This window comes from Coffea eugenioides, chromosome 7, assembly GCF_003713205.1.
Source record: "Coffea eugenioides isolate CCC68of chromosome 7, Ceug_1.0, whole genome shotgun sequence".
NCBI lineage: Eukaryota > Viridiplantae > Streptophyta > Magnoliopsida > Gentianales > Rubiaceae > Coffea > Coffea eugenioides.
Window position 1 is genome coordinate 13,212,545 of NC_040041.1, and position 72,089 is coordinate 13,284,633.

The following is a 72,089-nucleotide window of genomic DNA, read 5'->3' on the forward strand; positions in this document are numbered from 1 at the left end:
CGATAGGATTTGGTAAGAAAATCCTGATACCCAACATATACCCACGAATTAATACCTCTACATGTGGGTAATTGTTTGAATCTCTTTTTAGAAAACTATTAAATTTACCCCTTATAAACTATTAAATTTCTCTATGGATCTACCTAGGTTTAAAAATGAACATATTGTGTTGATTTAACGTGATGCGTATTAATTTTAGTTTGATTAAAACTGATTCTCCTTTCTTGAATTATTTTGCAAGTAGAGAGTACCCAATAAGTAATTTGAATTCGAAATGAGAGGACTTGGGCAATGAGAGTTGAAACTAATAGGGTTAACTGATAGGTTTTGACAAAAGATGTAGATATAGGGATTAGTATTTGATAAGAGAGATTTTTAATAATACCCAATGCAATGTCATCCCTAATTTAGTATCTTGTCATGGCCTTTACAAGAGGACCAAAACAATAATTAGTCCTTCAAGACCGGTGATAATTAGATCAGTCTATCAAATAAAATTGATGTCAATCAATGGATTATTTGAAGTTTAAAAAAAAATTTAACAAAAGAATTTCACAATTACACTATTGCAGAACTCTCAAGTAGAAAAACTTGGAACCAAATAATGTGCAACCATTTGCTTTGAGAGAGACTTATCAAAACAGTACATCCTTAGTGGCTAAAGTTCATATATATATATATATATATATATATATGTATATTGATCTTGAATCGTCGGGGGTCACTTCTCTTGTTACAGAATGAAATGTTGAATTGTCTCGTGATAACATTCCTGTTTCTAGTTTTTCACTCTTCACAAGCATCGTCGTACTGTTCATCTCAATATTAAAGGGCAACATCTTTGGATCATTATCAATGAGTTTTAAAATCAAATCTATCAACGTCCAAGTATCACAATTGCACCCTGCTTCCAATGATTTAACATAGCCTGGCGTCTCTTCTATGCGGGAGTAGAGTACATCATAAGATGACACCAAAATTGTAAATGTCTCTTGTGGTTAATCATTGTCCCCCTCTTGACCTCCTATATTTTTGCATATTGGGTGTTCTAATTGTACCATACCCATCTTTTGCACTGAAATTGAATCCCCTTAGCCAAACACTTTAAAACTAAAAAGAATGGAAAAGAATATTTAGAAATTTAGACACATGCATAGCTTTTTGATTTATTAATTTGGAGATAATAGCCAAATTTTTAATAAATACTTATCGAGTCCTGGATCACCAATTTTTTCTCATTTAATATTTATGAAAATCTCACCAAAAAAGATATTCTTTAGATCATTGTGGATGATGCCTTTTTCATGCATAAAAGCTTGAACAATTGTCCTAAGATATCCACACATCTTGAACTCTCAAGCGATTTCACAATTCTTTATCCAACGAACTAAAACAACAACATGTATAGTATCACGTTGATACTAAAGAATAGATTGAGTTTAGGGAGTAAATTAGGACTCTCATGTTACTTTGCAAGCAGCATGAAGCTCAACTCCTTGTTTAAACGCTCAAGTAATAATTTGGTAATAAGTAAGATAAAAAGACATAATATGGACATTGGACAATGTGGCCGTTGGAATATAGAAAGGAAAAATTGTTCAAAATGTCTCTCACATTTTATCAAATGAATTTTTTTGTCATTCACTTTGAAAATATCAATTTCAGGTCCCTTACTAATTCAAGTCAGCATAATTTGGTCCTAAAATAGGTTCGAACCACCTTTAGTATGAAATCACCACACTACTCATATGTGATCATATTTTAGGTATAAAAAGGTAAAATTCCACATGTTTAGAGCAAAATATGGATCAAGTCAAATATTACTCTTTTAGGAGGAAAATACAAACAGTTTGGATCAAATTACATTTCTTTGGATGTAAAAATGAATATAGATCAGATCATTTGTTTCATTTCAAATGGTATCTAATCTTTTTTCTTTTAAAAAATGTCTTCATGTGCGAGATTTTAGGTAAAAAGTGATGAAAAATCTAGGATGGGGTCAAATTTTATTGACTTGAATTTGAAGGGGACGTAAAATTGACATTTTATAAGTGAGGGTAAAAAAAATTCATTTAGCAAAATGTGAGAGATATTTTGAACAATTTTCTATAAAGAATTGGTTGTCAGAGTCATGAAGGTATGGATCAGAATCCCCTATCCAAATGTACAAGGGGAAAATATATACTGACATATTACTTTAAAATTGATAGTATCTAATTTTCTCTATAGTTTCTAATTTTCTCTAAGTTATGAATGATGACTGATGGTTTCTAATCTTATCTCAATTTATCCTAGAAGATGAAACATTAAATTATGTTGATTTTCCTAAGGAATAATGAAAACATACATTTGGATGTTGCACTAAACATAGGATCGTTAACACTTTAGTATATATATATATCTCCCACCCCATTTCTCTAAGCTATGAATGATGATTGATGATCTCTAATCCTATCTCAATTATCCTAGAAGATGAAATACAAAACTAATATCGATTCCCTTAAAAATAGCGAACCATATTTGAGTGTTGCACTAAATCTTTAACTTTTTAGTATGTATAGACCTCTCACCACATTTTTCTTAAGTTATGGATGATGACTAATGATCACTAATCCTATCTATGGATAGTGATCTCTAATCCTATATCAAGATGAAATATAAAATTACCCCATTTTTCTAAGTTATGGATGATGACTAATCATCTCTAATCATATCTCAAGATAAAATATAAAAGTAGTATCAATTCACTTCAAAAAACAAAAAAAAAGGAAGAAAAGAGAAGAAAAAGAGAAAGTGGGTGTTAAATTAAAAAAGAAAGAAAGAAAGAAATAGTACTATTAGAATGCTTAGTAGTAGGAAGTAAGATGGCAATGAGAGGACGAAATTCTGCTCCCTCAACAGTTGCGTTCCTTACTGTTCAGTTACAACTTACTGTCCCTTCCTTCCTCCATTCCTTTCCCTACCCTCCTGCTATTTCTTTGGTCCTTTCCTCCAACAAACCTCTGCTTTTTCCCTCTCTTCTTCTTCTTTTCTATTTTTTTTCTTCTTTTTCTCTCTTCCCCCAACCCTTCGGGTTTGGTATTTTTCAATTTATTGCTCCAATTAGAATCTATTGAATATTTTTTTTTTCAAAAAAAGTAAAGGTCCAGCAAAACCCAAATAGTTTATTGCTGCTGTTGGAGAGACTCTTCCCCACTTGGCCACACCCAAACCCATATGTGTAAATTCAACCGAACAACAACACGCCTATGTCCTACGGCTATGTACATCTTCATCCCTGACCCCATCCCCGCGCCACCTCATCCTTCATAACATTACCATCTTCTTTTCTCTGTTCTCTTTTTCTTATATATATATATATATATATATATATATATATTTAAATAACACTAGTTACTAAAATGAATTGCCCAAGAATGCAACTACTACCTTTGACCAAAAAAAAAAAGAATGCAACAACTACTACTTTACCTCTTATATCTTGTTTATTTTCCTTAATCCCTTTAGAGTGAAAAAGCGACGAAAGGGAAGCAACAAGCAATTGGAATTGGGTGGGAGGGTCCAGCTATTGCTATTGTTCAACGTGTTCCAAATGTTTTGGTTTGGCGCAACGCTACAGTTGTTGTTGACATATAGTCCTATTGATTTTAAAAAATTGACTATGAAGTTTAAAAAGGACAAAGAATAGGCGGAATTGAAGTTGAAGTTGGTGGAGGAGAAAAAAGCAGTACTCAATCGTATGTAGTAGATGAACCAAGTAGAGGTAGGAGTTGATGCTCAGAAATAGAAACTGTCTTGGAGAACTTCAGTCATGTATTTGGTGAATCTCATACACTTCCCCCACCTAGAAGTCATGATCAAATGCCATTAAAAGATAGCTCTAAACCAATCCAAATCAGGCCTTATGGATGTCCTTGCATGCAGAAAACTGAAGTCGAAAAGTTTGTAAAAGAAATATTGCACATTGGGATCATACAACCAAGTAACAGTTCATATATCACTTGTATTTTTGGTGAAGAGAGAGGATGGAAGCTAGAGGTTATTTGTTGATTATAGGCATTTTAATGACCTCACTATGAAAGATAGGTTCCCATTTGTATCATGGTTTGCAGTTGCGGGTCGCGATCGCATCATGGTCGCAATTATTCCACATCTGTCACGGTATATCGATTGAATATCGGGTGATACGCACATTATAATATATAAAAATTTTTTAAAAAAAATTTGAAAAATTACTGAAAATAGAAATTATCATAAAAGACACGCTATGAAAAAAATATTCGAGTCGATTTCGAGTTGACTTGAATATTTTGGTTGATTCCATGCATCATGGATTCGAATCAACCAATATCGATCGAATCAAAACAAGTCGCCACAGATATGAAATTATTTGTGATTCAGGAATCGGTATCGTACCGGTCCCCTCCATTTTAGTTATGACTCCGCCGAATTGTATCAGACTCGGCCGAGTCGTATCACACTTATTGAGGATTGTAAGAGTTCAAGGTCATGCTATTGGCTTGGCCAATGCACTAGCCAAATCATTGCAATTCTCATTTTTTTTAATTTTTGTTGAACTTTAATAAGGCTAAAATAAACAAACATTAGAAAAAAAAGAAAGAGAGAGATAAAGGCAAAAGATGGAAATATGCAAATGCATTATTTATGGAACAATACTAGTTTGGAAAGGATTTTCCCAAACTAGGAATCCTGACTTGGTATTGGATTCTACGAGTATCAAATCAGTAAAATTTTTGTTAAAGAAAATCAATAATTTGATTTTTTTTTAAAATTACAAATTTACTATCCTTTTCATAGCTACTCTTGATGAAAAAGGAAAAAATAGAAAACTAAACTTAAAAAATAAATCTTGATAGATGAAGGTCAAGATGTTACTCTCAAGCACCTTCTTACACAAATTTGCTACTAAATTTTACTACTAAGGATGCTCTTTTGTATCATTGCGGTGAATGATCATTGCAATTAACTAGTAAGTGGATAGAATGGAATTAAAACTAGTAGAAGCTAATTGGCAATTTATATTTTGGCAGATAAAGGGCTTCCTGCACTCCACTTTTCGTGGTCAGAGATCTTGTCGAGTCCAATTCAAATTATAAACAAAAAAAATAATAATATCAAATTATATACAAAAAACAATAATAATAACCTTCATATTGAACGGTCCAAATCTGACCAAACTCGTCAGATCCAACCTTGAATTGTATATTGCGATTGCATTGGCAATTGTAGCAGCTCCTGTCACATTGCATGGCCTTCACTAAAAGGCTGAAGTAGCCATTTAGTATAGGGATGGTCGCCAGTAGGGTAAAACCCGATACCTACAAGTATTTGATTCGATGGTTAATTTGATTAAATGACTGATGGGTAATTTACTAGGGTTTGTTATTGATGAGGAGTTACCAATAGATAGCTCGATAGGATTTGATGAGAAAATCCTGATACCCAACATATACCTAGGAATTGATACCTCTATATGTGGGATAATTGTTTGAATCTCTTTTCAGAATACTGTTAAATTTACCCTTTATAAAATATTAAATTTCTCTATGGATCTACCTAGGTTTAAAAATCAACATATTGTGTTGATGTAACATAATGTGTATTGATTTTACTTTGATAAAAACTAATTCTCTTTTCTGAATTATTTTGCAAGTAAAGGGTACCCAATGAGTAATCTGAATTCGAAATGAGAGGACTTGGCAATGAGAGTTAAAACTAGCAGGGTTAACTGATAGGTTTTGACAAAAGATGTAGATATGGGAGTTAGTATTTGATAATATCCGACCCAGTGCCATCATCCCTAATTTAGTATCTTGTCAAGGCCTGTACAAGAGGACCGAAACAGTAATAAGTCCTTCAAGACCGGTGATAATTAGATCAGTCTATCAAATAAAATTGATATCAATCAATGGATTATTTGAAGTGTCAAAAAAAATTTAACAAAAGAATTCTCAATTACACTAATGCGGAACTGTCAAGTAGAAAAACTTGAAACTAAATAATGTGCAACCATTCGCTTTGAGAGAGACTCATCAAAATAGTACATCCTTAATGGCTAAAGTTCACACACACACACATATATATATATATATATATATCTTGAATCGTCGGAGGTCATTTCTCTTGTTACAGAATGAAATGTTGAATTTTCTCATGATAACGTTCCTGTTTCTAGTTTTTTCACTCTTCACAAGCATCGTCGTACTGTTCATCTCAATGTTAAAGGGCAACATCTTTGGATCATTATCGATGAGTTTTAAAATCAAATCTACCAGCTTCCAAGTATCACAATTCCACCTTGCTTTCAATGATTTAACACAGCCTGGCGTCTCTTCCATTCGGGAGCAGAGTACATCATAAGATGACACCAAAATTGTAAACGTCTCTTGTGGTTAATCATTGTTCCCCTCTTGACCTCCAATATTTTTGCACATCGGGTGTTCTAATTGTACCACACCCATCTTTTGCACGGAAATTGAAATACCCTTAGCCAAACACTTTAAACCTAAAAAGAATGGAAAAAAATATTTAGAAATTTAGACACAAGCATAGCGTTTTGATTTATTAATTTGGAGATAATAGCCAAATTTGTAATAAATACTTACCGAGTCCTAGATCACCAATTTTTGCTCATTTAATATTTATGAAAATCTCATAAAAAAAGATATTCTTCAGATCATTGTGGATGATGCCTTTTTCATGTATAAAAGCTTGAACAATTGTCCGAAGATATCCACACATTTTGAACTCTCAACCCATTTTGCAATTCTTTATCCAACGAACTAAAACAACAACATATATAGTATCACGTTAATACTAAAGAACATATTGAGTTTAGGGAGTAAATTAGGAATCTCATGTTACTTTGCAAGCAACACGAAGCTCAACTCCTTATTTAAATGCTCAAGTAATAATTTGGTAGTAAGATAAAAAGACATGGTATGGACATTGGACAATGTTGCCGTTTCAATATAAAAAGGAAAAATTGTTCAAAATGTCTCTCACATTTTATCAAATGAATTTTTTGTCCTTCTTTTTTAAAATATCAATTTGAGGTCCCTTACTAATACAAGTCAACATAATTTGGTCCTAATATAGGTTTCGAACCACTTTTTAGTATGAAATCACCACACTACTCATTTGTGATCATATTTTAGGTACAAAAAGGTAAAATTTCACATGTTTAGAGGCAAAATATGGATCAAGTCAAATCTTACTCTTTTAGGAAGAAAATAAATATAGTGTGGATCAAATTACATTTCTTTAGAGGTAAAAGTGAATATAGATCAGGTCATTTGTTTAATTACAAATGGTATCTAATCTTTTTCTTTTTAAAAAATGTCCTCATGTGAGAGATTTTAGGTAAAAAGTGGTGAAAAACCTAGGATGGGGTCAAATTTTATTGACTTGAACTTGAAGGGGACGTAAAATTAGCATTTTATAAGTGAGGGTAAAAAAAATTCATTTAATAAAATATGATAGATGTTTTGAATAATTTTCTATAAAGAATTGGTTGTCAGAGCTAGGGATGCAAATGATTTGAACCGAGTCGAGTTTCGGTGTAATCGAGTCGAGACTCAACATAATTTTATGAAGTTTGAACTCGAGCTTAAAAAAATAAAAAATAATTATTTCATTTTTAAAAAATGAATAAATTAATAATTTTTCTTAACAAATAATAAAATATTAGAGATATATATAATTTTACTATTAAAATAAAAAATAATATATATATAATTAAGCACAAGCCGGCTTGCAAGCTAACGAGTTTAGTATTTTTAAATTTGAGTTTGACTTGATTAGCTCGAGTCGAGCTCAATCGCGAGTGGATTGATTCATTTGCAGCCCTAGTCAAAGTCAGGAAGTTATGGATCAAAATCCCCTATCCAACTCCACAAGTGGAATAGGAAGCACTTTCTCCTCTCTAAAATGAGAGCTCTCTCTCTCTAGTAGAGAATCCCCTCTCCAGTGTGGGAGCCAAATTTTCAAACACGCGAAATTTCAAACACTCAAAGTTTAAACTTCAAAACCAAACACTCAAACTTCAAGACAAAGCTCCAAAACCGTAGCAAAGCCACCAAATCCGTTTTGTCCGAGGGATCCAAAACACTTGTCCAACTCATCTAGCAAGATACCAAAAAATAGCATTAGATCAAGTTTATTGGAAGCTGTCTAAGCAGGAGGAAGCACGTCGGTGCTCTGTTCCCAGTGTTGAACACATGAGCTTTGGTGGTGTCGGTCCTGGGGTCATAATAGCAGTTTAATCCCATTTGATTTTTAAATTAAAAAAAAAAGAAAAAGCTTCTGGCTGTTGGGCCTTGTTTTACTTGTTGGGTTCGTTTTTTTTACTTTTTTTTTACTTCCGGCTAATTTGGTTGTCTTGTGGTTTGCTCAGGTTGCTCTGATTCCAATATATTCAAAAGGTAGCAAACCTGGTCATAGCAGCTATAATCGATACAGGCAACACTTCGAAGGACTGCAGGATGGAGGGGACTCTTACAGAGGCGTTTAAAAGGTTCGACTTGAGCAACAAAGAAAGGGGTGGTATAGACCTAGAGACAGAGGATGTGCTCGCAGGAGTTCAGGAGTGTAAGTTGAGTTTGGTAGGAAGGATCATGGGTGAAAAGGTTGCAAATTTTACAGGGGTGAAAAACTACACATCACATGTGTGGGGCTACCCCAGGAACCTGCACGTTGTTGAACTTGGCCCCAATGTCTTCCAGTTTAATTTTGCAGAGGACAAAGACAAGGATAAAGCCCTAAATGGTAGGCCATGGGTCATTGATAACCAGCTGCTGGTCATAAAGCCATGGGCTCCAGATATAGAAAAAAGTACAGAAGCTTTCCATATATCCCACATGTGGATACAAGTGTGGAATCTCCCAATTCACTGGTTGAGTCAAGCAGTGGGCTTTAAGCTCGGACAAATATTCTCTGCCGTTAAAGAAGTCATCATCCTGCCAGGAGGAGGAAAGGAGGGAAGGCATACGAAAATCTTGGCGGAAGTAGATATCTCTCAACCATTGGCAAGGGGCACCACTATCAACTTCAATGGGAAACAAATCTGGGTGGAATTTCGTTATGAAAAATGCCCAGACTTCTGCTATAAATGTGGAACAATAGGGCATGGAAATAAGACGTGCAAAACAACAGTGGAAAAAGAGCAAAATCAGAGAGAAGAGCAGTACGGGGCGTGGATGAGGGCAGGGAACATCATGGCCTCTTCGTTGAGGGCCAGTAGACCAGTAGAGAGCAGCATAATAGGAAGGGTAGATGCATAAAAGAAACAAGAAAGCATGATACAGGAGGGGGTGGGGTGAGGGATCCAAAAGACAGAAAGGAGGTTAGTCTAGCGAATAGGGGAGAGGAAATGAAAAAAGATGAAAAGAGTAAGGAGCAAAAAGAGGTGGAAAACTCAAAAAAAGATGAAGGAAAAAACAAAAAGAGTGAGGGAGCAGAGAGGGAAGAAGGAATTAGGGGAAGTAATAACGGAAATGATATGAGAGTAACAAAGGGTGGTATGGAACAACGACATCAACCAGTGGATGAAAACAAAAATGCACTTGTGTTAGTTCAGGTGATGGACACGGATGAATGTGAACAAGGAAATGGATTGAGCAACAATGAGGGACAGAGTGGTCATATGAATAAACAAAATGTGATGACAGAGCAGGACAACAAGGCAATGGGAGAAATGCAGTCGAGAAGAAGACCAAGAGTCATAAGAAAACCTATGGCTGATGTTACAAATGTACCAGGAAATTCCAGAATGAAGGGGAAGAGAAAGCTAGAAAGGGACAATCAGGAAGGAAATCAAATGGAGATTGATGAAGTGGAGGAGCAAAAACCAAAAATGTTGAAACTGGGTGTGATATTACAAACACAACAAAGGGCGACGGAGGCATGCCCAGCTAAGCCTCCACAATGTAAATGAGAGTTGTGGCGTGGAACTGTCGAGGTGCAGGGAGCCCCTTGACAGTTCCCCAACTCAAGGAGGTCATACGCCTCCACTCTCAAATGGTAGTTTTTCTGTCAGAAACAAAAAATCGAAAAAGAGTGATAGATGTTGTTATGAAGCAGATACAGTTTGATAGAAACGTCGTAGTAGAACTAGAGGGTAGAGCTGGGGGACTAGCCATGTTCTGGAAACAGGAGGTAAAAGTCAGAGAGGTCTATACTTCGGAATGCTCAATTGAGATTAAAATTTATGATGAGGAAGTCAGGGATGAATGGTGGTGTATTGGACTTTATGCCAGTACAGATGATGGAATTAGAAGGGGTCAATGGGAGTTTTTGGAGGAACGAATGAAGGTATGGGGAGACAAATGGATGATGATTGGGGACTTCAATGATATCATATCCAATGGAGAAAAATGGGGGGGTAGAACAAGGAGTGAAGGTAGCTTTAGGTGTCTCAGAAATTTCATACAGAGAAATGGGTTGGTCGACATTCATTTTGAAGGAAACCCGTGGACCTGATGCAACCAATGGGAAAATGAGGGGGAGATCAAACAAAGGTTGGATAGATGTCTTAGTAGTGTAGGCTGGTTCCAAATGTTTGGGGAGGCAACTTGCAAGCATGTGGAAAATGAGGCATCTGATCATGCAATGTTGGTGCTGACTACTATACCTGAGCAGAAGAAAATGAGGAAAAGATTTGTGTTCGATCAAAAATGGGCCCAAAATCAAGAGACAGAAGTGGTAGTAAAAAATGCTTGGGAAAAGCCACAGGTGGGATCAAGAATGTTCAAAATCACTAGAAAATTCAGAGAGTGCCGGATAGCCCTTTTAAGTTGGAATAGAATGCATCAACAAAATACAGCTACACTGATCAGGGAGATAAAAAAGAAGATACAGGAGCTCCAGGAATCCAACGATAAGGGGAAAAGAGGGAAGATGGTGGAAATAAAACTAAAGTTGAGCAGTGCTTACAAAGCTGAGGAAATCTTCTGGGCACAAAAGGCAAGAAGTAGATGGCTGAAGGAAGGAGATAAAAATACAGCTTATTTCCACGCTTGTGTGAAGACAAGAAGAAAGAGAAATAAAATAACCAGCTTGCAGAAAGGAAATGGTGAATGGTGTAAGGATAATCAACAAATTGTCCAGGAGATTTGCAGGTACTATGAAGAAATGTACACCACATCCCAGCCAAAAAATATAGAAGAAGTGCTAGAAGGGGTGCCTGTATCAATTACAAGCAGACTAAACCAGAGTTTGATACAACCAGTGGAGGAAAAGAAGGTCAGAGCAGCTGTGTTCTCCATGCACCCAAACAAAGCACCTGGACCTGATGGTATGACACCTTTATTTTTTCAAAGATATTGGCATACTATTAAAAATGATGTGGTGTCTGCTATCCAAAGTTTTTTGAGTAATGACCATCTTTTGAAGAGCATAAATGAGACTAGTATTACTCTCATTCCTAAAGTAGATAATCCTATCTCTCTGGCAAATTATAGGCCTATTAGTCTCTGTAATGTGCTCTATAGAATTATAGCAAAAATCCTGGCCAATAGAATGAAAAGAGTTATTGCCTTATGTATTAGCTACTCCCAGTCAGCCTTTGTACATGGTAGACAGATTGTGGGTAATATTATTTTGCCCCATGAAATTATGCATTTTTTGAAAAGCAAAAGGAAGGGCAATACTGCTTTTATGACCCTAAAACTTGACATGTCAAAGGCTTATGACCGTGTGGAGTGGAAATTTGTGGGCAGAATGATGCTAAAAATGGGTTTTTGTCCTACCTTTGTAAGATGGATCATGAACTGCATGTCATCTGTGACTTACTCTTTCAATGTTAATGGGGAAAGAGTAGGATATGTGAAGCCTAGTAGAGGCATTAGACAAGGGGATCCTTTATCCCCATATCTTTTTTTGTGCTGTTCAGAAGGTTTGTCCAATCTAATGGCAAAGGCAATTGAGAATAGGAAGATCACAGGACTTAAAGTGAGTAGAAGTGGACCAGTTCTTTCCCATTTATTCTTTGCAGATGACTCCTTGTTTTGCTGTAAGGCGCACCCATAGGAAGCTAGTGTTATGAAAGGAATCCTTGCTAAATATGAACTAGCCTCAGGGCAGTGCATAAACTATGACAAGTCTGCAGCTTACTTTAGCAGGAATTGCAGTAGACAACAAAGGAGGCAAACATGCGAACAGCTGAACAATATCAAAGAGGCAAACAATGGCAAGTACCTAGGACTTCCCCTAGTGATAACAGGTTCCAAGAAGGAAGTGTTTGCCTATATTGTTGATAAAGCAAAATCCAAAATGCAAGGATGGAAGCACAACCTACTCAGCTATGCAGGGAAAGAGGTACTCTTAAAGTCAATTGTTATGGCACTACCTACTTACACAATGTCATACTGCAGGTTGCCTAAAGGACTGTGTAAAGAAATATGTGGGTACATGGCAAAATTCTGGAGAGGTCAAAATGAAGGGGAAAGAAAAATGCAATGGATAAGCTGGGAAAAAATCACACGGGTGAAAGGAAGTGGTGGCCTGGGTTTCAGGGACTTAAAGCATTTTAATAGTGCCCTATTAGCAAAGCAATTATGGAGGATACTAATGCAGCCAGATTCATTAGTAAGTAGAGTACTGGGGGCGAAATACAAAGTTTCACAACCAGGCTGGGAAGGGGAAGCTCCAAAGAACGCATCATGGGTATGGAGGAGTATAGCCAGTTCTAGTTCGGTTTTGCAAAAAGGAATGTGGAAAAGAGTGGGTGATGGGACCTCTATTGATATCTGGGGGGATAAATGGATTATGGAGTCACCATCTGGAAAGATAACAACAAGGAAACCTCCAGACTGTAGGATACAACTAGTGGCAGAGTTGATAAAAGATAGGAAATGGAATAAGGAACTGGTTGAAGGAACCTTCTCAGAGGGGGAAGCTTCACAAATTATGCAGATACCTTTGAGTCTGTTCCCCAGACAAGACACGATCTACTGGAAATACTCAAAATCAGGGGTATATTCAGTGAAATCAAGTTATGCAGTGGAAAAGGAGGAGATAGGAAAAAGAAACAAAGAAGTACAGGGAGGGGAAGGAACTAGCTATGCACAGAATTCGGACAAGGTGTGGAAGAGCTTATGGGGATTGAAAATGAAACCAAAAATTAAACATTTCATATGGAGATGCTTACACAACAGCATTCCAGTGAGTGAACTGATACACAGGCGAACAGGAACAGGATCCCTTTTGTGCAAATGCTGTGGGGAAGGAGAGGAAACAGTGGAACATATGATTTTCTTTTGCAAAATGGCGGAACCTATATGGAAGTTGGCCCCAATACAGTGGGACGGCTTATTACAATGGCGGGCAAATTTCTGGAGGTGGTGGGAAGGGATATTACAGGCAAGGAAAAGAACAAGAGGTGAAGATCACATTACACTCACAGCAAACATCATCTGGCAATTGTGGAAAGCACGAAATGCTCGACAGTATGAAGGGAAGTATAGAGATCATCTGTCTATAATAGAAACAGCAAACAATGAATGGCTGGAATTTCAAGAGGAGCAGACGGAGCAGGAGGCAAATCACAGAACAGGAACAAGGCCAGAACTGCTCAACCACCAATGGAGGCCACCAGATACAGGTATAGTGAGAATCAACACTGATGCTGCCGTTCCTATTAAATTAGCAGGAGCGGGGCTAGGAATGGTAGCGAGGGACAGTCATGGAAACCTTGTAGAAGCTAGAGGTATCAGGAAGTATAGTAGATGTGGAGCTGAACTAGAAGAGGCAGATGCAATCCGACAGGGGCTGGTGATGGCTAAGGAAGCAGGATGGCGAGAAATAGAGGTGCAATCTGATTACAAAGCTGTCATTGAGAGAATCCATACGAAAGGTAGAGAGGAAGCCCCAATTGGTACAATAATGGAAGATATCAAACAACTATGTGGTATGTTCCAATGCTGTACCTTTTTGTTTATTAAGAGAGATGGAAATAGATGTGCTCATCAAATGGCACAATTTGCAACCAAGCTTGTTTCCAATGTGATATGGAAGCAAAGCTTCCCTCTGTGGCTCAAAGAGAGCATACAGGAGGACAATAGGATGAATATCCACTTTTGTAATTAACAACTTGTATTATCAAGTTCACTAAATATATAAAGAGAATACCGTTTGAGAAAAAAAAAAAAAAAAAAAACTCCACAAGTGGAAAATATATACTCACATATTACTTTAAAATTGATAGTATCTAATTTTCTCTATAATATCTAATTTTCTCTACGTTATGAATGTTGACTGATGATCTCCAATCTCATTTCAAATTATCCTGGAAGATGAAACACAAAACTGATGTTGATTTACCTAGGAAATAATGAACACATACATATGGATGTTGCACTAAATGTAGGATCATTAACTCTTTAGTGTATATATATATGTATATATATATATATACATACATATATGTATCCCATCCCATTTCTCTAAGTTACGAGTGATGATTGATGATCTCTAATCCTATCTCAATTATCGTCGAAGATGAAATATAAAACTAATATCAATTCACCTAGAAATAACAAACCAATATATTTTGGTGTTGCACAAACGTAGGATCTTTAACTCTTCAGTATATATATACCTCCCTACCTCTATTTCTCTAAATTAGTATATATATGTACGTCTCACTGCCCCATTTCTTTATGTTAATATCGATTCACTTGAAAACAGCGAAACATATTTGAGCGTTGCACTAAATCTTTAACTCTTTAGTACGTATAGACCTCCCACCCCATTTTTCTAAGTTATGGATGATGACTAATGATTTCTAATCTTATCTATGGATAATGATCTCTAATCCTATCTCAAGATGAAATATAAAACTACCCCATTTTTCTAAGTTATGGGCAATGACTAATCATCTCTTATTCATATCTCAAGATGAAATATAAAACTAATATCGATTCACCTAAAAATACTGGACAATGTCCAGACAACGTTTGGGTGCTGCACTGAATATAAGATTTTTTTGAATTTTTTAAACAGCGCAATGCATATGTTCAAACCCACTTCTACAAAGATATATAGAGCCTTGACTATCACCTGCTGCTAACAGTGTAATGCATATGGTCAAACCATGTAAAGATATATAGAGCCTTGATTGCCATCTCCTGCAAAATAGAAATAAAAGGAAAAATAACGTAAACATAGAATAACATAGGATTGCAATGTAAAATAGCCATATGTGCGACTAAAAAGTATGCAAAAAAAAGATAGAAAGAGACAAAGAACAAATGAATTGGCAGAGTTTCATTGGATTTGATCTATCCAACTTTATTGTGTAGTCTGACATTTAATGAAGTTTTCTCTGGAAAAATATTTATTGTGCCTTAGATCTATCTTTTTGAGTCCGTTTTTTGGTTGCTCAATCTGTCACATGAAAATTTAGAATAAGTACATATTTAGCATAGACAACAACATAAATATGCAAGAATCTAGGAGCTTTACAATAAAAAAAATTCACTTTGGCAAATTACTTTAATTTTATTAAACAAAAGATGAAGAGTCAAGCTATTGCAAATAATTGTAACAAGCAAACTCTGGCTGTTTGAGAGAGACAAGTAAATGTACCTAAAAAAGAAAGGAATTCGAATTGCTTGCCAAATTTAGCGTACTTTGCTTATTGACTTGTAAGGTTTGTCCAAATAACAATATGATTACCTTATGCACATTCAAATCTTAACACTATCACTTTTATGTGTGTTATTTGTTGGTCTTAAATTTCATTACCAGAAAAGTAAATGGGGATGCATTGCTTAGACTAGGTATGAATAGTTAAGGTCGACCATGGAAATTAACCCGAAATATGGAATAATCTTCTGAATTTGCCCTTTTGTTTGCTATCTCACTTGAAACTTTTGAGAAATTTGACCTGTCAAAATAGCAAGACTTTCATGAGAGACTCAACTTGGAAAACGATGTTTGCACTAAAAGGGTGCATACTAAGGTAAGCAAGTAGAAAGAAGTTCATTTATGACAAGTTCATAATGGAGAAAAACACTAGTGGAAAATTCATTAAATTGTTGTCGTTTAAAGAAACCAAAGGACCATTACTAAGTCATTAAAGAAAAGATTCCGAACGAATTTTCTCAAGTATAGACTGCTTCAAGTATAGATAGACAAACATGTGTATGAGTTGGGAAAGAGAGAGACAAAGAGAGATTAACCTATGCTTTGATGGCAATGTAATGCTCATATGTAGCGCATGTGACAACGACTAAGCTTATTGCTGCCACTGGCCATTTGGTCCAGTGGTCATCACCATTAAAGGTGATGCTGGAGGTCAGGGGTTCAATCCCTGCCTCCCACAAATTTGCCACAATTTGTGGCGGTCTTAATTGACCTTCATCGATGGAGTCTGTACTCACATCGAACCCCCTCCCTTTCCCCTTAGACTAGGCTAGGCTAGATTAGGTTATAGGACATTTATCGTTGCGACAAAAAAAAAAAAAAAAAAAGACTAAGCTTATTGCTATCTTTTGAAAACTTGAACTGAATAGTAACTCGGCCAAACTCAAGAGTTAGGGTAAATGGATTCGATCGAGGTTGAATCAGTTTAAGAACTAGATGATGTCATCATCATGTCGAAAATATTAATTATATAAATAAAATAGTATGAAGAAATAACCTATAGATATATTAGTGACATAAGAAAATAAATATCCTTTATTCTTCATTTTTGTTTCACAGAGCTTAGTAAAATTCAAAAATATTAAAACTAACCCTAATTTGATAGTTGAGACTTTTAAATGCAAATTAATGAGTCTATAACTAAATGCATGAGACTTATTTGAAAAGATACATCAAAATTGATCCTGCAAATGACATTATAAAATGTTTTAGGAACTTTGATAGCAATTCAAAACATTGCAGGTGAAAAATGAAATATTAAAAACTTAAGGTAATTATCTCTAATTTCTCATTCTGTTGCCTACATCTTCTAAGTCTCATATGGTCGTGTTCACCATTCTGTTTCAATTCCCGGGGACCTCTGTCCTCTCGTTTTCCTTCTGTCTTCCAATCTTTTCCTTTTCCTTTTTAGTCTAACAAATTTGTCTTTTAATCCTGGTTCTTCATGTTTGGTTTTCTTTTCTTTATTTAATCAAACAAAAACATGGAAACTTATTATTCTTTTTCTTTCTCTTCTATCCATTTGCTGGCTTCTTTTTTTCTTCTCTTATTTTACCTTTAGATCTTAGATCTTCAAGTTTCCTTCTTGCTCTTAGTTTCATATTAGATGTTTAGATCTATAAATTGTAGTAATTTTACCATTACAGATTTGCTTAAAAAACGGGAAAAACCTAATTCTTCATTTTTTTTTCCCAAAAAAAAGGGTGGCAGATTTGTGAAGCAAAGAATCGGGTTTTGAAATCTAATTTTTCTGGTTCAACCTCAATTCAACCCAATTGTTGATTAGATTTGACCAAGTCTCAATTAGCCATCTTTTAGGTAAGCTTGGACCAGACATTTAGTTAGTTCTCGGTTCGACCGGTTGAACCGGCCGGTCCAGTCCGATTCCTAATCCAAAGGCTTTCTAACATGATCCGCTTCTTTCTTCCTTGAATTTAATTGCCTCATCCAAAGGTTGTTCAATTATCTTGTCAAGTACTAAGTCTAATATATTTGAATGTATATCACATTCATTGATAAGTGAATAGCTTATCACTTATTTTTAAAAACAAGTTTTGTTTAAGTGTCACTTAATTAATTCAGTTGTTTAATTTTTTGTTATCAAATTCATTTGAATATATTAAGATCTGAATCAATTAAATTTAAATACTGAATTAGGTTATCAAACATGGTTAGTTTTGTCGCAAAACATGCTTAAACATAATACTCCCTACTTACAACGTTCAAGCAAAATGGCAAAATCCAACCTCTACACATTTAAAAGCAAGGAGCTACACTATTACCTCAATATGGAGGGCGTGTGTCAATCGTAACAACAATGACCGAAGTAAACCCCATGCAATGCCTGCAAATTAGCATGAATAAAAACACAAAGATGTCAAACATTTGTGTGGCTCTGAAAATGATAAAAATGTTAACCATACTGAACATCATCAACCTAGTGATCATTGATAGGACCAAAGCAGCAGATGTAAAAAACACATAGAGGATTTTGCCAAGTGGTATCAAAATTAACTAAGACACTCAAGTCTCTAATATTTGTTCAAGCAATGCAAATGTCAGAGCGTAATCTCTACCATACAAATAAGCATGGCCCAACCTCAATACAACAATTGCAATTAACTCAAAGGTACTGATGGCAAAAGGCAAAACCAAATAATGTTAGCCTTGTCCAACATTTGTATCTCTCGAAGAATGACTTGAAGGCAAATTCATCAACCATGACTTAGGCTGTTGCCTACAACATGATGGAAAACATCGATTAAACAGCACAAATTGAATACATAGGTTCTAGAAAACAATTAGCACTAAAGAATATATCAACAATCCTCTAGTTAAACTAAGTTAAATTGTGAAAGACAAACATCTTGAAACAATCTGCACTAATACTGCACCTATGGTTGACAAAGTTGAATGTCCCAACCCAACTAATTGCCTTTATCCACCGTCTCTACACTACCGCCATAACCATGCCCTCTAGAGCTTGTCCTTCTTTCTTCCTGCATGTGATTGGAGGTTCGGAACTTGGCGAGGCACGCTGTCAAGGCGGAAGCTGCGGGTTGTTTCTTTGTTTTGCAGTCATCGTGGTACTTCCTCCTCTTTGTCTGTGGTACAACATGTTCTGGAATTATACAAGTAAATTTTCCTGAATTTGGATATTTGTGGACTGGATTCATGCTTTTTCCTATTTTGGAAAATTAAGTTAACATCATATTCATATGGTTTCAGACTTTCAGTTACCTGTGCCATTAATTTAGTCTCTATTTTAACAGGGTAACCAGTTAAGTAGCTACTTGGCTCGTGAGGGTGACATAAGATTAGACATAGTTCTGCTGGTGACATTTGGTTTCGATTGAGAAAAAAATATTTACCGTACGAAATATGCATACACGACTAACGGGCAACCTTGAGGTCCCAAGTTCGAGTTTCCGCTTCACTGGATTCCTCCACGCACTTAACGTGTTCAGACCGGGTTGGGGCGCCGGGCCAGGACCGCAGGGGATTAGTCGGACCCCGTAAAGATTGACCCGGACACCCCTGTGTCGACAAAAAAAAAAAAAAAAAAAGACTAAAGGGCAACCTTATAAGGGGAAAAAAGAAAGGAAAAAAGTTGAATCAAGAACCTTAGACTAATATCTATATCAACTAAATTAGATCTTAGACTAATATCTGTATCAACTGAATTAGATCTTAAAATCTCAAACTCCTTATTTCCCAGGTGCTTTCTTCATTTTGTATGAGATTTCACGCACAAGTTAGTAGAGATTAACAAGTATACATGGAATAAAGAAGTAACGCGGAATAGACACCAAGAGTAATGGAATTTAATTAATTAATTGTATAATATAATGCAAGTAAGAAGCAAGATCGGTAGCCAATCGATAGGGTTGGTGATTTAAAAAAGAATATCCCGCCATTGCCAAAATACTATATTTGGACTAATTTGCCCTTGTGAATTATACATATGCATATTGCCTATTACGTGAATTATACATATACATTTATTTTTTAAACTACTTTACATGTATTAACATCATAGTAGTGCAACTATATTGCCCTTACTGAACTTATTTTGTCAACCACAATCCAAATAAATAAAAAATCCTATCAATTGGGTTCTATGAATGACGACGTCAACAAGGGGATATATTAAAACCTTTGAGTGACAATTATTAGTTTGTCTATATATTAAAATCCTTGATTTAATTTATAATTTTAATAAAGGTTATAAATATTAAAAATGGTAAATTAACCTTATTAGGAAGAAACTGCAAAATAAGGGGGGACTTTGGTCATTATAATAGCAATCCCATTTTACCTAATTCCCGCATTTTTTTTAAAAATATATCCTATCTAACTCAAAACCAACCAAATACTAGATAACTTGGATTATTAATTCGGAATATCCCCTCATTGCCAAAATACTATATTTGGAATAATTTGCCCTTGTGAACTATACATATGCATACTGCCTATTACGTGAATTATACATATACATTTTTTTTAACTTTACATGTATTAACATCATAGTAGTGCAACTATATTGCCCTTGAACTAAATTGCCCTTACTAAACTTATTTTGTCAACCACAATCCAAATAAATAAAAAAAATCCTATCAATTGGGTTCTGTGAATGACGACGTCAATAAGGGGATATATTAAAACCCTTGAGTGACAATTATTAGTTTGTATATATTAAAATCCTTGATTTAATTTATAATTTTAATAAATGTTATAAATATTAAAAATGGTAAATTAACCTTATTAGGAAGAAACTGCAAAATAAGGGGGACTTTGGTCATTATAATAGCAATCCTATTTTACCTAATTCCCAACCAAACATTAGATAACTTGGATTACTAATCCGGAAATGACTCAATCCAAGATTGATAACCCTATCTTGAGTTACCCTATTTTAATTAGGTTGTCAACCATATTGATCCGAAATTCAAACAATTAGGGTAAACAAATATAAAATTCAAATTGTTTGACTAACTCCATTTTGATTTTGGTCATTACATAGCATTAAATTTGGCCCACTGGTTATACTTCTAATGACAATTACAAGTACGATTTGTCTATTTGATTTTTGGGCATCTAATTTTGCTTGTTTTACATCAAAATTTGAATGATAAAGCCATACTAGAATGTTGATTACCAAATCAAGTCCTTACGCTACTTAAAAGAACAAATAAAACGGTTGATAACATGCAACCCACTTTAACACTAAATAATTACTGCTAAACTCAATGTGTGTCCACCAATACCCATGGCCTATACAGAATGTAAACATGCAATAAATGATAAAACACCACCAACGAGGGCCTCAATTGCAATAGTCATTCATTGAAGAATGGGAGCCAGCAAATTGCACATGTCTCGAGGCATATGCCATCAAATTTTGCTTTCTTCTATCGAAGTGCGATAACCAGTTCATGCTTTAGTATCAAATGGGTTGTCATCCATTGGGTCGAACATATATGAGTAATTATCCATGCTTCAATTAACCTTACCCAGTGGGTTAATATATGCATTTAAATTGCTGCCACGTGAGAAATTTGCCCTTATCTCCACACATGAGCCGGTTGCCCCTTTTTTCTACCCTCTTTTTTCTTTCTTTATTTTCCCCTTGACGTTGTACGAAATTGATTTGACAACTGCCTGTTTTTCCAAGTGATTTTGTCAGTCTAATGACATTTTTGTGGTAAAGACCACTCTTAACATACTGTATAATTATCCTAGAATATGTTTGATAAAACTGAACTGAAATCTGAAATTTAAAATTTGAACTTTGAATCCGTTAAGTCATTGAATTATTAAATATTAAATCTTATATATTTAAGTACATATTATATTCAGTGATAAGTGAATAACTTATTACTTAATTTTGGAAGTAAGTTTTGTCTAGAAAATTCAGTGCCACTTAATTAATTCAGATATTCAATTTTTGGTTATTAAACGGTCTGAATATATTATTATCTGAATCCATTAAGTTTACGTACTGAATTGGGTTATCAAATAGGGCCTTAGTGTTAGAAGGATATTTTACCTTTTTTTTGGCATTTTTTATGCAATAGTTGCCAGAGGTGTAACTATCATGTGATTCGTTCAGGTTGTAATTTGGAAAAAATTTGTCAAGGGTGCTAAATGTGTTCAAAAATTAAAAGTTTGGATACCAAATTTATTTTTATCCAAAGTTTGGGGATTAAAAGTGCTAATATATCAAATTTGGGTCCCAAAATTACATTTTTCTTTGCTGAAAATTGTTGAATTCAAGTCCATCCTAGAACTTGTGCTGCTGTCAATTTTCTCAATAAAAAGCAAAAAACACAGAGAAATGCTCCTTCTCCATCAAATTTTGGCTTCTCAAAATCCAAAAAAGCAAACTCGATTACGACAAAATCCTTTTTCCCATACTGCTAAAACCACAACCCAGTTTTATTAATTACAATAATAGTGGCTATCATTCTATAGAAAACAGTAGTATTGTTAACCAACAGGAGAGTGTATTGCGAAATATCTTATGATGTATTAGAAAGTGTGGGCTGGTGATGAAGGAGAGATGACAATTCCCGTTGCCAGGTAGCACATAATCTAGATAAAAAAGAAGATTATACATTTTAAATATATAACTATTGCATCAGAAACTCTGTGTCCCATGTAAACAAACCCTTCAGCCGCTGCTAAATTAAATGAGATGTTTTTTCTCATTCGAATTTTTATACAGCATTAGTGCAGATCTTTTCCCTTTTGGTTTTCCCTATGGACAGTGGTGGAGCCAGGACCTTTGCTTAAGGGTTGCAACATTAATATCAAATTAAATTTATATTGAACTATTCATTGTGTGTGCTATACCACTGTAGTACTAGTCCACCAAAATATTCTACCACCAAAACAGTTTTGTGTTTTCTGTTACACATTTTTATGTTATACTATGTCACATAACTTTTTGGGAAAATCGTCCAAAACGTCCCTCACATTTTGTAAAATAACTTTTTTCATCCCTCACATTTAAAAGTGTAATTTTATGTCCCTTACTTATTCACATCGATCAAATTTAATCCCTAACTAGATTTCCGATCATTTTTTGGCCGGAATCCATCATGAGCAAGGCACGTAATCATTTTTGAAGGGTAAATTTGTCAAATTATATTTTACATAATCTGATCTATAGTCCTCCACATTTTATTAAATAAATTTTTTCGTCCCTCACATTTTATAAAATGATTTTTTTCATCTCTCACATTTCACAAAATGAGTTTCTCCATCCCTCACATTTCAAAAAATGAATTTTTCATTTCTCACTAATTATGTGTGTGAATACATTTTTTTTAAACACATGTATATGTCTATTTGATTTTGCTTAATAATAATAGCATAAACACATGTATGTAATTGGGCCCAACTTGTGGGCTATCTTCTCTTTTTGTATGATTATGATTAATATTTACCAATAGAACCTAATTTGCATATTCTTATTGTATTTTGACCAAAAATAGTTTTATTGGCCAACTTGACAATGAATGCAAAATTTTTTACTAGCTAATACCAGATGAAATCAAATGATCACGTATAATATATGGTATTCGTATTGTTAAGTAAAATCAAATAGACATATACATATATTTATGCTATTCGTATTATTAAGCAAAATCAAATAGACATATACATGTGTTTAAACAAAATGTATTCATACACATATATATTTTTTTTAGGGGTTCCCTCACACACATAATTAATGAGGGATGGAAATATTCATTTTTTGAAATGTGAGAGATGGAGAAATTCATTTTGTGAAGTGTGAGGGATGAAAAAATCATTTTATAAAATGTGAGGGACGAAAAAATTTGTTTTATAAAATGTGGAGGACTATAGATTAGATTATGTAAAATATAATTTGACAAATTTACCCTTAAAAAATGATCACGTGCCTTGCACGTGATGGATTTCGGCCAAAAAATGATCGAAAACCTAGTTAGGGACTAAATTTGACCGATGTGAATATGTAAGGGACATAAAATTACACTTTTAAAAGTGAGGGACGAAAAAAGTCATTTTACAAAATGTGAAGGACGTTTTGGACGATTTTCCCTAACTTTTTTATTGTGACAAGTGTTCCATCAAGAGAGATATTTTTAAACTTGGATTCTTATCCAATATTGCATGAGATGTGTTATTATCCAACATTGCATGAGATGTGTTAGTCGAATAAATAATGTAACAAGAGCGTAATAGGGAAAGTTGTAATTAGCAGTGCAAGTGAATTAACCCAGATGGGATCTTCTGTCTATTATATCTGTCCATTTTTCTTGTCCAATACAAAATTATGTAGTTCCACATATTAATACTGCTGATGTGGCACGTAACATTGAATACATATTTAGAGGGTGTTTGGTAAATGAGTTTCAAATTTAATAATATCCTAATTGTATCCATAGTCTTCTACTTTGGAATTTCATACCGCATGATTCAGATGAGATTAGACAAGCATTTGAGGACGGGATCCTTGAGTTTATCAGAATTGCAGCTATGTTGATTCAAAAAGTAGGTCGTCTATACTAAAATTGAATTTGAAACCCATTTACTAAGCACTCCCTAAATATGCATTCAATGTTACGTGCCACATCAGCAGTATTAGTAAGTGGAACTACATAATTTTGCATTCAACAGAAAAAATGGACAGATATAATAGACAGAGGATCCCGTCTGTAAAAAAAGCAGCCCCAACGTACCTTAACAGACACGACAAGATAGTCCCAAACAAATTACTTCTTAAAAAAATTGCAATGCGCAGAATGCATTTACACCCTAAATCATACATAAAATCGCATATACAAAATGCATGAAAGTTGTTGAAAGGGGAAATGAAGAGAAATCAGTGACTTTGCATCGATTGACACCCACGATAGATCAAACGCGTCACAGCACCTCCAACAGTGACCTCCAGCTGATACAGGATAGGGGTGGCAATCGGGTCGAGTTCGGGTTGGCGGGTCGGGTTGAGACCCGGATATAACAGAAAACCCGTTGACCCGAACATGACCCGCCAACCCGAAACGGGTCAGGATACCTGACACGAACCCGAAAATTTCGGGTTGGCGGGTCGACCCGAAATGATCCGAAATTTAATTTTAATTTATTACTGCAATTTATAATAAAATCAATTTCTCACAAAATTAATTACATAATCAAGTAATAAAAATTTAAATAAATAATTTCAAACCAAATCTAAAATAAATTAAACACCATAAAAGTGTTTTATCCCAAATCAAATATAAAATAAATTAAAATAGTATATAAGTAAAAAATAATATAATATATTATTTGTCCAAATATAATAATTTCAACTTCACACAAGTTAAATAAATTCATTTAGGATTAAGTAATTAATGCCTTTGAAAAAATGAATAACTTAGTTTAGTTAGACAAAATAATTTTTATGTTTATTAAATTATTTTTAATTCGTAAACGGGTCATATCAAGTCACCCACGGGTTGACCCGAAATCGACCTGTTTTCTTTTTAGGTTCATCAGGTTTGACCCGATTCTGACCCAAACTCTCGAAACCTCAACCCAACCCATTAATTTCGTATTAGATTCGTGTCGTGTTTTCGGGTCGTATCGGAAATTGCCACCCCTAATACAGGAAACAAAATTGTCCCAGATATATCAATCAAAACCAGAAGCCCACGACTTTTTCACTCTTTTGACGTCGAGAAATACTCTGGAAAACAAGAAACACTTGAACAAAAACTGTTAAACCAAAACTGTTTCCTTTTCTTTGTCTGTAAAATTCATAATAATAAGAAACACAAAGCATAGAGAAACAGCCCCTTACGAATAAACAATCAAGCATTTTCCCTGTCAATTTCTCAAGTAGCTTAGGAACCCAACTTAAATACTTTTGGGCAGGTAGAGTTTGGTATTCTACGTACTTTAATGGATTGGCAAAAGCAGTAATGCTTCATAATTTAACAGTCCGAAAAGATGCAGCAGCCAATATGCTCATCTCCTCTTTGTCCAGTAACCAATGTTCAAATCTCCCTTAGCAAGCGCACATCAGTTAGTTAACAATATCAAATCCAATGGCTATGAGAAGGCAAAGGTAACTTGTCAAGCAGAAAGCAAATACAGCAAATAGAGAAAACAATTACCTGTCATCTCCCTCTTCCCATACATGGTTATGTTCCTGTGACAAGATGAGAATAAAGGGGATGAAAATAATGAATTTGAAAAAGCAACCAGAATTCAGATAAACAACCAGTCCAATCAAAATCGGATCGCATTAATCCATGATTTCAACCAACTTTGGATCGACAAACCAAAAAGGAAGGCCTGCAGAGACTAAGAACTTATTAAGGTTTATGGCTAAGAATCCTTCATCTTTCAGAAGTATACAGAAAGGATGGAAATATGGCTTTCAAAAGAAAAATGGAAGCATAACTCAGTGAGCGTGAGCATTTTTTTTTTTTAACCTTTTTTCAACATGTGATAATATTATACAACAAAAGCCAAAGCAGTTGCAATGTTAGTAAGATGTTTATAGTTGCTGTTAGATTTAGATGGTTTCAACTACATCAATCACCACATAAATGCTTCCTGAAATGTCTTGGACATATTCCCTCAGTTTAGCACTACCATCCAAATCAGGATAGCAGTTGAATGTAGTACTATTTTAATTAGTTTAAACTTGATATCGTCCCCTCCATGTTGTCAATTTAAGTCCTCAAAATTTTTTTCTAAAAAAGAACATACAGTCATGTACAAAAGCTTGGCATGGTTATGGATGAGCGATATGAAATACTCAATCAAGTGGCCAACAATTCTATATATCTAAATAGACTTAGAATACCACAGATTTCAAGAATCAACTACAAAAAGAAACCTTTGCTCGGGCAACAATACAAGGTCCCTAAAATATGATCGATATGATATACTCATGAAGGGACTAACAATTCCAGATGTGTAAATAAACCTGAAATGTGTCACAATTTCAGATGTGTAAATAGACATCAGTCCTTGTAGTATTCAGGAAACATCATCCATGTAGTCAGAGCATGAGAATAACCAATTTTGATTAAATTCAGCTATTCCCTTTACAGCATTTAGTTTAGACCCAAAACAAACATATTACTACCTCAAAAAAAGAAGTTTTTTGGTGAATATATTAATCAAGTGAAGTTAAAAGTGTAGGAAAAAGCGGCTCGAACAATGCTAACACTTGAACACTTGAGTCGTGCTTGAAAGCACTGTCCTAAGAAACTATTTCAGGGTATTGAAATGTTTTCCCAGGATTAAACAAGTCTTCCTCTACTTTGTGAGAGGGACATAGAACCAGCAAAAATAAACTTGTTTCTAACCCAGCAGAAAAGTAAGAATGTTGTGAAAGATAGACAAAGGAGGAGGTAGAGAGAGTTTTAAAGTGTAGACTTCGGTTTTGCAGTGCCAAATGAGCCTGGCAACTCGTTCTATTTATAAACTTCACGGGACGGAAGAAGATAGAATTTTGAAAGCTAATTTTCCGTGAGAATAGGCTTGCTTCGTGCCAGACGTTATCTTTTGAAGTAGTCAGAGGTCTATCCTCTGTGGTGATAAGTTTGGAAAAGGTCAAGTGATTTGGAAAAAAGGTCATCCGAAGCTTAACTTCCTATCTGGCACTTGAACTTGCCTTTTAGTCAAAACCTTATCTTTGAAAACTTCTCCATCAAAATAGAAACAACCATTTCTGATGAAGCATTATCAGATAAAGCTCTAGTCCGAAACAAACGAAAAAATCTTTTGGAATATCAAGTTTTTTAACAACAAAAAGCTATTTAGCAGTATAGAACATCGGCGTGTACAAACTGTGTGCTACAAAGTGCAAATAACTGAAAAACTAAAATAGCACAAATCAAAAGTAAAAACCAAGCATTATTCAAATACATACAGCAAAAGTATAACCTGGAAACACTGAGAATCTGCACCGAGAAATAGACAACAGTTAGGAGCCCCGCACAGAGAGTTAACAGTCGCACCACCATACCACTCAAAGTCGTAATTGCATGATAGCTCTGTTCCGGTAGATATACCTACCTTTGCAAATACCCCAACCCGTGTTTCCCCCAGTACAGTCCATTTCCTTGTCTCACAATTAGGTAGGCTGCCAATTCCAGTGAAAAAAGTATAAATTCCATTTCTACATGCCCAAATGATTCCACACTGTTGCTTGAAACTGAAAAGGCGTTTAAAAAAGGACACATTATATTCATAAATACAACTTACTGACTGACCATGAATGATTTATAAACCTGGCAAGGTTTCCCTTCTTTGTAGCATCAATGAAATAATTCGAACTTAGAGATATTATATATGCATCCCTCAAACCAGAAAAGCATACTAATATAGAAAGAGCATTTTTGTCCTAAAAGGAGGGTAAAGGGCATATTTAATGAATTCAAGAAATAAAGTGCAAATATGAATACAGTTCAGGAGGAGTTAGTATATTTCGAGGTAGAATATATTTCGAGGTAAAAAGTGATGAAAAGGGCAGTGATAGAAGTGGTTTATGGGATTTTGAGACAAAGAAGATTGGTGCAAAAGGGGATGGAAAGGGTGGTAGCTATGATATTTTTTGATGGTGAAGGCCAACAAGAAGGAAGCCATTTCCCTATTATTTCACACCCAACAAACATGGCTTTAAAGGTTTATGATGTTATTGTATAACTTTTTGTATCAATTTCGTAGTACTACTTGAAGGCCTCGTGGGTATAGAATTGATTTGATAACTTGATTCCGTATGTATGTATATTTGAGATAGTTAGAACTAGGAAAATCAATGTATTTCTGATAAATGTTCACTTTTTCTATATCATTTTTCTATCATCAAATCGTACAAATTATAGGTGTTGATTGTATGTTGGTCACAGACCAACAATCAACCTATGACACAAGGGGTACACAAGGGATGAAAATGTCATTTTCTTAATCCATGGTCGATCGAATCGACTTTCACTTGCCGGAGTTTGTTCAATTGTAATAGGTTGCAACAAAATTAAACCTCGAAGTAGTTAAGTGCTGAAATTAATGGTTGAGGGTGCAAAGTGCTATATGAGCATAGTAACTGGGGTTGCAAAGTGAAATTAACCCTAATAATTATGCCATATCTCATGGGAGGCAATTGTAATTTTGCAAACTCCAAGTCGGTTTAAGATTTGCGGCCCTACTGCCAAACCAATTGCAACTTCATTGCATGTAGCCGACTGTACCCCATCTTTGCCCAAATCTTACACAAGAATTTTCCCACCCCTTTCTATATAGAAACTCGTTCAAAATCCTCCTCCCAACAAATCTCCCTTTCCTCAGTCACACACAAAAGACACGCACAAAAACACACATGTGAAATCCCTAATTTCTGGGAATTGGGATTGTTATTCTTCTCCAGTGTGTATTGTGTGTGAAAATAGTACACATAGAGAGATGCCAATAGAAATGCCAAGAGGGCTCCCATTTTCAGTGGATACATTTTCTCCAAATTCAAAGAGAAAAAGGCATCATTTCCTCACACATGCCCACAAGGACCATTGTCAAGGAATTCTCACCCATGCTTCTTACCCCATCTATTCTACTCTTCTCACCAAGGGCCTTGTTCTCCAGTATTATCCACAGGTTGGTTCATCTTTTTTTTTTTGGGTCCAGTTTTTGTTGTTGGGAGATATTTATTTTGTTTAGTTGCAGAGTTTTTTTTTTTAATTCAAATTCAATTTAAATTTTGTTTATGGCAGCTTGATGATGGGGTTTTTGTGGGAATTGAGGTTGGTAAAATGCTTGTTATTGGTGATCCGGATGGCGATTTTGCGGTGACTGCTTTTGATGCAAATCATTGCCCAGGTGAGTCAATCTTCTTTTCTTCCAGAACTTCTGGGTTTTTTTTGTCTATCATCTGCTTTCATGATCATTTTCTGTTTTGGTTTATCATTTTGCTGATAATCTGATGTTCGTTACAATGAAAACTACTAATTTTTATGGTATTGTTCTTGTAGAAATTATGCTTCAAATGAGAGATGGCTGATTATCTCTGACACAGGAGCAATTATTCGAATTATCTGTGATTGATAATGTGTTAGTAGCTAGTTTAATTAGCAATTGTTTGGGCTTTTGCTTTTATAATTGTTACTCGTTCAGATGTATTCATTTTGGTGATTTGAGAGTTTTAGTTCCTGCTTTAATTCTAGCTTACTTTAGACCTGGTTGACAAGCCAAGTTGATATTTTGTGAAGGCGGCACCTATCCTTTGATGCATAAAACAAATTAAGTTTAGCTAACTTGTGAGATCAAGGTCATAAACCAAAAAGGAGTTTTTGTTTTGGCTCTTCAGTAATCTATGTCATCCTCAAATTTCCAGGGTTTGATTAACCAGTAAGACAAATATTATAAAAAATTCAGGCAAGAACTTGGGAACAAATTATATACACTATAAAAGGAGGGAAGGATGGGGAGAGGAACTTACAAGGAATGAGGAGCAGTGAAAAGTTATCATTCTATTGCAAACATAGTTAACATTACTTGGATGAAATGTGAAAGTCAACAAAGAGACGCTTAAAGGGAGAGGGAAGTTGGCATTTGGAAAGGTGGGAGGGAGAACAATAAAGGGGGGGGGGGTCGATTTTATTATTCTGGCCTTTCTGTGGGTTGGTGAGTGGGACAAAGTGGATAAATTGGTTTGAAGAGAAGTTCCACATAAATAAGAATCTTCAGTTATTAACTGCTTTCAGAATGAAAGTGAAGAAAAATGGCAGCTTCGGCAAGTTTCATTCATCTTTAATTTTCTGATGGTTCTCTTAACCGCCAAACTTTCTAACTGGAAACTTCAATGGCCAAATATTACAGAGCTCACATCCACCTCTTTAACACAAATGGAAATCTTCTTTATCTTTATAACTTAAAGTTGCACCTGAATAAAGGGGCTCCTACAGTTCTTGAATAGTGAAATTAGCTTGCTTCAAGCTAAAACTAAGATCCACTGCTTTTTTATTTGTTGCTTTAGAAACTTATTCTGCTATAAAATAATCCTTTGTGTGCTTCTTTAGCTAGTTTCTTTTTCCTTTTTGGTCTTTGGTGCTTATTCACCATGCTTAATAAGTTTGTAGCAGGAAGGTCATAATCTTTGGAAAGAAGAACAAACATTGGGAAGGAAATTTTGGCATTGTTATTAGATCAGCAATTGGAGAACATCTTTTGTTGTTTCTAGAGACCTTTGGGGACTCTGATCTTAGTCTTTCTCTGCGGGAGGTTTTGTAAGTAAGGTTTTCTGACATTTGGTTGTTGTGTTGCTCACTGGCTCCTAGTTTCTTTGCATAAAATTTTTCAGATGAAGATGATGTATGTGTTGTCTCTGGGGTTTAGCATCGTCAAATAGGCCTGAGTTAATCTTCCCTCGGGAGGGGGGGCTGCGGGTGTGTGTGTTCGGTTAAACTCTAAGGGCTGAGTTGTAAGTACTGGAAATTAAGAATTTATATTTGCTGTTGTCTTTGTTGATTTCATGCACATTAACAGCTGAGCCTGCACCAAAATTTCCATTTTTTCGCTTTGGAAGCATTTCCATGACATGCATGCTTTACACACACACACACACACACAAAGAGAGGGGTTATTTCTATCATGCATTTGTGACAATACAGTGGTGGTTGGAAGATTTCAGTTCTTTTACTATCTTCTTCAATCCTTTGACCTTTTAATTCTCCTATCGAGGGTCTGAGTTCAGATATGTTTCTTTTGTGATGATTCATAGGTAGATAGCTTCTGTTGTATGAAAACATCAAGTTCTGGAGCTGTTTTTTGAATCACATTCCAGATATTTTAATAACACTCTGTGTGGCTTTAATAATTGGAGCTGGAATTTTCTTATTATCATGTGTCTTTGTTATATTTATTTTTATTGTTGGTTGGCCCAATAGAAGTTTCAGTTTTCTTTGTTCCTTCAGTATTTGATTCTTTTTCTACCTGGTGTGAATTCATTAGGACCTGAGCCTATTCACGATGGTGATTGTGTTTGAATGTGGTTTTTGAATTTCAGGAGCTGTGATGTTTCTTTTTGAAGGCAGATTTGGTAACATTCTACATACAGGGGATTGCAGACTTACACCCGAGTGCTTGCAAAGCTTACCGGAGAAGTTCCTAGGAAAGAAAGGGAAAGAACCCAGGTGTCAATTGGATTATGTATTCTTAGACTGCACATTTGGTAGGTTTCCCTTGAAAATGCCAAGCAGGCAATCAGCAATCCAGCAGGTTCATACATTCTTCTTATCGATTCTTATCCTAGAATAGCTTGAACTCGTTGTGCTGCTTTTGTCAAATACAGATCATTCTAGCAATAGGATTTCACACGTCAAAATTCTACCGCTAATCTATTCTTTCTATTGCTATTTGGATTGGATATTATCAATCAATGGTTATACGTGGTATATCGTTAGGGAGTTGGTATATCTGGTCTTATGTAGATATGTAATATGTGTAATATGTCTTAAGCCAATAGCTTCTTATGTGTGAATCAATTTCAGATGGATGTTCTAGGTTGACTTTGCGTAGATATTGATTAAGACTCTGAGAATGTAATTATTTCAAGAAAGAAGTGGAGACTTGTAGAATCTCTATGTTAACTACTATAAATGGAATGAATATGTAATGAACATGTAGACTAGTTACTAGTGGCTAACTTTTTGTTACATATAATATTGCAACTGGAATAATCTAGTTATTGGACTTTTCATCTAGTACAAATTGATATGGTTTTGGCACTAGCAGAGGACAAAATAGGACCTTTTTTTTTGAAATGGGGAAGTACTATTCAATTGATACACTTTGTAAGTCACGGTCATTAATCTGAAGCCTATTTACATTCTGTTAGGGTTAGACTGAGAGTCAAATTGCTTTTCCTGAATAAGTCGACTCAACTAGGAATGCACCATATGAAGAGTTTGATCTATTTGATCGTCTTAATGAACAATATGCCTTAGAGTTGAAAACCCAAGATTCTTTGTTAATGCATTATTTCTTTTTGGTGTCCCTTTCTTTGGGAGTTGGGACTTTTAGGTATTTGTTTCTTAGGTGAGTCATGTAGGTAGCATTTGGCACCCGTTGAGAAATGAAACTTTTGGGGAAAAGTTCATTTAATGATTATTTCCATGAACAGTGGTGAAGGGAGAGCAAACAAAGTTAGGTAAGAAATTGGAAGAGTACTGCTGATGCGTGTCAAGTTTGTAGGCCTTGAGTTGCAGGGAAAAACAATCAATGTAAAAACGAAATATGCTGCCTCTCCTTGATTAATATCACCTAGCAGGTGCATGAAGGGGGGAATTTTGGGTCAAGTAAAGCTTGGTAGAATCACGTCCCAGCATTTCTAGGTAAGCAGCACTGCTGTAAAAAGAGTTGTGATCCTTATAGACCCTTGATACAAACATTGGTATTTAGTTGAATTACTTTGTGGAGGTCAGATACTCTATGCCCCTGCTTAAATGGTATGAGGAGCAGTTTCCACATGGTAGAGATGGATCTATATAAATCATTTTGAGCCAGACCACTAGTAGCATTTTGGTGAAGTGTCTTATGAATGTACTAGGAAACTCATAGACTTTGGCGGTGGAGGCATCAGATGAAGTGTATATGAAGAATTTGAGATTCTAGTCCAGTTAATGTGTATCTAAAATGGTTGGTTATTTATACCCAACACGTGAAAGAACTACTATGTACCAGCATACATCATCTTGGGATATTCCCTCACATGTAAAATGGGAACTTAGTTGTATTCAGGAATTTTAATCTTCTTTGCAAGGCTTTTGCCCTCTGGCACTTTAAGCTTTGGTATCTTGGATCTGGCTTTCTTGCTGTAAAGATTGGGATATCAAAATGCCAGTATGTGCTTTTGCCTTTTGCAGTTCCTTCAGCAATACAGACTGCTAGTTTGAATTTAAGAGGGGTACAGTATGTTCTGAAGTGTCGCATCTTTTTTTAAGAAAGCTAAGGGAATGTTACTTTGTTTTGATTAATACCATGATTTACGGAGAAATCTTATGTTCATTGGCAACATAGTTACTCAAAAGTATGGGATACTGTTTCCTTTTAGCTAGTTTGTCTTTCTAAACTATTCTAAGAAGTTGAGACAGATTAATGAGCAATTGTTACTGTAGATGCAATGGTAAAGTCATACATGGATTACAGTCTATGAGCATGGAAAACCACAAAATTTGGACATGACAGACTATGCTTCTTATATGAAAAATACACGGTTTACAGACTATTTGAGTACTGAAAACCAGAAATTTGAAGTTGAGAGAGGATGCTCCTTTAGCCAAAATATACATGCAAGTGTTTAACACGTAGTTTGCAGAGCATTTGAGTATGGAAAACTGGAAAACTTTAAGATCAGGGAGGATGCTCCTTTACCTGAAACAGACATGCAAGTGTTTAATAATAGCTGATGGAGAAGTTTACTGATATCTATGCTTTCTCCTGAATAGAAGGTTTTGTGGTTGTGGAGAAAGAGTCTGGTTTTTTCAGAATTTTTCTGCTTCCTTAATTATTTTTCAGTAATTTCTTTCTCAAGTTTTGGAGGGAGGGGATGAAAGGGAGCCAAAGCTGTGGATAGTAAAGTAGGTATTATACTGAATGAAAAATTTTAGAAGAACAGCATTTGAGCACTCTTGGATATTAAACTCTGTCTAATCTGCTTCATATGTTTTCTTATCTTGCCTAGGATATCAGCCATATAAGTATATCAAAAGTCTTCAGCAATAGATGTAAGACTTTGCTTCTGTCTGTGTGCTGCTAGTGGGATTAGATGACTTGCGTGTCATTGAATTTACAAATGCCAGATCAAACTGCTTTACGTCATTGTATTTTTGCATTTAATTGTTCAAGTCTTGCAATCACACAGGTCATAAATTGTATATGGAAGCACCCTGATGCACCCAGAGTGTATCTGACCTGTGACCTTCTAGGCCAGGAAGAAATTTTGGTGAATATATCTCAAACATTTGGCTGCAAGATATATGTTGATAAAGTGCAAAATCCTGGATGTTATCAGGCTCTAGAACTTACAGTTCCTGAAATTCTGTCACAAGATTCGTCTTCACGTTTCCAGATATTTGACGGATTTCCCAAACTTTGTGAAAGAGCAGAAGCCAAGATTGCCGAGGCTCGTGCTAATTTTCAGCATGAGCCTCTAGTTTTACGTCCTTCTGCACAGTGGTATGCATGTGAGGAAGGATATTCAGAGGCTGAAAATCGAAGAAAGAGAATACATGATCAAGCTGTAAGAGATATTTCTGGTGTTTGGCATGTGTGTTACTCGATACACTCATCCAGGGAAGAACTAGAGTGGGCTTTGCAGCTACTAGCACCAAAATGGGTTGTCTCAACAACACCTAGTTGCAGGGCCATGGAACTAGATTATGTAAAAAGGCATTGCTTCAATGCTCGAACCGGTTCAGATAATTCCTTCTCAAAACTCCTGAATATCACTCTGGGGGATTCTTCAGCTCCAGAAACCACACCAAGTTTGAGTTGTTCGCCTATCATTGAAATACCTAGTAAAGATGATTTGGAAACCCAGTCCAAATCAATGCTAGCATCAACAAGCCACAGAAGATTATTAAATTTGTCTCCCCCAAGCAAAAGACCATCTGTCACATTATTTGGAAAAGCAAGGGTTGGAATTCAGGATTCTATCTTCAAGCATGAGAAGGAAACAGTTACAGAAGATGATTCTTCACAGAAAGCAAGGGAAGATACTTCACTTAGGCAAGTGGAGGTTGTTGAAGTGGAATGCAGAAAGTCATTTGAGGAAAGCAGAGAGGAAGAAGACAGGAAAATAAGCAAGTCAACACAAAGAAGAAAACGTGCTTCTGATTCACCAATTGGATCGTCAAAGAGCTTTAGTCAAAGTTTGAGGAACTTTTATAGGTCCATGAATGTATCAGTACCGCAGCCTCTCCCATCCTTAGTGGAGCTTATGCATGCCAATAAATGCTCCAGGAGAAGATTCTAAATCCAAGTCTTCTGAGTATCATGGTGGATTTTAAATTCTCTCTGTAATTCGGACCATTGAATTTATGCTTCTCTCTCAAAGGCAGCAGAAGTGTACACGTTTCAATTCTGGCTCCTTTGGCATTCTCCATTGTTTCAAGATTCAGATGCCATTGTGCTTGACAAGAGAAACAGATACATATATACATATACATGGAATTGTTTAGGTAGCATACCTTCTGCAACTACCCAGTTTCCTTCCTCTTTATGTTGTAAGTGCATTTGTTTTTAGTATACTTCAATTGAATTATTCAAAAGTTAGCGTATTTCTCAGCACCTTGTGATTTGTACATGATTAACTTGATATTTATTGTGTAAACCCCATTTTTTCAATTGTTTATCCTATCCTGAATTATATTCTTTCTATTCATGATGCATTTTAATCTGCGATTGTACCATATGGACAGTTTATAAAATCTACAGCTGGTTACGGCTTAAAGCTGACTTTGTATATGCTTCCGCAGGTATACCTTGCGAAAGATATGCTTGTAACTGTCTTCACTGAATTCTTTTTGAGCCAACTTACAAATACGAGTGACCTAAACACCTCTATTTGGATCCTTCAGTTTTTCAAAAATTATAAAATTTTTTAAAAAAGTACTCTAAAATGTAGTCTAAATTTTTTTTAAACAATATTCCAAAATATATTTTGAAAACTCTACTACTCTTAAATATTCCAATATATTTTCTAAAAATATCCCAAAATATACTCTAAAAACTCTGTTACAGTAAAATTTTTTAAAAATACCCCCAAAAACAGCTAATTCAAATTTGGGACTTTGAGGATGTTCAGAGCTGATGAATTTATTTGGTAGAAAACTTGGCAACTAAAAGCAAAAAGAAAAGGAATCAACACTACATGCCTCAGTGGTTCTGCATTGCTATGGCAGATTATCAAAACTAGGGCTCACACTCATACATCAGTCATTGCTACTGCAAAAAATTTTTCTGCTTTAAGTTCAGAGTACATCTAAGTACTTCATATTTCTTCAATGCCACTAGATGATGTTGCTGCTTCTTGCATGACGGCCGTCAATTTTCTTTTTTCTTTTTTTTTTTAAATAAAAAATGTACTCTTTCTGTTCTAGAACTATGTGGTTTGCTTAACAAAAATGTAAATGAAATGATTTTTTCTGCTTGACATAAATAATGCGATTCTGCAACCTAATACATTTCATCCTTTGCTGCTGCAATACCACTATAATTCTATGGTTTCAAAAGCAAATGAGGTACAACATATCCTAGTTTATACCCTCTATAAGAGTTCTTTCAGCTTGAAGGACTTTTTTTGTCCTGATAACTGTAATCTTTCGTTTCAAAAGTAAATGAAATATGGCAAATTCTAAATGTAGTTCATACCCTCCATGAAAATGTTTTCAATTGGAAGCATTTTCTTCTCCTGATAAAGCCATTCAATGACCAAAAATCAAAGCCACAGTCTCAAAGCAGATAATTTGGTTTACGGTCACTGCAATATTATGTTAAGCTACAATGGCTAGTAAGAAAGCAAGAGCCTGTAAAATTCACATGTACTTCAAAACATGGTATCCTCTCCTAGTTTTGAAATATTAAGATCACCATTTCTCTGGCTGTGCCTCTGAATCCTTACATTCTTTCATAATCTAGCTTATCGGACTGCAAGAATGCATAACCATATATCAAGACTTAAAAAAATGTTAAAAAGACAACACAAAATGCAAAAACCATATCCGAATATACTACTGCAAAGTTCTGCAATTGTCAGTAAAAGTTAAGTGCACCAAGTTAATTACACAAGGTACTGAAAAACCTTCCATTATGCTTAAAAAACCATGCTAAGAAAAGAGTTAAAAATGTGAAATGCTACCTTGATAAGCATGTCTGTTGGAAGCCAAGCTGGTGCAGTTGGTATTCCAACCCATCCAATCTGCTTAAGCAAATATTTGTTCATGAGCAAGTTTCTACTAGTCAAAAGTAAAGAGTATGTGCTTTTCATTCTTAATTCTCATACCCTTTTTGTTCATGAAACAGAAAATCACGGTTTGAGATGTAATATCTTTCCTCTACTGATTTCTCTACGTCATAAATCATTTCTTTTAGCAATGGAGGTGGAATGGATTATCTGAAAGCTCTTTCAACCTTATATTACTAAGTTTCAGAAGAATCATACGAATTTTGCACTGGATGATGACTAAGCAAAACAATTCTTCAGTTTTAATTCATTATGAAGAGTCACATTCTTCTAAGTTTGTCATGTTAGATTGAATGTTGTAATTTCAAACCAGGGCTAGTCCAAAATTAATGAGAGATGCAAAAAAAGCTGTACTTACCAGCGCATACTCTCCTGTCTCAAATATCCGAATGTCCAGCACCTAAAATGAGGTGGTAAAATAGGCAACAGGACACCTGAAATCAGTGTACTGCAGCCTCATTGTATTCCATAGTTATTAAGAATTATGTAGCAGAATGAAGATAATACCTCCCCCCTATCTTCATATATGTAGTCCAAACCTTTATAATAAGGTGGATGTCCAACAGATAAGTACTGAAATTTGAAGCAATAACAGTTAGCAGATTATACCTCCTGATAGACAAGAAACTAGAAAACAGCATTTTATCCTGGAAGACAAGACATCAACAATCTGCTGGTCCTTTGCTCATAAATTTCTAACCTGAGATGGGATACCTTACATTCATGTCAGCTTTTCCATAGCCAAATGAGGTTTTCTGTAGTTCAGCATTGCATTGCTGAATCTAATTTTTGTAATTGATATATCCAAAAATTAAAGCGAATCTATTACTAGAACTGAATTTATTGGAGAAACTGAAGAAACAGAAACACTTACATTGATACTTTTAAGGTACTTCTCCTTATCCACTCTCACAATCTGCCCCTTTTTCACTGCCAGAAAGAGTTTGCACAGCTAAATTTGAACTATTCTTTACACATAATCCAGTAATTTTACAAGATTTGATCGGTTAACTCACTTGAATATACAGGCTTTTTGGGCTTAGGAGGAGGACTCGTGGATGATGCAGGTTGAGAATTGGTAGAAACTTCTTGAGTTTTTGTCTCTGTAAGCTTCTGATCACTTGCGGGTTCGGCCGATTTTTCAGCTTTAACTACTCGTAGTCGAAATGGGATTCTTCTTGCTGGCGAGTGTAGAAGTGTAGAAATGTATGAAAATGAGCTATTCGAAAAGGTTGCTGAGAAAGCCATAGAAGAAAGAAAAAGAAGAAAATGCTTTCAATTGATTCTGCTTCAGTGACCCCTCTTTAGATAAGGGAGGGAGAAGACCAACGGTCAGATTTCAAGAGAAGACCAAAAATCTGTTGGTTGGCGCTAAATTACCTTTATAATATGCGACTAGTATTTTGCTTGTGCATTAGCATGGAGATTTTTTTTATTGTGATTAATTATAAATAAACGTAAGGCTTAAATAATTCAATAACAATGTTTTATATAAATTATTTATATTTATATCAAAAAATTATTATACTCCAAATATTTAACTACTAATTAGTCTTTAGAAACTTTTATATGTAAATTTATTATGATGTGATAACATTCATTAAATGGTATAATTCAAAAAACAAAAAGGAAATAACAGGTGTTCTTTGAGATAGTAAATAAATATTATCATAAATATGATTATACACCGACTCATATTCATTTTCAATTCAAGACAAAAGCAAAAATATAATAATCTATTTTTGTATGAATGATTTATTACTGTTTATCAAAGTTAATAAGTTTATCAATGTAACAATTACATTAACTGTAAGCCAATTTATCATATATGGATAAAAAGAATAATTCACATTTATCAAATGAGATAGAGGCTGTCAAAAGTGAGAGAAATTATAAATAAGTTGGTTGGAAAAGAATTAGATGCAAAAATGGGTAAAACCCTAGTATTCATTGACCCATTAGTTCTCTCTAAAGACTCTAATTAGGCATGATACCTAGGAGAGAGAAAATACTTAATTGAAATAATAAGTTTCATATACACATATATGTGTGCGTGTGTGTGTGTCTATACATATATATATATATATATATTGTAAAGTACACAAATTAATTTTTCCTATAATGATAGTGTAAATTCATGTACTGAATATCAATAGTAATATTAGTATGGATTAATCTTCTATATACTGACAGTGTATACGCTTTCACCATTAGATGCATGACACATAATTTGAATTTAAATTTGAAATTCAAATTTTGTACATGTTATATATCAAAGTATAATAGTGTATACACATATATAAAATTTACTCTATTAGTATCTACGTTGTCTAAAACCACCAAATATAGGAATAAATATTAATTGCAATTTGCAAAGCTATCAAACGTTAAGATGACCATATTCAGATGAGGAAGAAGAAAAAATGGAAAATAATGTGAAAGAAGAAATTGTCCAAGTAAGAGTCTACACGATAAAGGAAACAAAGGCTACCGCTGAAGGACTCAATTGACACTTTACTATAAATTAGAGGGTCATTTCATATTTACCTTCGGTCCTGATATTTGGTTGAAATTGCAACAGTTTTGATTGTTAAACAAAATCTTCTTCTTTTTTTTTTATTCCCAAAGACATCTCCCAAAAATGTCTCTACTTTGACATCAAATGTTGAAAATCGAATGTCAATTATGACATTGGGAAATAGATGTACCATTAGATATGTTTATGGAGACAGACAAAATGATACCACTGCTACACATGAAAATTATTTTTTTTCTCAATGTATTGTTTTATAATAAATCACGACATTTTCAAAATGTCCATCATTATAAATTTTGCAGCATGGAAAGCTCTTTCTTTTTCAAGTCAAAGAAGAAGCAAGGAAAAAAAAATTCGAGCTACTCCTAATTTTGCTTTCTCGTACATGTTCCTCAGCATAATCAACCAACATCCATCTTGCCTTCTTCTCTCGTTCTACAGCAATGTTTGATTAATCCCCATTGCCTTCTTCTCTTTCGAACTTCCTTATTCCCCCACCCTCTCTATATATAGAAGAAAATTACAAAACAGAAGCAGCACCAGCTAGGATAGATTTCTCGATAATTCTTGTGGACATTTCTCAGGGACAATTCAAAGGTAATATCTTCCCTTTTGAATTATGCATGGTGGAAAATGAAATGTTGAGAGAGCTTTAAAAATGTAATAAGTTTCACAGGAAAACATTATCCATGTAATTGTGTTTGCAAGTACATTTGCCCTGTTAATATTTACATCTGTTCTGCCAGTTCCTACATCATTTTATACATTCAAAACTGGTAATCATGAAGGAATTCTCACCAATTGTGCCACTTGAGCAGGTGCTTTCTACAAAAGAACTTGTAGTATCTTCTGTCTTTTTTTTTTTTCGGATACTATAGAATATATTTTAGATCTATTCATACTCTATACTAGGGGGAGGGGGAACCTAAAAAAATCAAAGAAAAACTCGAAGGGGACTAAATCACCACCAACCCATATCGATGCCTACGCACCCACTGGCGAACTTTCCAAGAAAACCTGAATTTTTAGAATGTAGGTTAAGGGATCCCTTGATCTACATCCAAATAAAGTTTTAAAACTCTTTTGGCGGAGCAGTTGGTTTGCATCTTCTGTTGCTTTGATTAATATGCACTTGTGGTGATGCTAGGGAGAGAATCATCTACCGAAATACACCATCATTTCCTTGATAAGGAAAGATTCAGTCTACCATATTAACAATTTTAGACTAAAATATCTCTAGATGACAAAACAAGAAAGCGAAAAACAAGGCCTTCAGCAAACCGGCAAAGCTAATTTTGATCTTTCAACTTTTCACAACCACAGTGGAGGTAGCAAAACCACATTTTCAAATCATGCCTTTTGATTTTCGTTACACCGTGACTGAAGTATGTACAGAGCACAAACCTTTGCAAATAAGACCAACCAAATATAACAGAAAAGATTCATAAGTAAATATAAGATATATTGTAGATTTGTAGTATGTGCTATACTGCTAAAGAAGCCAACGTTTTGAAAACCGGATTGGATCTGCTGGATTGACCAGTTGAACTGCAAACCGATCATGCCTCCAATCCGGTTAAAAAAAAAACCAAAAAATCAAATGAAGTTAAACTCAATCAAGAACCGGTTGAATCAATAAAAATTGGGAGATTCAACCAATTTTTATTAAGTATTTATTTTCTAAAATAAATATTTTAATTCTATTCAAAAATTTTAATACTAAAATAAATTTAAAAAATTATTAAATCTTTAAATCGATCGAATTACAAATCGAAAGGTTTTCCGATTCACTATCCAGTTCGAATTTAAAATCATTGCTGGAAGTTAGAAACCTGCTTGAATGACATTTCCTTCGACTTGAACTCTAGAAGGAGCCCCACAAATTATTTAAGGTAAAATTCATATAACCTCCTGCAATCGTCTATTGTCAAATGACTCTCCGAATGTTTCAAAACTTCCATTTCACCCTCCTATGGTTTCATGTAAAGAGGAAATTTGACGAAAAATAACCTATGTAATGTTATTAATTGAAATATCAATAATGCTCCTACTTAAATGTTAAATCAATCGACGATTTAACTACCTTATATAAAAGTATAGGAGGATTATGTGAATGAATACAAAAATTATAGGTAATAAAGTGAATATTTATACAAATCATAAAAGGGCCATATGGAAATGAATATTTTATCACACGTGCTTTTAGAGTGCCCAAATGCCATAATTAATTGTGCATTCCATCTATTTTTCGCTTTATAAAAAATTGTACGGGTTATGTGGCTATTTTAAAACCTTAGGAGGGTCATCTGGCATTATATAAAATCACATGAGGCTTATAAGTAATTTAACCAATCATTTATCGAGAGTTAAAACCACTACAGGAACAGCTTGGCTTTTCACCCTCTGTGAGGTAACATTCAAGGAAAAAAAGAATGCAACAACCGGTCTACAAAGTACAACAAAAATTACAGCAAAGGAGTCCTATAACTCCCTCAGCTAAAAACCTCGTAGAACTTCTCAGTGACAAGTAAGCCAGAGTCGATCGACTCCCAAGGGGTCCTGTCGGAGAAGGTGTCTCAAGCAATTTGGGATGACTCTGGCAATGTCCTCTGTTAGCTTTTGCTAGAAGACCTGGCTCAATTGTTCCACAGACTCTTATCTTCTGTAGCACCTAATGGCAGATCAACCATGCTGATTTTGGTTAACGTAATAGACAGCTCCTGACCTTAAGAGATTTTCTCTCGGACTTCAATACCCATCAGTTCTGGAACATTTGAATCCAAATTGTATGGATCACCAGCAACAACTTTGAATTTCAGGAAGTAAATCCCCCAGTGACCTGACAGTCTTCGACCTCCCTTTTCCTCTTATCACCTATTATCGCTACACCGCCAATTTTAGGATCAATCACATTTAACAAGAAGCATAATTTCATCTCATCTTGTCCAACTACAGCAGAAAATGGATAGACTGGTATTTGGCTTTCTGTAGAAACAAGCCTTTGAGCCTGAAATTGAAACAATTCCAGACTTCAATGACACAATTTAACAATCCATCACAATCTTATAACCCCTTCCTGATTGAAGCACATGCCTTAGCCATTTAGGCTATTGTTCTCGATCTTGTTTTCAGCAAAATCCCAACTCAAGGAAAAACACCCGAGATTTAAACTGTCATTCACAACTTATGAACATGAATTATCCTGTAAATCTGAAAGTATTCGTCAATATGATTAATAACGTTTTCCAATATGCCAAGAACCCTAACTGGATAATCAATTAAACAAAATTACGCAGCTTTCTAGTTAAAATAACAGCATTAATAGAAAGATTATAGATAATCATAATTTATGTCAAAACTTCTGAGTAACCTTCTCAGACAAGTTAACTTTTATTCCTGAATTCAACAATACACATTTATTTACTTACAGAAAACATGCATAAACTACTATCAAACAACAGAAAGTAATCGTTGATTAAACAATCCTGTTAACCACGTGACGTGCTTTGCATAAGGCTTCTAGTGGCTTGGCTTTTGGCATGGACACTCCCGTCCCTTCAGCCATATCAATCTCCTCCTCACCAATTCTTTGCCAATCAAAACACTGAATTAGAGATCCCAAGGCCAAACCAACAACCCGCTGTGCTAGGCCAGAACCAGGACAAGATCTCCTTCCCATCCCAAATGGAATCAGCTTCGATGGCTCAACTTGCAAGCCTTCAAATCTCTCGGGCTTGAAGCTTGTCGGATCATCCCAAACGTTTGGGTCCCTGTGAACAGCCCATGCACTAACTAGCAAGATTGTGCCTCGCGGAATATTGTATCCTCCAATTTTACAGTCATCAGACGACTCGTGTGGCACTAACAGTGGCGCTGCTGGGTACAATCGAAGTGTTTCTGAAATGATGTTGTGAAGATAGGGAAGATTGGATAGATCATGTTCCTCGACCAATCGATCAGTCCCTACTTGAGCATCCAATTCAGCTCGAGCTTTCTCTAGCACCTCGGGATGGTTGAGCAGGAGAGACAAGGCCCATTCTAAAGTCACTGCTGAAGTGTCTGTTCCAGCCGTCAGCATGACCTACCAATAGCATACCAGTAGTTCAATTGTATGATATTTCCAATTCAACCGTGAGCAATGACTAAAAGTGAAAGATTATTCACTTACCACTATAATCCCTTTGATGATTTGGTCTGTGTAGTATTCTGGCTGCGATTCCTGCAAAGAAAGCAGATGATCAATCATTGTATTACTATTCTTGTTACGGCGATGCTCTTCAAGTAGGCCTTCCAAGAACGCGTCGAATTTGGTGAAAAGCTTCGTCAAGCTCTTCTCAAAGCTTCCATAATCGATCCACCTTAACAGCGGTAGGAAATCTCCCGGGTTTGCTAAACCACTATGTTTAAACACCTGTTTAATGAGCCCACGAAACTGCCTTGCTTCGTCGTTGTCGTCTTCCTCGCCGAAATATCTCTTTCCGGCCACCATCCTCATAATAATGTTCAAAGAAAGCTCAGATAATCTGGATTGCATTTCGACCTTAGCAAAATCATGGCGGGTGTTTTGAGCCAGTTTCAGAAGCAACCGTCTGATCTCATCTTTCCTGACGGACAAGAACATATTCAAACGACTGGCCGAAAATATTTCCACCGAACCCAGACGGCGAAGATTCCGCCAATGGTCACCATACGGGGAACCGACCATGTTGGTGTGGTTGTAACCAAAATATTTTCCTATGACAAAGCGAGGCCGGTTGGCGAGGATCACATCGTTCTTGGTGAAGCATTCCTCCACTGCCGAAGGAGATGATACCACCACTACTAGGCGGCTCCCGAACTGGAGGGAAATTACGGGGCCATATTTCTGGGAGAGGCTGTAGAAGGTTCTATGGAGAGGCGGTTTCAGGAGGCGGAGATGGCCTATTATTGGAAGAGCTGGTACTGGGCTTGGTGGGAGGTTTCGGAACCGCTTTGAAAGAAAGCTTAAACTAAGAAAAATGAGAAAAGATGAAATTACTGTGTATACCCAGACAACTTCCATCCTCAATTCTATTCTTAAGCTCTAAAGATAATGTTATGTATAGGATTTCTAATCGCTCTCTGTATGTAATATATACTACTGACCATACACTTGACTACCTTGGAGATTGCAAATCAGAACAGGACTTATCTATTTCGAAGAATTTTCTTCATTTCTACCTCCTTCTTCAGCAAAGTTTGACGGAGATTGCAAGTCTTATGATGTGTCGACTTGGGGATGATCGTTACTCTTCGTGAAGTTTGACCCCAGGAAGAAGGGGTCTGCACTGAACCCAGCGGATACTATAGGGGTTTGAAGCAAAATTTGAAGCAAAGACAACCTGCAACAGCTAATGGACTAGTTAGAAGCCAGTAATGCAAGAATCCAGCATCAAAAGAAGCGTATATAGTGAAAGTTTAACAGATGTCCCTGTGTTTCTTTTCCTTTCATTTTTTTTTTCTGGTCATGCATTTTCTCTCTTTTTTCATCTCTAAGGGTGGTGTGTTAGCATAAGATACATAGAATATGTGTGATTTGAAAGAAGAGAAATGTTTTCCTTGAGAAGGATTTGTTAGTAGAAGGGAGAGGAGAAACGTTCCCATTCTTGTCAACAGATAGAGAAGGATACTCATAGTCAAAATAAAGAATGTAACGTGATGGTACACTTTGGGGTGTAACACGAGACATGTAGCCGCCATGGCCCAATGATTGTCAAATTACGTACGAAGCTTAATTTCATCATTGAACATTCGGACTTCGACTGCACTACAATTAATATTTCCAAAAAAAAAAAGGAAAGAGAGTGATTCCATCCTGTAGCAGTCTAGCCCAATCATGGTGCCATCGTAAAGTACTTCGTGGCTCTTGCTTGCTTGGGTGGTCACTTGAGAAATGAATGAATGCTCCAAACAACGTATCTTTCCAAGTCCCCACAATGTGATAGATTAACAACCAAAAAAATAGACCAATTCCAGGAGTGAACCAGCATCAATATTGCCAAAGCCAGCTTTGTGGACGAGAAGCATTGGAGGACATTTTTAGATTTTGTACTTCTTAATTGGTGTGTGTTTGTGTTGATAAATGGCAATAATTTTGAGACTAATTTATCAAGCAAATCAAGTGCAGATGTTTAACACTGCAGAACATGCAATCTTTTTTAGGGATGGCAATTAGGGCGTGGGGTGGGGATTTTTCTCCCCCCGGTTGAAAAATGGGGTAGGGGAGGGGACGAGAGAGTATATATTCCCGCCCAGCCACCCATTAAAAAAATTAAATTTATATATATACGTATATATAATATATTTCATTTAATTAATTATAAACTTATATAATGATATTATTAGTTATAGGTATTATATAATGTATATTAGTATATATAATATAATTTATATTATCAATTATACTAATAATTATACATATCTACTAATAGAAATTATTAATTAGCTATGCTAAATTTACTAATACATTTATACTGAATTCCTAATTATACTTAACACAATAGCATTTTTTTCTCGAAAAAAAAATGCAATAATGAATTGGTAATTGTATTTGCCTCAAAAGTGAAAATTTGACTACTTTAGTTATATTTGTCTCATCATATTGGATTTTATTCAAATAACTTTTATTTGATTGGTAATTATAGTGGATATTGACTTGATGATGTGTTGATATTTAACTAGTTGATTTTTGACTAAAATTTGGTTGCAATGCAAATATAGGATTTTTTTTAGCCCCCGCGGGGAGGGGTCCTCCATCCCACCCCCCCCCCCTCCCGGTTGCCATTGCCATTCCTAGTCTTTTTAGGATTTTTTGCTGCATGTTTGTAAAAGGCTAACCCAATTATCAAGAATTTTGTTCCTTTTTTTTTAAATTAAACTAGACAATGTTACTATCATGACAAAGGACCCATCAAGAGTTCAATCCTAATATTTTTTTTTGTCGATACGATCACTTCCTACACTATGGAGAGGATTCAATCCTAATATAACACATCGAGAAATGATGGTTGGTTAGTGAATCATCAAAAAAGGAGTGAATGACTTGTCTATGTATTTGTTGTTCTATCAAACCTAGTCATTGGAAATAGTGTTAGCATATGGATTTATATTTAACTCGTTTACACCCCTCATAGAGCTTTGTAGCTCTAAGCTAGCTTGGAGTTGGAGACTGAACAAGCAGTGTAGCTTGCTATGGGTTGAAGTCCTGAATTCCTAATATGGAAAGAGTCTAGACCCCTCAAATCAGAGTAAGAGTAGACAGGGTTCTATTGTTTATAAAAGCATCAAGCGGGCTACGAAGTCCTAAATAAAGGTGAAAGATGGAGACCGAGAAATGGAGTGCGCATCAATTCTTGGGTTGATATATAGGTGGATCTCTGATCAACCCCTGATAGATATAGTAGAAGTGCCATTGCCAGAAGAGGAGGTGTGGTGGAAGGTTAAAGACTACTAAGTGGATTTGGGAGAATGCCAGAATGGGATTGGTCTTCTCTATCAGAACTCTTGCCAGATACGTACTTAGGTATGCTAATAAGCATGTTCACGCAGGTTCTCACAATCCGGATATGCTTTACTGGCCATGTGAAGCTAATGGCATCTTTACCACCTAATCAGCCTATGATGTGAATTAGGAGCTAGAGGAAATGAATGATCTGGATAAGGGGTGGGAAAGAGTTCGAAAACAGAATAGGCTAGGAAGATGGCAATTTTTATTGTGGCTTACTAGGCATAATAGTTTGCTCACAAATGAGGAAAAGCATAGTACTGGTGCATTTTCTCAAAGGCAAGAGAACAGGGAAAGAAGGATTTATGATTCTCAAATTGGACATGTCCAAAGCTTATGATCGGGTAGAATGGTCTTACTTAGGGAGACTAATGTTTAAGATGGGTTTCTATCCTAAATGGATTCAATGGGTGATGGCTTGTATCTCATCAGTGGGAAGAAATCCACTTTTGGTCCTTAAACTTTAAGCTAAGGACGCATTTCGTTCCCAAACTTTTAGGTGCAACGCATTTAATGTATGAATTAATAACTTTGCCTACATTTAGTCTAAAAGTGGTAAATTATTCAATTTGGACAGAGAAGACTCACGTGTCTAGCACGTGGCCGTTAAGTAAAAACAATTTCTCAATCAAAATAATGGCCACGTGCTAGACATGTGAACTTTCTCCATCCAAATTGAACAATTTACCGTTTTTGGATTAAATGTGATCAGAAATTATAAATTTATGTACTAAATGTGTTACGCCTGAAAATTTGGGATGAAACGTGTCTCTGGCTTAAAGTTTAGCGACGAAAAGTGAATTTTTCCCCTCATCAGTGTCCTATTCCTTTAATCTTAATGAGCAGAAGGTTGGGTTGGTTAGGCCTAGTAGGGGCATTAGATAGGGGGACCTCTTGTCCCCTTATCTGTTTTTGAATTGTGCAGAGGGATTTTCAAACATGATAGATAGGGCAATCAGGGATAGAGGTCTAAAAGGGACAAGTGTTAGTAAAAAATGGTCCTGCTGTGTCTCACTTATTGCAATACAGCTAGTACTAGAGGTGAAATGGGAAGAGAATTTCCCTCTGTGGCCAGTAGAATTAGCACAGAAAGATACGAGGGCAGTGGCCCCTTTTTGTAGTTAATGCTTGTGCTATCAAATGTTGGTATACATAAAAATGATATTACCGTTTGAAAAAAAAAAAAAAAAAAAGAGGAAAAGCATAGAAGACACCTACATGCTCCTGGATCAAGTCCTTATGGAAAAAAAATGGTGCAACCTTGTGCTGGGGATAAATTCTTTTAACACCACTTGTCCAATGGATTAACTGGAATCTTACAAAGGCTGACATTTGGTTGTCGGAAAGATATTTTCTGGACACTACTTTTTTCAACAACGCCTGGATTGCTAGGAATTGGATAGTATTTGAGAACTCAAAGTCAAAACTCCAAACTCAAGCAGATCAGCTCATGCTACAAGCTTTATAGATACAGGAAAATGATATCTGCTAAGAACATACATGGGAAACAAGGGGATTAAAATACATTAGTTGACAGCATTGCCTCAAGGTTGGGTCAAGATTAACGTCGACGACGGAGCTGGTTCAGGAAATCCAGCGAGGGCGAGCACAGGAGGCTTGATTAAGGATGACTATGGGAGATGGCTGTCAGGATTCACGTCAAACATTGGACAAGCCAGCAACGTGGCTGCTGAGATTTGGGCAATGTTCCATGGCCTGAAATTAGCATAGGAAAGAGGTTATAGAAAAGTTATGGTTGAATCAGACTCGCAAGTTGGTCTAGAATTGATAAAGATCCCGCAGCAGAGTCCGCATAACAACATCATTATGCTAATCCGAGACTGGATGAAGAAGGATTGGGACTTGGGAGGGCAATGCAACCAAAACCTAGAGAGAAGGAAATTTCTGTGCGGACCTTCTAGCGAAGATGGAACTGAATGTGGACGCTAGAATAGTTGTGGTTGATCACCCCCGGAGCCTCTAACAAGTCTGCTTAGCCAAGACATCCAAGAGGTATCTACCCCAAGATTTGTAAACGTGTAAGGAAGGGCAGTTCCTCCCTGAAAACCAGTTGGCTCCGCCACCGGCTAAAGTCCGGGAAACATATGAGCAGAAAATCTGTGAATATAAAGGTTAGCCATTTGCATGTAATCAAGGGGAAAGATGCAATGCAACATGATAGAAGGAGGACGCCAGATCCCTTAAAAAAAATATTGAGGCTACTAGACTTTCACAATTTGGGTTACAATCACAAGTTGGGCACAGACAAAATTTTTTATCACCACCACCTTAAATCAAGTGCAGCGTTTTGTGGGCATTAAGTCCATCTGAAAAAGGACCTGACCATTACAGCATTGACTGGTTTCTCATGACATGAAATTAACAACTTGTCCAGGAATGCCTTTGGAAAGAGTTATTCCACCATATTGCTACACTTTCTGGAATAGAAATCTTTCTCAAAGACAATCTCCCATAAATGTCTCTATTTTGACATCAAACGTAAAAATGGAATGTCAGTTATAACACTGGCAAAAAGATGCAGTACTATTATATGTTTCTGGAGACAAAGAAGCAATACAACTGTTACACATGGAAATTATTTTGTTTCTCAATGTACTGTTTTATATTAAATCGCGACATTTTCAGAACGTCCATCATTAGAAATTTTGCAGCATAGATAGCTCTTTCTTTTCCAAGTCAAAGAACTTAGGAACATGTTCCTCAGCATAACATCCGTCTTGCCTTCTTTTCTAGTTCTAGAACAAGGTTTGATTAATCCCCCATTGCCCTCTTCTCTTTCGAACTTCCTTCTTCCTCCACCCTTTCTATATATGGAAATTACAAAACAGAAGCAGCACCAACTAGGATAGAATTCTTGATAATTGTTGTAGACATTTCCAAGGGACAATTCAAAGGTAGGATCTTCCCATTTGAATTATGCATGGTAGAACTTTAAAGATGTAATAAGTTTCACGGGTAAACATTATTATCCGTGTAATTGTGTTTATAAGTACATTTATCTTGTTAATATTTACATCTGCTCTATTAGTTCCTACATCATTTTATACATTCAAAACTGGTAATTCATGAAGCGCTGAGTCCTCACCAACTATATCACTTGACCAGGTGCTTGCTCCAAAAGAACTTGCAGCATCTTCTGTCACTTTGATTAATACAGCACTAATGGTGTAAGCTGGGAAGAGAATCATCTGCCGATAATGTCCCCTGCACCATCATTTCCTCGATAAGGCAAGATTTAGTTTACCATATTGACAACTTTATGCCCAAAAAATCTCTAGGTGACAACATAAAAGAAAGCAAAAAAAACAAGGCCTTCAGCAAATCTACAAAGCTATTTTTGATCTTTAAACATTTTCACAACCAGAGTGAAGGTAACAATACCACATTTTCAAATCATGCTTTTTGATTTTCGTTACAGCCTGACTGAAGTATCTGTAGAGCACAAACCATTGCAAATAACAAAAAAGATTAATAAGTATCAGATACATGGTAATATGAGGTATAAAAATTAAAAACCTGCTTCAATGACATTTTCTTCAACTTAAACTTGAACAACTCTAGAAGGAGCCTCACAAATCATTTATCGTGGGATAAAGCCACTATAGAAACAGCTTGGCTTTTCATCCTCCGCAAGGGAACATTTCAGGAAAAAGAATGCAACAACCGGTCTACACAATACAACAAAAACTACAACAAAGGGGTCCTATAACTCCCTCAGCTAAAAACCTCGTAGAACTTCTCAATGACAAGTAATCCAGAGTCGATTGACTCCAAGGGGTCCTTTCGGAGACGGTGTCTCAAGCAATTTGGGATGACTGTGGCAATTTCCTCTGCAGTAACTTTCTCTCTTCCTTTGAGAGCAGCCAATGCTCTTGCCCCCCTATTTGTAACTATATCTCCTCTCAATCCATCGACATTCAGTTCAGCACAGACCTTTGATATTTTAACACGCAGATCATGATCAATTGTAACGGCAGAAAGAGAGCTCCTTGCTGAAGAAATTTGCTGCTGGAGCTTTTCTTGCTCTGCCTTGTAAGATTCTCTGAACTCTTTAGGATTTCTATCGAAACGAGCTCTCTCTTCGACAATCTTCACCCTGAGTTCTGCATCTTTCACAGTACTCACTTGTGCATGCATCCCAAACCGATCAAGAAGCTGTGGTCTAAGTTCACCTTCTTCTGGATTTCCTGAACCAATAAGAATAAATCGAGCTGGATGTGAAATTGAAATTCCCTCCCTTTCAACAGTATTCCATCCAGAAGCAGCGGAATCCAAAAGAACATCCACTAAATGGTCATCAAGAAGATTAACCTCATCAACATATAGAATTCCTCTATTAGATTTTGCTAGAAGACCTGGCTCAAATGCCTTTACACCTTCTGTAAGAGCCTTCTCGATATCAATTGTTCCACAGACTCTATCTTCTGTGGCACCTAATGGCAAATCAACCATGTTGATTTTGGTTAATGTAATTGACAGCTCCTCACCTTTAGAGATTTTCTCTCGGACTTCAATACCCATCAGGTCTGGATCATTTGGATCCGAATTGTATGGATCACCAGCAACAACTTTAATTTCAGGAAGTAAATCCACCAATGACCTAACTGTTGTTGACTTCCCTGTTCCTCTATCACCCATTATCATTACACCGCCAATTTTAGGATCGATCACATTTAACAAGAGGCATAATTTCATCTCATCTTGTCCAACTATAGCAGAAAATGGATAGACTGGTCTTTGGCTTTCAGTTGAAACAAGCCTCTTAGCCTGAAATTGAAACAATTCCAGACATCAATGACAAAATTCAACATCAAGAAACTCCTACTTCATAATTCACAATCTTATATCTTTTTCTGATTGAAGCTCATGCCTTAGCCATTTAGGCTATTGTTTTCAACAAAATCCCTCCTCAAGGAAAAACACCCGAGATTTAAACTGTTATTCACAACTTATAAACATGAATTATCCTATAAATCTGAAAGTATTCATCAATATGATTATTAACTTTTCCAACATGCCAAGAATCCTATCTGCAAAATCAATTAAACAATCAAATTAAATAAAATTACGCAGCTTTGTAGTTAAACAAGAGCATTGACACAAAGAGGACATCCCAAATTAGAATTGCAATCCCACTACCAACCACATCAACAAAATTAAGTAATGTACCTGCTCTTGAGCAGGGCCAGTTTCAGTGGCAACATTGGAAACTGAAACTTGGAATTGGGACCTTCTCTTCCTTACTTTAACTCCAATACCTCCATAGAATTTCCTTCCTTGGCCAAACCCTGAAACAAAGAAAAATATCATTCCCAACCCACCCACCAATTTAACAAAAACCCAAAAACCCCAGAAATTTCCTGCCCTGTTCTTCACATACTAATCCCTACTAAACTCTCTAAAAACTAAGCAATATTGTCAACTTGAAACATCAAAAAACCATCAATACTGAACTGGGTCGATGGAAAATTTCATTCATAACCTCAATTCCAACTAGAATTATCAATACAAGTACTCAACAGCTACCCAAGCAAAAAGCCCTTATCAACATTTGCAGAAATACTGAAAAATTCACATTAATAACATATTGCTACCTGGAATTGGAGAGAAAGACGGAAGTGAGGACGTGGTTGAGTAAGAAGAAAGGGATCTAGAAGCTAACATTGCCACTATTGAAGAAGAAGAAGCAGAAGTCCCCAATACTGTAGCCATGTCCACTGAAGTTCTCCTTTTCTGTGTCTTCTCCTGTTTCTTCAAAACTTTCGTGGGTTCTTTGCCTTCGGACTTAGCAGCATTTGTGTGATGATTGGTTAAAGTGACTGGTCTGGTTATGGCCTATGGGTCCTCACTTACTGCGGGTTGGAGGTGTGGATAAGAAGATAGATTTTGCTATGCGTTGCTCCACAGTCCACACCTTGGGTACTTTAGCAATTTAAGCCTATGTTTACATTTCTTTCTTTTTTTCCTTATTTTGTTTTGAATTTTGCCCTCGAGATTACACTCAGATATGGTATTATTTGAAATATTATTGAAATAATTATTATAATATTTTTTATGATGTAATATATATGAAATAAAAATAATTAAAAATATAAAAATATGCGCTAAAAGATGTGTTTATAATGTAAATAAAATAATAGTTGAGATAATTCTGTATCCAAGCACAAACACATTTTCTCCAACTTCACTTACAATTTTCATATTAAAAATAGTAAAATTGTGCACAATAAATCAAGAACAAGTTTGAAATATCTTAGCAATATGACCACATTACTATTAGAAAACATCTATGCTTTAATTATTAGCTTAGCTTAGATGAATAAGTTGAATTTGTTTAATGCTTTAAAGAGCTAGCATACTCGTTTTTCAAAAGAAAAAAAAAAAAAAAGAGCTAGCATACTCCTCTTTGGGATTGGAGACCAAATAGGTTTGGATTGCGGTTTATTTGTCAAAATATATTTGCTTACATCATTATTACAATTTCCAACGCACTTTTTTATCTTCTCAATTACCTTTTTATCTCACATACATCACATCACAAAAAGTGCTACAGTAAAAATATTTCTAATAATTCACAATCCAAACAAACCTCCGGGTTTCATGAGGTCTACTTCTATTACTACAATTCTCCTAGCTGTTTAAGGTAAATGGCAATAATGACATTCATGCGATCAAACCATACTCCTATTTGGACTATAATAAGTGTATAACTATACCTTCCCATAAAATGAAAAATTAATAACTTATAAATGTACTCTCATCTCTTTAAATGTTGTTATGCAGTGCGAATTAGGAATTAGTTTTTAGAAATGCAAAAATATATTTAAGTGTGTGCTTGATAAATTGGATGTAAGTTTAAGGGGCAATTTGATAATATTTATATTTTTCCATTTTTGTTCTTTGCTACAAGCAAAAACAAAACACTTGTTTTGTTCTTAAGGAAAAGGAAACATAAATGTGTTTTAGACACTAATACCATTGTAAATACAAATTTGTAATTACATTTGATTGCGAAATTACCATACGTTGTGTGAGATAAAATAGGAATTAGGTTTAAAGTTAATGCAATGTCAAAATTAGCATATAGTAATTAAAAATGAGTTTGGTTTGAGGCAAGTTAAGCTGAACCTAAATACTAGGCTCGATCCAAATAATAATAAATATTAGGTCAACTAGTTGATTTGTTTAATAAATATACATGTTCGAAATAAATGAAACTATATGAAACATTGTGTATTTTTTAATTAAATAGTCTATAATTAAAAATTAATATATATAATAAATACATAAATTTACTATTTTTTTCTTATATGTAATATAAAAAATCTTAAAATCTTAAAATATATAAGGTTGTTCAAGGAAATTCAAGTCGACAATTCTCGACCCAAAATTTATTTTAAAAGAATGAATTGAAATGAGACCTTACATGTGTGAGCTTTAGATGGGTCGAATTTGGACCATCAAATGAGAACTTTTCCTTTGTATTAAGGTCAAGTTTATCAAAAGCTAACTATGGACCTGTTTGGAATTGCCGTAGTTTATTGAAAAATGCTTTTGCAATAAATCTTTTAATAAAAGTACTTATTAATTGCTTAAATGCTTTTAAGTATGCTTGAGGGTACTCACCTCGGCCACCACTGCATTGCCGAGGTGAACCCAGTTCGTCCTCCACACAAGCGCGGCCATGTCCTGCACACGACCCTTGCTGCCTGGATGACCTCTTGGCCCCCACCTCGGCTGCACGCTGATGATGTCAACGCGCCTGACATCACACGGGACCAGTGCTTTATCTGAAAAGCACCTGATGCTCTTAATGGCTACTACGCAAGGTTCCCCGTCATCATGTCCAGGCGGTTACAGTGTCAGAATCAGACCTCCTGGCAGGGAACAGAGCCGTAATGACCAGGACATGGGTCCCACCAGCATGAACCCTCCGTCCTACCTTCCACTCCCGCGCTATAAATACCCCTCATGTACTCCCAACAAGTAAGCATGCTGTTCATTCACACATACTATTATTTCTCTCGTTCTCATACTAACTTGATCGTCGGAGTGATCCCAGGGGAGAAGCCCCGCCATCCACTTCGGATAAGTGAATTCACCTCACCGCATAGGAGGGAGAACTGATTTAGGTCGGTCCAACTACCCACCGAAAATCACCTCTTCAATGCTATTTGGAGACATAGTTCAATAAGTGCTTACTATATTGGATAATACATGATCTGAAAATTTTAAATGTATTTATTGTTATAAAACTAATAAAATAAGGTACTATAATATCAAGTGAAATATTGGAGAAAGAAGTAGAGAAAGAAGTGGAGCAATGAAGAGTGATATTCTTATTATTCCAACTAATACAAAAGTTCATTCCAAAGGGTGTCAATGTACCTCTATATATAGGTACTACAAGATTAAAGGAACATCAATCCTATTAAACACCCACTATTACAAGAATATGAAGAAACCTATGAAACGGTTCTTCCACTACATGAATAGATTTATGGATTGTAACTTCTGTACATAATGTATCCATAAATCAAGAATTAATCCTCTTGGGAATACAAAGGGACATCCATACTTTTAATTGTTTCATAACACTCCCCCTTGGATGTCCATTACACAAAGAATATGCCTCGTTAAAACCTTACTAGGGAAAAACCCATCGGGACAAAAATCCTAGTGAAGGAAAAAGAGTACACTATTCTTGTGTATTAATTTCTCCCCCTGATGCAAACATCATTTGAGATCTTTTAATCGTCGCATTTCAATATGCTTCACCAATTGCACTGAGATATGGTACTTCAGGACCAAGTATCTCTCCATCTTCCTCTCGCGGTCTAAAAGAATCTTTATTAGGATCTAATGATCTGACGATCATTGGAGTACTTAATATATGTGTCTTATCCATATAAAACCGCTTTAATACCTTCCGGGTATATGCAGTTTGGTGGACAAAAATTTCACTTTTTAAATGCTCAATTTGTAAATCAAGGTAGAATTTTGTTTTTCCAAAATTCTTGATCTCAAAATCTTTCTTCAAATATTCAACATTATTTTGAATCTCTTCAGGAGTTCCAATCAAATTTAGATCATCAATATATATAACAATGATCACAAAATTTGATCCATTTTTCTTGGTAAAAACATATGGACATATTGGATCATTTGTATAACCTTCTTTAACTAAACATTCATTGAAGCGGTTATACCACATATGTCCAGATTGTTTTAGGTCATACAAAGACCTTTGTAATTTAATAGAATAAATATCTTTAAAAGTTGATTTGCATGCTTCAGGCATGTTGAATCCTTCGGGGATTCTCATATAAATATTATTTTCAAGATTTTCATATAAATATGCAGTAACAACGTCCATTAGACGCATATCTAATTTTTCATGTACTGCAAAACTCACAAGATATCTAAATGTGATAACATCCACTATAGGTGAATACATTTCATCATAATCAAATCCAGACCTTTGTGAAAATCCTTGGACTACAAGTCTTGCTTTATACCTCACAATTTCCTTTTTCTCATTTCTCTTTATCACAATTACCCATTTATATTCTATTGGTTTTACACATTCAAGTGTTTGGACTACAGGTCCAAAAATTTTTCTTTTAACCAATAAATCCAATTTAGATTTGATCGTATCTTTCCACTTTGAACAATTATTTCTATACCGACATTCATCAACCGATTTAGATTCATGATCCTCATCAACTTCTATAATATCAAGTGCTACATTTCATTAGGTTCCAATAAATTTTTTTTTTTTTTTTATGATTTCATTCTCTTCAGGAGCAACCTCTTCAAGAGGTTGAATTTTGTCATGACGTTTAATCTCCAGAGATATTTCAAATCAATTTATACTTTGTTTAGGTAGGCCGGCCTTAAATTTATTTGTAGCACTCGTGCATGTCCTTCAGGGACATCAATTTTAGCTAGAGTATTTCCTGCAGGAATAGTTGATTTAATGACTCTTCTCGAGTCAATAAATATAACTTTCTACAAATGAAGAATTTCTTGAACTTCTAGTTCACATTATTTTGTATGAGGATCGAGGAAATTCAATTTTTCAGGTGATTTCCTTTCGGTTGATTTTTTCCTCCCCCTAATGTCGGGAATCGTAACTCATCAAAATAAATAAATCATTTAATAGATCACCCATCAAATATTTTACGATATTTAATCGTAAAAAGTGATTCATACCCGACATAAATTTTAAATTCTTTTGGAGCCATATATAATATAAAAGGGGTATGTATAAATACTTGTCGGCTCTCAAATATTCTCACTTTTGTCAAATCATATATCCATTGGGATCAGTAAACTTCTGGTTTACTGCAGGTGAAAATAATAAATCAAATGAGAATGAAAACAACTATATTGATAACCATTTCTCTCTCGAATGGTTATTATGATATAATTAACCTTTATCTCATTTGATTTCTAAACATGATCTCTATTATTGTCTCATTTAATGTCTCAATTTGATATCCATTTCAACGGATATTCAAATTCAATAAATTTTTCAAGACATGGTAAAAAGTAGTGCTTTATTTATGATAAACTTTTCTCCTACAGGGAGAAATATAGTAGTGGCTCTTCTGGAGTTTTCAATCAGTTAAACACTACCACTGATTGTGTTTGTCTCTCTCATTGGAATATAGTGTATATAGTAGCACTTATTAATGAGACACATATCATTGTCATCATAATTCTTATGGGACAAATATCATCACCATAATCCTTTGATCCCAAATGTTTAACATTCATTTCTTCTTCAGGAAGAAAAGTCAATTACTATCATAAATTAAATTAAGCATCATACACCTTCAGGGTGTTTAAAGAAATTGGCCATGTGAAGATGCTATTATAATTTTGATTCCTCATATGTACTTCGATACATTTATCTTCAGGATTCATACTTTCTTGTCCTTATCATTATTATCCCACTTTAAGTGGTAACTTTTTCTCTTGTCATGGTAAAATATATATTTACCAGAATCATAGTCATGGCAACAACCATAACTAATAAATTGAAATTTAGTCGCATTCACTTCTGGGAATGGACTAGAATTAGCATGCAATAAGTACAAAATACTTCTCAAAATTTCTCTTAATATTGTTACTACAGGAGCATATTCGAGAAATTAATTGTGGAGAATATCATTTTCAATATATCTTATGAGTAAAATTTTCTCGACACAATTTCAACTGAGAAGTAATTCTGAAAATTGCATAATTATGCTCTTGTAGCCACAGGTAAATTTATCATACCAGGCTTTTGAAATAATGACCATCTTCTAGCGGTCAAATATTTTCGTTAAAGAACGACCATCTTCAGGTGATCGAATCTTTTTCTTTAAATATTTCAAAGAACACGTGAATCCTCAAGCATAATTGATTTTCTGTAATAGCATCTCCAAAACTCAATGCATCAGAATATAAATATTTATAACAAATAATTATAAAGATAAATAAGTAGAATTAAAAGGAGAAATATTACCTCAAAGATGTCAAACAATATATGTTTGTGTTTAGTGGTTGCTCAACAGTAGGTACTTGTATTTTGTGATAATTCAAATATTAGCCATAAGAAATTGAAATAAGTTTGTGAGTCAGAAATTTACCTCAGAAGTTACTTGAAGAAATACGGGCAGAATTTCGGCAAAATCTTGTGTTTCACTTTTGTTCAAGGTAGAGGCTCCGTTTTCACCTTTTGCTCAAAAGTAGAGACTCGTGCTGATAACGTGTTATAAAACTAATAAAATAAGGTACTATAATATCAAGTGAAATATTGGAGAAAGAAGTAGAGAAAGAAGTGGAGCAATGGAGAGTGAGATTCTTATTATTCCAACTAATACAAAAGTTTTTCCAAAGGGTGTCAATGTACCTCTATATATAGGTACTACAAGATTAAAGGAACATCAATCCTATTAAACACCCACTATTACAAGAATATGAAGAAACCTATGAAACGGTTCTTCCACTACATGAATAGATTTATGGATTGTAACTTCTATACATAATGTATCCATAAATCAAGAATTAATCCTCTTGGGAATACAAAGGGACATCCATACTTTTAATTGTTTCATAACATTTATCTCTTTATTTAGTTTATAATGTAGGATAAAATGATTAAATTTATTTTTTTTAAATCAACAAAACTACTCTAAAAGCACTAAATTTGAGTTTTTGCTAAAAATACTTTTCACACCGGAAGCTTTATTTCTAATTTTATAGGATGATGTTCATCAAATTATTTTAAAATATTTTTAACACCTAAAAGTGCTTTCTACCTAAAGTACCGCAATTCCAAACGGAGCCCAAACTAAGTTATATAACCTTTAACAATGGATGGCATGGTCTGGATTGAGCCGAACTAGACTGCAGCCAGCCAAGGACGATGATTATGCGGTAAATGGAGACGATGGATTGTAGTTGAGTGAAAATAAAATGAAACAATTTATTAATTTTCTATTAATAATAACAATAAAGAAAGATTTAGAATATAAAAGTGATAGTAGTGTTAACAATTTACATACGAAGAAAATAATAAAAATGCACAAAATTGTTAACAATACCTAAGGTTATTCTTTGTAGTTGGGTTTTACACTCGTATTCAAATCTAATTAGAATCGATTTTAGATCAAATCTATATCTATATTGTAGAAAGGGGTTGGATGGAGTGGTAAGAAATAAGGAATGTAGGAGGTTTTAGGATTGGCGTTATATTTATTACTATTGTTTTTATTTAATCAAAAATGTCAATTTTTAATTAAAAAAATTTCACTTGAAAAGCCTAGTATGACTTTGAATTTAATTTAGTGATGTCATAATATAGGTTTCAAGAATAATACCATTATTGATTCTTTTTCAAATTCATGACCAATGGATATTATTTCCTTTTTTTGTTTTTTATATGATTCTTTAAGTCAATATTACTTAGGGCATCCACAGCGCGGGTGTAATGGCCCTCCATTACACCGCTCCATGACACGGTCTCCCATTGGAGCCGTGTCATAGACATTACGCGCATCATGGATATGACGCGTGTAATCCATTAGAAGGTGGGACCCATGATTAAATGTAAAATAATTCTAGCTACCAACGGTTACATCCAATTTTAGCTTCAACGGTAAATTTGCCCGCACACAACACATTTTAGCTTTCTAACGGTTATATCCAACGGTTAGATTTTAGCCTTCTATATAAACACACAACACTTTTTTTAAAACATATCTCACTATTCTACTCTATTATTTCTTTTACTCTAGTATTCATTTTGTTATTATTTGTATTTTATTTGATTTAAATTATGTAATATTATGTTATGGAGTTCAACTAATTACATGCCGAATTATTAATTAAGTATGGATTATTATGATATCTTCGCATTTGAGGTATCAAATATTTGTTTAATTTCCTGCATAATTATTTTTTTAAAAAAACAATATATTATTTTTGAAAGATAGAAAAAGATATATTATTCAAACTTAAAAATTAATAATATCATTTTTAGAAAATAAAAAATTTAATGAAAGTTAGTACTTTATTTTTTAAAAATAACAAAATTATTTTTAAAAATTACTTTATTTATTTATGGGATATGAGTTATGCATTATTAAAATAAATATTTGATTTAATTGTGGACCCATGTTATTACACCTTATGGAGTGTAATCCATTATGAGTAAAAGTGTAATAAAAGAGGAGAAAGTGGAATGCTGACGTGATATGTGGATTACACTCCACAAGATGTAATAGCATTGTGGATGCTCTTTAATTGAAGGGTAAAATTGTAATTTAATTTTTTACTTGTACTAGGGCTTATGATATTTCATCTTTATTTACCTTTCATGAATAAACTTCAAATCAAATTCCCATATTAATGGAGGAACTTGTTGCATTTTAAATTTAAAAAGCATGAAGGTATATTTAATAATTTAAAAAAATTCAAAATTCTACTAGTATGCATATTAAAAAAAATAGAGTAGGGAGTTGGAAGGCCAAATGAATTTATACAGATTATATATGAAAAATGGAATATGCTTTTCTTAAATGAATTTATACAGATTATATATGAAAAATGGAATATGCTTTTCTTGTAAATTCTCCGGCAATGAGCCCAAATGAATCTATCCTCCATTACTGGTTCCTCTGCCTTCCAACTCCCCTTGCTTCCAATCCCCCATTCTCACCCCTCCAGGTAAGCTCTTCTCCCCACTTTCCCTTAAACCCCAAAAAGCTCCAGGAAGATTTCTGTTGATAGTTGATTCTGGTGTCTGGAATTTCTGCAGAAGTTGTGGGCTGGTCGAGAATTTGGCCATTGAATGTCAGAGCTTGAGCTATTCAGTCACCACAAAGCAGGGGAAGTCGAAACCAATTCTTAAAGATTGCTCCCTTAGCATTCCTTCCGGGCAGCTTTGGATGCTTCTTGGTCCTAATGGCTCTGGAAAATCTACCCTCTTGAAAGTACTTACTAACTGTCAGACAAAAAATTTGTACTCTTTTATTTTTGTTATTTGGGTTTTGAGTTGTTAAAGTTGCAGATTTTGGCTGGTTTGTTGACTCCAAGTGAAGGGTTCTTGCGTGTGAAAAAGCCTAGGGGTTTTGTGTTTCAGAATCCTGACCATCAGGTGAGTCGATGAAGTTCTGGTTTTTTGTTTTGTAGTTTGTCCTTCTTTTCTGTTTTGGAAATTTTGTTCAAAGTTAAAATTTGGTTGCTGTTGAAGGATTGATTGAGGAATAGCATGTTGACGTTTTTCACATTATGTAATAATCTTTGCCTAGGGAAAGAAATGATTTTGTTTTCTTTATCTTGGACTAAAATGTTTGCAGCTTGATGAACTCCAGGTTTTAAATTAGGCTGCATGGTGGAAGTGATGATTAATCAATCGAGTGAGGGAGAATGGTCAGGGTGTCATGAGCCATTCACATTTTGCTTTTTATAGTCTGCTGCTGTATTATTTTCATCGAAGCATGTGGGATTGGATATACTGTGAAATTGAGAAAAATTGAAATTATTGCTTGGTCTTGGTTCATAGTTTAGGTTTGGGGATGAATTTGCTGTGGCTTTTACCAATGTGGTTGACGTTAGGTGTACCAAGAAAGACAAAAATTAGTTGTGTTTGTGCTTCTCTGGATTGGTTTGGCTTGCGAAAATCAGTCTTGAGTTCACTAAAAAACTATTTCATATTAATGTTTGGTAATGTAAGTTTTGCTCATCAGTTCTTGTGAATACTGTGCTTGAGAGTCCTCATTCTCAAGGTGTTGGTCCTGAAATATGTCTCCTATTTACCAACTAGCTACTACTATTGGAAGTCCTTCTGCAGTCCCTTAGCAATGAGCTTATAGGATATTCATGATGTTTGGATACCCTAAAGTTGGTGCTTATGTGATATCGATGATGTTGTTCAATGAGGATATGTATTTATACTACATTGGAACATCATCTGCCATGCAAATGAGTTTTCCTTTTCTTCTGTGAGCCATCCTTTACCATCCAATAGGAAGAGTTTACGAGTATAGATAGCTAATGATGTAGGAGTAGTATGTCTAGTTTGGTTAAAGTTGAAGTAAACATGATGAATGCTTGATGGCCTTTCACGTGAAACTAAATGCATTATCACTCTAAGTCTTTGGATAGATAGATTAATTTTTTGGATAATAAGATTAATGTCATTTGTTTTTGGGTTAACAATAGTTTTGAGTCTTTTGACTTGTAGTTCAGTGTCTCCTAGCGTTACAAAGTGGCTAGCCTCTTCACAGACAAATAATAGACATTCTCTGACTGGCATCACATTCAACCTCTGAATGTTTAAACAACATGACTTGGCTTGTTTGGTTCTTGAACTGATATATAGAATGCAATGAATAATTTCTTTTGTGATAATATCTTTGACTAAATAAATTGTCTCTGTTGAAGTAGCTGGTTTGTGCATCATTGCTTCATGGTAATGGTAACTCCTTGCTGAATGAAGGAGGACTCTTTGACAGGATTTTGGAGCATCTGATTTTTCTTCTTTATTTGCTGTCTGTTCTTCAGCATGGGTATTACATACAGTTTCTTTTCGACAAAGCTATGAGTACTAATTTCCTAGATGAATATATTTCTTGTTACCCGCTATTAGAATTTGATGCTTTGATAGATACTGAATAATTTGTAACGTGATTTGACAAAAAAGGAAAAAGGACAAGTACAAGATACATTTCAAATTGTCAAAGAACAAAATCTACTTTGCTTGCAGGTGGTGATGCCTACTGTCAAAGATGATGTGGCATTTGGTCTAAGTAGATTTAACTTAACCCATGATGAGATTACATCCAGAGTTGAAAAGGCATTGGACGCTGTTGGCATGTATGAATACTTGCAAGTAAGTCGTGGAGATGTCTTTATTGTAAATAACCATGTATATGTATCCAATCTGCAGCAGCTCTTAAGAGATGTTGCATTTCTTTTGTACTTCTTAGAGACCAGTTCAAACTCTTAGTGGTGGTCAGAAACAAAGAGTTGCTATTGCTGGAGCTTTGGCAGAGAAATGTAAAGTATTGTTACTTGATGAGTTAACTACATTTCTGGATGATACCGATCAGGTACATTGCATCTTCTGGACCTACTATCTAAGTTAATATATGTACCGCCACTAAGATACAGAAGATGCTTCCTATGTACAGAAACATAAACTGAATGAGGTCTGGGTGAAGGGACAAAGAGATACTTCTTGTCTGTTTGGCCTTTCCATGAAGACCAAAAATCATCCCTTTTGTACATGGCTCTGATATGGTTTGCTTGAAATAAATTATAAGGTTAAACTGTTTCTATGGTTAAAATGAAAGAAACAAAACTTTCTTGTTGAATCTATTTTCTTTGTAGAAATTACAGAATATTTCTTATTTAGGTTGCAGAAAAAAATAGAGAAGTTGAGAGGGAAATTGAATTATAGAACTGTTCAGGAGTGAATTGGGAGGAAGCTAGTTATGTATAAGATTGTACTTGACAGACATTCATAGTAAATTTTGGCTTTCAGCGAAAAGCATGAGAAACAAGAGAATTGAAGGTAAATAGCATTACAATGAGCACATCAGAGTTACTATCCTTTGACCAAGGAGAATAATAGAGGCATTGATTAGGAATATTGGATAGTAACTATTGTCTGAGGTGTAGAAATTGCAAAAGACTGGAAATACTAGAAAGACAAAATTAAAAAGATATTGCAAGATGTGTCGTAATGCAATGGCCAAGCCTAGACCCCTTAGATAGGTGTCATTGAGAAATATGGTTCTATTGGACAGCCATGAGATAAAAACTTTTCTGTTCTCTATTCCAAAAACATACCATATAGAAAACCTTCTTTCCAAATTCTTTATCTTTAGAAGTTTTTCAAAAATTACACTGCTCTCTGAACAAGATTATTTGGTAACTTTTTCTAGGTTGGGGTGATAAAAGCTGTTAAAAGCACCTTGGCTAGTTCAGAAGGAATTACAGCTTTATGGGTAACCCATCGTTTGGAAGAACTCGAGTATGCAGAGGGAGCTGTTTATATGGAAGAGGGGCACGTTGTAATGCACGGTGATCCTTCCACCATAAGGGGTTTTATTGAAGCTAGACAAGCTGCTTACATCAAACAAATATATTCTTGATCAAATGCATGCAATTTTGTAACCAATCCATCTGTCTGGATTACTTTTATAGTAGTTTTTATGTTGCAAGCATTTTATTTTGTTTTCTACCTCCCATGTTTCGTTTCTTTCGCTTCTTCTCTCCTCAGACCTCCCTTTTTTTTTTGGTTACCTGTTTCAATTTCCTTGTCTTTCTCTTTCTGCAAATGCATCAATTCACTTGGCAGTGTTCTACCCACAAGGGAAGTTTCATTAAAGATTCTGGGCTTTGAATTGTGAACATTTGGACAAGTTTGTACCTTTTCTTTCCTTGTTTTTGATATTTAAGGGGGGGAAAAAAGGTACTGCAGGTGCTGGGATTCACTTCATGCCGGAACTGTGAATTGAGCAAGGCTGGGAGACAGGGGACGGGTTTAGGAGAGAAAAGAGATTGATTGGAGAGCCAATGGGTCTCTTTCCTGTGTTTTTCTTTTTTATTTCATTTTTTTAACACTACAAAAATTCAGAATAGGTGGAAGTGCCCAATTTGGTCAAAATGGCCAATGCCACTTGCCCAATTTTTTTTTTTGTAAGCTCTATTCATTTTATTGATAGAGATTTTGACATTACACAAGAGGCTAGGGTAATCGATCCCCCCGAAAAAACATTTTGAAGCAAGCAATTTTTGCCCGCAAGCTTTATTCTTTTTTTTTTCCTGTAACGATAGATGTCCTATAACCTAATCTAGCCTAATCTAGGGGAAGGGGTAAAGGGAGATGATCAACTAAGACCAGCCACGTATTGTGGCAAATTTGTGGGAGGCATGCCCACTTTTGGGTCTTACACAGTGATGGAACCATACCAAATGCAATAGACTCTAACAAAGCAGCATGCACGAGTTTTGAAGAGCCCATATTCAGAGTTGACCCCAAAAAAAAAAAGTGGGTAATGACGGATTTGATGCCTCAAAAGTTGAATTGTTGTTAATTTTTACAACATTTGGTGTAAACCGGCATAACTTTAGTGTAAAATTTGAGTCTGTATAAAAATTACGATTACATTGAAATTGTACGAGTTTATACCCGACGATGTTAGATCTAGACAATTGATTTAAATTGGAACGTGTAAGACCCCAAGTCCGGATAGTAACAAACACTTGACTGGCTTCAAAAAGGTCTACGGTTCAATGTAGTAGACTCCGTGACCTTCTGGATATTCTGTATTGTAGTTTTCAAATTATTTAGTTATTTTTATGCCATTTTAGTCATTCTGTTAGTCATGTTGATTAATATTTCCTAAAGCATTATACTCGAATACAGCCCTGATCACCGACCAGTAGCCTCTTCATTCTTGCCTTGTACACAAAGGTTGGTTGTATTTATTGCGAGTATTATGTTTTGAGAAGTAAACATAGTATTATCTCCGATTCTAATCCTTGGGCTGCTCTCCAATTGGGTTCCAACAATTTGCTACCATTTTCACAAATATCAACCAGCAGTGCTTGTTTAAGATCCAATCTAACTTCCAACTGTGTCAACTTTAGGCCCCTTATCCACTCCTACAGCAACCACCACTCTTGTTGCATGAGTTAGAGATGGAAGAATTCTGTAGACATTTTCATCTACTTTTTTTGACTTGATCTTACTATCTTTCATCTTCTTGTAAAACAATCTCCAAAGAGCCTAGCAATTACATGTAAAATGCATAAAATGCCTATGAAATCTGCAGTACTTAAGGTGTTCTTGCTCTTTTCTAGTACATACATGTCTGACTTATGGGCAATCTTAGGTCGTCAACTCTGACAATTTTGTCTAGGCACCAATACACTTTTGCATGGCACATGGGAACTCGAGTGGATCAAGGCGACCCTTACCTTCCTCTTTGCCACTTAATTGAAGTGGCTGTCTCCGACAAGATTCTCCGTCTGTTAGATTTTCCCTCCTCCTAAACTAGACTAGAATAAGTTATAGTAATGCTATCGTTCTAAAAAAAAAAATTAAGAACAAGAAATTGATGGAGCCGAGCTGGTTGCCTGGGATTCCAGAACAATAGAAAAAGACACAGGATCAGGGCTCATTGAGAAAAAGCTGACCCATCATCTAACATTTGTGTCACTCGTTCCAAGTCCATTGAGAAAAACTTCTCACCTCCTCCAAAGAATTTTTTTTTTCGAGAATTCTGTAACCAACTTAGACCATAGTTTAATTGATCCTAGTTTCAAGCACATATGCCAAGTATCAGAAAATTCTTTGGCCTGAATTCAGTGATCATATTCAAACATTTTAAGCATTTCTGTGATTACAACTTAATTCTTGAAAGGACGATAGAAAATTTAAACAGATTAGCTTTTTTAAGGATCAAAATGTCTTGAAAGAAAATATGAAGAACTAAATAGGCAACAAAGAAAGCTCGATCATTGTCTATGTTTTAGTTTTGCCATAATAGGAATTAGTCCAAAACATTGGTCATTTGCCTGCATTTCACATCGTCAAAAGGAGACTGGTTATTATTACAATTCAAATCTTTAGTTGGGTGTAAAGTGAAACTGGATGTTAATCAAGGGGGTAAAATGCAATTAACCATTCCCAAAATACTTGCTAAAATCCCCACTCTCTGTTTTTGCTTTTCAGGACTTATTTCATAACCAATGGAGAGGTCAAGTGCAGACGCACCGTCCAATCCCGATCACGCCGTTGTCGCCCTCACCGCCGGCGGCGACGACACCGTTGCCGGAAACCAAGGTAATGCTACTTCTTCAATCTCACCATTATCAAGAGGTAGAAGAAGAAACGTTGAATGGCCAACTATTGATGGACCACTGGGGTTATCACAAGAAGAATCAATAGGGCAAGCTCGTAAATTCTTCAAATTCGGATTTCTATTGCTGCCATGGCTTTGGGCTGTCAATTGCTTCTACTTTTGGCCTGTTCTCAGAAAACCCACCTCACATAGTCACCCACAGCTTCGTTACTGTAAGTTCCTTCATTCTTTTTTGCCCACTCTCTTTTGAAGCATAATAGATTGAATTTTTATGTGATTTTAATGAAGTTGATTCGTCTGATTGTGATATTTCTGTAGTTTTATATCTGTAAGTAACATCTGTATCTGGGTTGTAGTAATCATTGCTTAGCTTGCTGGGACATAGGCCTTCAGTTGATTATATTTGAGGCTCTAGTTGGTTTTTTTTTTTTGTTTGCTAATTTTTTCCCAGCATGGGAGGGGTGGGATTTAAGAAGCAGGGAGGAGGCAGGTGATTAGAATGTAGGACATCTAATTCCTCTCTTGTTGATTCTCAGTTGTGATTGTAGATAGAGCGAGACTTTATTCTTTTCTAAATTAGGGAAAACGGCACACTTGTGGCCCTAATTTATAAAGAGGGTACAATTTCTGTATATTTATCGTGAAGGGCATTTGTGCTGATTTCTGTACAAAATGTACTGCTATTTGCTACCAGTACACTGAAGAGTATGTGTGTTTGCAAACATCAGCAGAAATGCCATTTGATTATAAACAACCTTAATTATGCCCTCTGTCAGGGCTTTTGCGTGTCAAGTGGCGGATTTAAACTTCAATGTAAATCAATTTATATCACTAGATGGTGTGTTGACCGAGATCATTTTTTTAAGAACTTGATGCTGCTGAACTGCTTCAAAACCTGTTTTTGTAAAATGAAACCTCGAAACAGTGGAGTGATTAGGCCTTGATTGCAGGATATAATTGTCCAGCACGAGCACTTATATACTTTTCTAGTATGATCACTTATATGACTGCAATTATTTAGGATTACTGTGGGAAGTGGAGACTTATCCAAGCACACAGAATACCGATTTCCTAGGAGCACGTTTGCTTAGATTTTGGTGTTTAGTAGGTAAAATTTGTCAGATGTTTGACCTCTGCCAACAAAAATAAGCACAAAATATATTGGTTGTGATATCCAATAAGGGAAGTGGGATTTTCGAACTTTTAGTGCAGGTGGTGGTTTCACTTAGAGTTTATTTTGTTTGTATTTGGAATTTATCCTATATTTTCAATTATTGAGGTTCTTATCTTTGATTAATTGTTCTGAATGGTCTTGCTTTTTGAGAAGGAATAAAGCTGCATTGGAATTTGGGAATTTGAAATGACTAGCAAAGAGTTGAGCTTCGTTTGTGGATGTAAGAGATATGATAAATTGGTTGAGGTTCTTAAATAATAACAATTGATTTAGTTTTGAAAAGATACAAAATTGGAATTGACAGCTCTAAATCTGGATATTCGTGAAGAAGAATGCCGTGTTTGTTTCTTGAGTAGTTTGATGAAGGTGCGTGATTCTTTATGTATCTTTGGTTTATACAATTATCAGACTGAAGAAGCTGTGAAGAGCAAGTTAGCTTAAGTTTTTAGCTACATGGTCTATCGTGAAAAGATTTCACGCTTTCAGCAAATGCATTTACTTTTGGTATTACCATTTAGAGAACTCCAATACTCTGCTACAGGTTTCAAATCAAATTCTTTTCATTTATCACTAGTTTCTATGAGCTTTAAGTCATGTTTGTAAGCAGAGGCAACCATAAGTAAACAAAGGACATACTCATGAAAGTTAGTTAACCAGCAGCATAAGATTCTCATAAATGAGAACAGAGATTTGAAGCACATAACTAATCATATTGGTGGAGAGTCTGGTTGGGGATGTATGATGTGTTAATTTAGGTTCCTTTTTTTGGCTAAATCACAGGAATTGGGCTTGATCAGTTGAATCAGTTTTGTATTTTGGTGAAATAGAATTTAACATGAACTGGGATACAGTTAGTGTTTTTTTTTTTTTTTAAATGATTTGGTTATATAGTTTTAATGTTTGTAAATGAGATCCATGTAGTGGTTTGCAGAGCTCTTGCTGGTGCAAGTGGATTGAAAATTGAAACCTCAAATTTATGCTTGCATTATTTTTCTTAGTCCTTTTCTTTTTCTCTATTAACTTTTAGTGATATAGTTCTTTGTGTTTCTATGTCATTTCTGAGTTCTATGCCATAATCTCGTCATGCTTATTCTCTTTTATGAACAGATCAAATATTAAAATAGTACTCTGGTTAAATAACCTATTTTTCCTACTCCAATGGGATGGTTGAGATAGGAAGTTTTACATGGAAGAAAAATGGTTCAGAATTGCTTCTGATAATTCTTTGATATCCCAATCTATGAGGCTTTAAGTTATGTGCTCATTTTTAAAGCAGCTTCTTTGATTGCAATATTAGAATCTGAATATTCTGTTCAAAAGCAAGAAACTTGTTAATGACCTCTATCTTCTGCCCATCCTCTTGATTGAGCTGCCAGAAAGAATTTTATGTTGGCCCTCAGTCTTGTTTCCTGACTTTGCCTGCTCAAATTGTCATTCCTTCCATTTTATTCTTTTCCATTTACATGTTTAGTAACTTCTGCAAGTTGTCCCGGCTAAGTTGTCAAGTCATTTTCATTTGATTTTAGAGCATCTACTTAAATCTAGCCCAGGTAGAGAAAAGATTCTAAATAATTCTACAATTGTTAGTTTTTACAAGACAGATAATGATTAGAGAAATAAATGCAGTTGAGCTCAGTAATCTAACATCAAGGCTGTGAGCAACATCTTCAACATTTTGGAGTGAACAAGCAAGAGTTATTGAAAAGATTTTGTATTTCCTTTTAGTCAAGTGTCTATTAGATTTAGCATTATCTGAAATGTTGAAGCAGAACAAGTGGTTTGAAATATTTTGCAAGGTGGTTGGAAATGGTAACCCATTCGACCTTCCAATCTATGGACTCTGAAGGAGGTTGAAGCGTTGGAGAAACAACCTCTATATCTACCATATGATGCTTCGGACATCAATGCATCTGCTCATACTGTGTTTCCAACTAGCTTTAAACTTCACGAGGGAGCATCTCTTTGTTTCTGTTCGATAATTTCTCAACATGCTGTTTAGAAAGAAAGATACTTAGAAGGAATATGTTGCAGTATCCCCTAAATTCCCAAATTTTTGGTTTGGTAATAGGGTTCACAAGCTGTCCATTCTTTATCATTGTCCTCTTAGGATCACAGCCTTTATTTTGATTCCCTGGGATCATGGGTCTTACCTGCTTTCAGCTCAATCAAACATCTCAAATAGACCAGGGAGGAAATCTTCCTTCCAAAGAATCTGGATATAATAAGACACTATATTCGTGTTTCAAAAGGGGTATTTTGGGATTTTGATGAAATTGTGCATGTAGGTTGTCTAATGTTGTGCAGAAACAATTCAAATCAATTTTTTTCCCTGTTTATTCAAGAGCCCGATTAAGCTCTACGTATATTCTTTCATCCCTGGTATCTTTGTCTGTTGTTATTTTATGTTTTGAACATATCTTTTCTATTGCAGATGTTGTTGGATCAGCCATTGGGTTCGTGGTGTTCACTGTTCTTCTCACTTCGTGGGCTCTTACCTTTGCCATAGGAGGAGAGCATCTTTTTGGCCATGCCTGGGATCAGCTGGTAATGTACAATCTTGCTGACAGATATGGTTTGACGGGCTGGATCTAACTTTGTAAATTTCTCTAGTCCTCAGACCGTAAACTCAACTTCTGTTTGCTGAAGAGATTTAAACCCTAATGGGTGCATTTGTTGCTTTTGAGCTCCATCGAAGGTTGTGCTGTAATTATTGATCTGATAGATCTAATATTTTTTGACTTGGCGTACAAGTCAATCAATTGGCTGCTCATGTTTCTGTTAGAGAACAT

The 72,089-nt window shown here is 35.2% G+C and overlaps 6 protein-coding genes across 6 annotated transcripts in view; 3 read left to right on the top strand and 3 right to left on the bottom strand.

Moving 5' to 3' along the window:
- Nucleotides 1-29,012: 29,012 nt before the first annotated feature.
- LOC113778337 (protein artemis) lies at nt 29,013-36,041 on the top strand. Its single transcript, XM_027323710.1, has 4 exons — nt 29,013-29,310; nt 29,427-29,532; nt 31,718-31,929; nt 34,574-36,041. The coding sequence occupies exons 1-4, from the start codon at nt 29,122-29,124 to the stop codon at nt 35,684-35,686; spliced, it is 1,620 nt and encodes a 539-aa protein (XP_027179511.1). The 5' UTR covers nt 29,013-29,121; the 3' UTR covers nt 35,687-36,041.
- Nucleotides 36,042-37,071: 1,030 nt separating this feature from the next.
- Nucleotides 37,072-38,984, bottom strand: LOC113777850 (NAD(P)H-quinone oxidoreductase subunit O, chloroplastic). Its single transcript, XM_027323066.1, has 6 exons — nt 38,692-38,984; nt 38,550-38,605; nt 38,183-38,248; nt 38,034-38,075; nt 37,571-37,630; nt 37,072-37,359 (listed from the first exon to the last, which is right to left on the bottom strand). Exons 1-6 carry the CDS (start codon nt 38,921-38,923, stop codon nt 37,330-37,332), a joined length of 486 nt encoding a protein of 161 aa, XP_027178867.1. The 5' UTR covers nt 38,924-38,984; the 3' UTR covers nt 37,072-37,329.
- A 4,573-nt stretch (nt 38,985-43,557) lies between these two features.
- LOC113777577 (cytochrome P450 81E8-like) lies at nt 43,558-45,819 on the bottom strand. The gene is made up of 2 exons (XM_027322709.1): nt 44,380-45,819; nt 43,558-44,292 (listed from the first exon to the last, which is right to left on the bottom strand). Exons 1-2 carry the CDS (start codon nt 45,250-45,252, stop codon nt 43,687-43,689), a joined length of 1,479 nt encoding a protein of 492 aa, XP_027178510.1. The 5' UTR covers nt 45,253-45,819; the 3' UTR covers nt 43,558-43,686.
- A 5,368-nt stretch (nt 45,820-51,187) lies between these two features.
- Nucleotides 51,188-53,641, bottom strand: LOC113777578 (magnesium-chelatase subunit ChlI, chloroplastic-like). Its single transcript, XM_027322710.1, has 3 exons — nt 53,349-53,641; nt 52,924-53,042; nt 51,188-52,521 (listed from the first exon to the last, which is right to left on the bottom strand). The coding sequence occupies exons 1-3, from the start codon at nt 53,464-53,466 to the stop codon at nt 51,469-51,471; spliced, it is 1,290 nt and encodes a 429-aa protein (XP_027178511.1). The 5' UTR covers nt 53,467-53,641; the 3' UTR covers nt 51,188-51,468.
- An 8,201-nt stretch (nt 53,642-61,842) lies between these two features.
- On the top strand, nt 61,843-65,669 carry LOC113777900 (ABC transporter I family member 10). The gene is made up of 6 exons (XM_027323130.1): nt 61,843-61,974; nt 62,066-62,240; nt 62,318-62,404; nt 64,016-64,141; nt 64,239-64,361; nt 65,199-65,669. Exons 1-6 carry the CDS (start codon nt 61,898-61,900, stop codon nt 65,406-65,408), a joined length of 798 nt encoding a protein of 265 aa, XP_027178931.1. The 5' UTR covers nt 61,843-61,897; the 3' UTR covers nt 65,409-65,669.
- Nucleotides 65,670-68,012: 2,343 nt separating this feature from the next.
- Nucleotides 68,013-72,089, top strand: part of LOC113778053 (probable gamma-secretase subunit PEN-2) — a 4,196-nt gene continuing 119 nt past the window's right edge. Inside the window, exons 1-2 of the mRNA XM_027323307.1 lie at nt 68,013-68,338; nt 71,732-72,089. The exon at nt 71,732-72,089 is cut by the window's right edge and continues 119 nt beyond it. Coding sequence (XP_027179108.1) covers nt 68,014-68,338; nt 71,732-71,892 — 486 coding nt within the window. The 5' untranslated portion in view covers nt 68,013 and the 3' untranslated portion in view covers nt 71,893-72,089. The remainder of the gene's footprint in view (nt 68,339-71,731) is intronic.

Excerpts from the sequence above, each read along its gene's own strand:
- LOC113778337 (XM_027323710.1), top strand. The coding sequence starts at position 29,122 with ATGCCAATAGAAATGCCAAGAGGGCTCCCATTTTCAGTGGATACATTT. Across the intron at positions 29,533-31,717 it reads TGATGCAAATCATTGCCCAG|GAGCTGTGATGTTTCTTTTT; the intron begins GTGAGTCAATCT and ends TTTGAATTTCAG. Across the intron at positions 31,930-34,573 it reads GGCAATCAGCAATCCAGCAG|GTCATAAATTGTATATGGAA; the intron begins GTTCATACATTC and ends GCAATCACACAG.
- LOC113777850 (XM_027323066.1), bottom strand. The coding sequence starts at position 38,923 with ATGGCTTTCTCAGCAACCTTTTCGAATAGCTCATTTTCATACATTTCT. Across the intron at positions 38,249-38,549 it reads AGTACCTTAAAAGTATCAAT|TACTTATCTGTTGGACATCC; the intron begins GTAAGTGTTTCT and ends TTCAAATTTCAG. Across the intron at positions 37,360-37,570 it reads CAACAGACATGCTTATCAAG|TCCGATAAGCTAGATTATGA; the intron begins GTAGCATTTCAC and ends GCATTCTTGCAG.
- LOC113777577 (XM_027322709.1), bottom strand. The coding sequence starts at position 45,252 with ATGGAAGTTGTCTGGGTATACACAGTAATTTCATCTTTTCTCATTTTT. Across the intron at positions 44,293-44,379 it reads TCATCAAAGGGATTATAGTG|GTCATGCTGACGGCTGGAAC; the intron begins GTAAGTGAATAA and ends TGCTATTGGTAG.
- LOC113777578 (XM_027322710.1), bottom strand. The coding sequence starts at position 53,466 with ATGGCTACAGTATTGGGGACTTCTGCTTCTTCTTCTTCAATAGTGGCA. Across the intron at positions 53,043-53,348 it reads GTCTTTCTCTCCAATTCCAG|GGTTTGGCCAAGGAAGGAAA; the intron begins GTAGCAATATGT and ends TCTTTGTTTCAG. Across the intron at positions 52,522-52,923 it reads CTGGCCCTGCTCAAGAGCAG|GCTAAGAGGCTTGTTTCAAC; the intron begins GTACATTACTTA and ends TTTCAATTTCAG.
- LOC113777900 (XM_027323130.1), top strand. The coding sequence starts at position 61,898 with ATGAATCTATCCTCCATTACTGGTTCCTCTGCCTTCCAACTCCCCTTG. Across the intron at positions 62,241-62,317 it reads GAAAATCTACCCTCTTGAAA|ATTTTGGCTGGTTTGTTGAC; the intron begins GTACTTACTAAC and ends TTAAAGTTGCAG. Across the intron at positions 62,405-64,015 it reads TTCAGAATCCTGACCATCAG|GTGGTGATGCCTACTGTCAA; the intron begins GTGAGTCGATGA and ends CTTTGCTTGCAG.